The 72,089-nt window shown below is 37.5% G+C and overlaps 2 protein-coding genes across 2 annotated transcripts; both read left to right on the plus strand.

The window, feature by feature from the left end:
• Positions 1-8,301: 8,301 nt before the first annotated feature.
• LOC115714649 (uncharacterized) lies at positions 8,302-14,493 on the plus strand. Its single transcript, XM_030643397.2, has 11 exons — positions 8,302-8,919; positions 9,913-9,960; positions 10,040-10,198; positions 10,324-10,370; positions 10,491-10,647; positions 10,758-10,819; positions 11,306-11,495; positions 11,690-11,779; positions 12,466-12,608; positions 12,697-12,817; positions 13,166-14,493. Exons 1-11 carry the CDS (start codon positions 8,446-8,448, stop codon positions 14,183-14,185), a joined length of 2,511 nt encoding a protein of 836 aa, XP_030499257.1. The 5' UTR covers positions 8,302-8,445; the 3' UTR covers positions 14,186-14,493.
• A 19,148-nt stretch (positions 14,494-33,641) lies between these two features.
• LOC133036892 (uncharacterized) lies at positions 33,642-34,685 on the plus strand. The gene is made up of 3 exons (XM_061113663.1): positions 33,642-33,822; positions 33,919-34,298; positions 34,599-34,685. Exons 1-3 carry the CDS (start codon positions 33,642-33,644, stop codon positions 34,683-34,685), a joined length of 648 nt encoding a protein of 215 aa, XP_060969646.1.
• The last annotated feature ends 37,404 nt before the right edge of the window (positions 34,686-72,089 follow it).

Genomic DNA, 72,089 nt, shown 5'->3' on the forward strand with positions numbered 1-72,089 from the left:
CTGGACTGGCGGCATGTCCGGATTGACGTTGAGTACGTGGGTGATGACATGAGGGCTTATGCCAGTCATGTCTTCTTGGCGCCATGCAAAGATGTCGATGGCGCCCTTCAGTGTTTTTATTATTTTCTCTTTTTCCTCCAGATCTAGGTTCTTTCCCAGCCGGAGTACTTTGGTGGAGTCGAGGTCGCACACTGATAATTCCTCGACATCTTCCATTGGTTCCATAATTCTTTCGGACCCCACACGGGGGTCTAACTCATCTTCTTCAGCCACTTCTGGCTCAATGGATTCCCGGACCATCAGTACGGGCAGGTGGGTTGCGACATTGTAACATTGCCTTGCTTCCCCCTGGTTTCCTCTCACCGTCCCGATCCCAGCTTCCTGGGTAGGGAACTTCAGGCACAGGTGCCGAATGGATGTGACTGCGCCAAAATCTACCAAGGCCGGTCGGCCGAGGATCGCGTTGTAAGCAGTTGGACAGTCCACCACCACGAAAGTGCAGTATTTAAATGTCATGACACGGTTGAACCGTGATAAGTGGTCGCTAGGATCGGAGTTCCCGATATAAGCTGCCATTTCGGGCATCTTGAAGTTCTTAGGGAGTTCCGCCTCCAGGATGTGCTTAGCACATGGCTCCCGGTCCTCGCTATCTGAGTCGGAGTCGTCCCCTTTCTGCCTTCGGGAGACTCGGGCAATGTCTTTTCGAAGTATGGCGAGTTCTGCCATAATTCCTTCATTTAACGTTCCCGTGGAGACCGCGGGTCCGTATCTTTTTTGGTCAAGGTGATCCTGGAGGTCACCTTGGTTCCCATTGATTTGATTTCTCAGATCAACGGGAGGACACCTCTGTCCTCTTCTTCCTCTACCCGCGGGCTCTTGGTGCACGAAAATGCTTTTTCGGTCCTCTCGATCCTGAGGGCCAAAGCTCCCTTTTTGGGGCTTGCCCCTCTGCGGACCTTTCCCTTTAGGGAAATCTAAGCGGACCTTTCGCGAATCCTGCGCCTTTTTCTTTCGCCCTGGGGTAGAGGTAGGGTTTTTTGTTTGGTTCCCTTCAGCAGGGTACCTTATCGGGCTAGGCTCCCTAGACTTCTGCTGTTGGGAACTAGGCGAGGACGTCTCTGGTTCCTTGCCAAGTCCAGCAGTCATTGCCTTGGGATGCACGTGAATGCCAGCCGCCTCCATGGCTTTTTACATGGCCAGCATCACTTCTTGCATTTTTTGGTTTTGTGCTTTCTGAGCTTCGATCTCGGCTTTGTGATCGATAGCTTTTTGTCTGAGAAGCACCAACTCTAAGTAACTACCTTCGTCGTAGGCATACTCATCGAGGTTTCCCTTGTAGTCATCATCTGGAATTCCTTCTTCTTCCTCGGAACCCTCAGCTGCTCTTGAGGCTACATCTTCCTCATTTGGGTCTTGAGCATCTTCTAGAGGGCGAGGCTGACGAGTACTTCTAGTCTCCACCATGTTTGTGAAGTCAAGTGTTCGTTTACAGTAGCTTTCTTCAGCTCTCAATGAAAGCACCAAAATGTTGACCGAGGTTTTCGGCAACTAATAAAATATTATAAAGTTAGAGAGCTGTAAGAAAATTAGAGAAGGATTTTTACGTGGTTGGGGCGTTAATGAGCCTTAGTCCACGAGTCTTTGTTATTTATGGATGTATTTAATACAGAGAATGTATTTGGGGAGTGTTTCACTCTTATAAATACAGAGAATGTTCTTGGTGAGTATTTACTCTACTTGCTCTTATGCAGCCCAAGATTCTCGATCCCATTTAATGAGCTTTAAGGGGGTATTTATAGTGTTTTTGGTGGGGTGATCCCCAGAATTATCCTTACAAATGCATCTGTAAGTATCCATAAAGTTGGGCATTCCCAATGAATATACCATGGGTAATGCATGGTCAAATCCCTAGGTGCTGTAGGGTTTTTATGTGGAATGTCCTTATTGCCTTTTGTCTGATGTGACTCTTCACAGTGTAGCCGTCGCTAGACTTAAATGATCATTACTTTGTAGCTGCTGGTTGGAGGTTGTGCCGTCAGACTTTATTGCGTGTAGCAGTCCCAACACGCTTCCTCCCATGCGGCATTAAAGGCGACTTGATTGCTCAGGAGAAACCTGACACGTCGCGGAGATGCCTTAACGTTACTTCGAGCCTCCGGGAGCATATGGGGTTCCATATGCCTTCTCCGGGAGCTACGTCCTGGAAGCCACCTTACAGTATAAAGACTTAGCAAATATTTTGGATTGTACATTGCTTGATCCACGTGTCCTTGTTTGGTTGGTCCACGTATATTGGGCAAAATTAGGGGCAACAGTGACTTTCCTATAAATACTCACAGCATTGGCACATACACTCATTTCATCACCCTTCTTTGCTAAGTAAGCTCCAGAGCGAAAAGAAAATTTTCTGGCTTCAAAGTCGCTGAAGTGCCTTCATACAACTGCTGGTTGGATAGACGTTGGTCGAACCCAGACACTCGAATCTTGAGTAAGATTCTGATTTCCTTTACGCTTATCTTTGCATGTTTACATTTCGAATGCAACTTTCACTGTGCTGTAGAAAAATGCTTAGGAAACCCTAGGGTTAGAAACTTATGCGATTCTTCTTTATCATGTCTTCATGTGGGTTTACAGCCATAAAACTTGTTTCTGAACTGCATTGCGTCCGTCTTTCATCTTGCTTATTCTAAGCTTTATGAACTTTTTTGCCCTAACTCAAGAAAATTTTCTGACTTCATGAGTTCTGACTTTTCTTTAAACATAGTCGTTCGTTAATTTGTTGAGTACTCCTGGTCGACATATTTGCTTGTTTATCGTTCGATATTCTGACCAACACTCATCTCGTGTGTTGTCTTTTGTAGATGAACTCAGGTGAGTCTTGGGAACTCGGACATCAGATCGACTAGGATTTGCTTCAACTTCTGCACGAGGATCACCCTTGTCTTTGCTCTAGTCCTCCTTCTAGCGAAGGACATTCTTCTGACCTTGTACCCAGCCATAGGATGATGGCTCGTACAAAGAAAACCACGCATCTGGCTGACGCTACTGATCCTCAAGTGGCTCGGCTTGCCACTCTGCCCAGCGCCGAATAGGATTCGCTGTCCCGATGGAGGAGGATCGTGAGGGGGACGCTGAGGTACAAGAGGTCGAGGAGCTGGACGATGTGCGTCCCGGCAGTCCCTCTGAGGCAGAGGGAGAAGAAGAGGTTGAACCTCCAAATTATGGGGGGTACAATGAGGCTGGGGTGCCAGTTGATGCTGACGGAGACGTCCTGGTTGACGGCGTGGACTACGTCAGTGAGGAACTTGCCGCGGCGGTTCCTCATAAAAGGCAGGGTGCCTTGGGCGCCAAATGGGTAAGTCCTCCGTCTAAGATTACGGAGGCGCGCCTTCGAACTCTTGACCAGGGCGGGCACTTATGCGAGCTAGATTGCTATATTCTCGCCCATAATAATCGCGCCACAAATCCTGATAAGGGGATGTGCGCCTGGTCGGGGGCCCATGGTCAGCAAGGAGCGTTGATGCCCTTGCATAAGTACTTCAAGGATGTGGCTGACATCTTCGATCTCTGCCCGACCCAAATCACTCCTAAGGGCATTAAGTATTTGTCTACCCTCTTCGTCCTCTACGCTTCTCAAGGATGGGGTACTCCTTCTCCTCACGAGGTTGCCTGGCTCTTCGATCTGAAGTCCACCCCAAAACAAGGCAGGTCGGGGTACTTCTATTTCTCTCAGCTAGGCTTCAAGTGGTTGACCGGCACAGATGACAAGGTCATCAGCAAAATAGGACGTTTTGCTGATGAGTACTTCATGGTGAAGGATCCGAGCATTACCCGGACTCAGTTCCAGCAGATTCCGACATATCACCGTCCTCCCCCTCACTCTTGCTCTTAGGGATAGAGCTCAAAAACTTGCTCAGTTGCCGGGAGAAGACCGGAATATTATCCAGTTGACCTCCAATGATAATCTTGTGAGGTACGGGCTTTATCCCGAGGACTTTACTCCTAAGTCCGTAACGGTGAAGAAGAGAAAATTTGATGCTGGCTGGACCGAATGAGCTCATAAGGAGGATGAGCTCATTCAACTCAAGCGTGAAGCTTAGTTGAAAGGAGGTGCCACGGCCAAACAATATGCTCAGGAGCCTTTGAATCCTGAAGATGAGGCTGAAATATCATTTATACGGGGTTAAGTGTTTTAAGGATAAAATACACAGTAGGGTGTAACGGTAATCTAATCCCTTTACAGTGTAGATCATTCATATAGAGGATCATTGATCAAATTAGGATTATAACAATGGATAACTAATGATGTGTCTATATGGTGGAACATATAGAGCATTCTATATACAGAGAGTGCAATTCTAAGTTTTATGCGTGGATTCAACGAAGAATTAATAAGTCAGTGAATTTAGGTTATAAATTCTTGATCTGCTTATTGAAGCTCGGTTATATAGACCCATGGTCCCCGCACTAGTTGAGATAATATTGCTTGTAAGACTCATATAATTGGTTTTGATTAATCAATTATAATTCTCAATTAGACTATGTCTATTTGTGAATTTTTCACTAAGTAAGGGCGAAATTGTAAAGAAAGAGTTTTAGGGGCATATTTGTTAATTATGATACTTTGTATGGTTCAATTAATAAATATGATAAATGACAATATTATTTAATAATTATTAGTTAGAATTGGCATTTAAATGGTTGAATTAGAAAATTGACGTTTTTGAGAAAATGAGATGCAGATATGATAAAACTGTAAAATTGCAAAAAGTCAGGCCCATATCCACATTGCCTAGGGCCGACCACTTTTGTAGGGTTTTACATCTGATATTTTCATTATTTTAATGCCAAATAATTCAAACGTAACCCTAGTGGAATGCTATAAATAGATAGTGAAGGCTTCAGGAAAATTACACTTTTCATTCAGAAAAACCTGAGCCTTCTCTCTCTATACCTGGCCGCCCATTCTCTCTCTCTCTTCTTCCTTAAGATTTCGAAATACTTAGTGATTAGAGTAGTGCCCACACACAGCAAGTGATACCTCAATCATAGTGAAGAAGATCGTGAAGAAAGACTTTCAGCAAGGAGGAGTTTCAACACAAAAGAAGGAGAGAAAGAGATCCAGGTTCAGATCTTGATAATACTCTGCGACAGAAAGGATACAAGGGTTAGAGATCTGAACGGAAGGAGTCATATTATTCTGATGCACCCAATGTAAGGTTTCTAATACTTTATATGTGTTTATTTCATAATCGTTTTAGAAGTTCATATTTAGGGTGTTAATCAACATACTTGTGAGTAGATCTAAGATCCTTGTAAAATAATTTCCAACAGGCGTTTAGGTCAGGAGAGAAAAGATAGAGAGAATGAGAGAGATACTAAAAGCAGCAACTGTATGTATATATATATCTGAGAGGGGATCATGATGTCCCTCTTTATTTCATTTATAGTTTTCAATCTGAAACAACATCATTATATATAAATCTTGCTGCTCGCATCCTCCTCTACTCCCTCATCTTCTTTCGTTCTCAGATTTACTCTTTATCTCTTTCCCTTTGGGACCGTGATACTCTCTCAATCTTTCTTAAGGTTCTTCTATAATTTCTTTTGTTTTCTCTTCTGGCTTTCATATATATAGAATTTGGTGTGAAAATGATGAAAGAGATTTATAAAGAGTGATGATTGCTTATTGTTTTTGATGTCATGATGTTGCTGCTCAAAAAGAGGAAATGATAAATTAGGTTATATGAGAAGATGAAGATTAAAAATTAGCTTTTTTTTTTAAAAAAAAAAAGTAAAATTGATTTTGATTGGTTGTTAATTTTTTTTTAATTAGGTGTCAGATTTTTTTTTTTTTTTTCCAAAAAAGAAATTTTAATAACCTACAAACAAATACATCTTACACAATCTTGACTTTTAAAGTCATATAAATCAATGGTTAAAAAAAATGTGTGTATAGTATAGGAGCAAAAACATAGTCACTACCATAGAATTATTCTATATATAATGTCCCATTAAAATTAGATTGTTTAAGAAAAATCTTTTGAGGTTGAATTTGTCTTTTTCTTCTTGGAATTAAAATGAAATTTTTGGAATTATCAATTGCTCTAAAATATACTATTCTTTCATTTTATTTTATTTTTTTAAAAAATAAATCATAGATATATAATAATAAAAAATGTGAGTCTAAAAAAATGAAAAATATTTTATATAATTATATCTTGGATTTAAACATTTACCAACTTAGAATTATTTTTTTAGAAAATATTATATATCTTTATATATTAAAAGTGTCTATCTAACGGCATTTTTTGGTTTAACAGAATATACTTAAAAATAAAAGAATATTCTGTTAAATTTAACGATTAGGTTTGATCTCCCGTTAACAAATAAACCCAAAAAATTAAACAATCTTTTAAATATTAATAATCTCTTTTTAAATTAAAAAAAAAATCATCTTAGCCACATATCTCTCTAACAAACCTATCTTGGAGAATATTAATAATTTTTTTTATTTATTTTTTTTAAAAAAAATCTTTATATATTAAAGTTAACCTCACGTTATCTAATGTTTTCTCTGGATAAGCATAGGAAGCAGAAATACCACTTCTATCTTTGTGTGATTGCAGATATACCACTTCTGTTATTGACCCACTTTTTAGTTTTATAAATGGAGATGTTCATATAATATTAACACTTTACAGAATATTTATAGATATAAACTTACATTACAATACTATGTTAAAAAAAGAACTAAATAGAATAATCTACTACTCCAATAATAAATTTATTTACAATTTTATAATTACACTAATATTATTTTTAATACATTATTAAATAATATTTTAAATATAAATATTTAATTTTTTCAAACAAAAAATTTGCAATCTTTAAAAATAAAATACATTCAAAATCTTAAGAAGACCAAAATCTTAAATGAAACTAGCAATACGTGGCTCGGCACGTACATTCACCTAGTATAATTAAAGTAGTAAAATGAAATAAGATGTTAAAACGTAAATAATTTTAATAATTTGTGAAATCATAATAAAATTTGTGTAGAAAATATTTAAGATATTCCAATTATTATAATTACTGAGATCCTAAATATTTGCAACTGAAAATATTTTCAACATTTAGGTACTCAAAAGTTTGAAAAATATCACAATAATAATAGTTAAATATACAAATTTAAAACATTTAAAATAACAATTAGTCCAATCGTAAATACTTCTAACTAAAATTATTTTCAAATTTTAAGAAACTTAAAATTAAAAATATTTTTACATTGTTTTTCAGCATTGCAATTTAAGATACATATTTCACATCCCTATAATTTGTTCAAATTAATCTTTTTATCTAAATATTTATATTAAAATATTCAATTACCAACATTTTTATATAATCTCTCATTTTCAATTTTCAAAAGTAAAAAATGTTATGTGGTCTATTTTATAAATGTTATCCTACATTCACATTTGTGGAGAAGAATTCGACTTTTGTTACGTCTCATTTATTAATTTGAGAAATTTTTTTTATTTAAATTTAGAGTGTTGTTATTAGGCACCAGTGATGTCTAACACTTTCTATACATATTATTTTGCGATTGATTATCGATACCCTTAAAATTATTACATTAAGTTATAAGAGACTCGATATTTAATTGTACCAATAGCGATATTAATACGTAAGAAAGTACTAGACACCACTGGTGCATTTTTAATGACATGCAATTTTGTTTAAGTGTGCGGTTACAATTAAATAATTGTAACTCGTTATTTACACTGAATTGGTAAAAATATGTTAAAATTTGACCAAACTATTCCATTTACACATACATAAAATTTTTATTTTTGAAAGGCTAATTAGAATTTTTGCCGCTTAACTTTAACATTTACTAAATTGTGTCCCTCGAATTTTTTAGGCTATTAAAAAATTTCTCCTGAATTATTAAGATTTCTGGATTTAAGGATTTCATTTCAATTTTACTAACGGACGTGAGACGTTGATGAAAGTTTAAGGGACACGATTTAATACGTGTCAAAGTTTGAGGGTATGATTGATACATTTTAAAATTCTTTGGACACAATTTAATAAATAGACAATTACATATCACTAAAATTGAATAAAATTAGACAAAATTCATTAAATTCAACAATTTCAATAATTTGTAAAATTAGATGTCAAAATTTGCTATAAAAATCCTATTTTTCTTTTTTAAATCAATTAATTCATAGAACATAGGGTAAAGGGTTAGCCGGACCATTTTGCCCTCGTTGCCCTAGGTATAAAGTCGAATTTCTGCAATTCTCTTGGCCCATTGCTGAGGGAAGCCTTTGCTTCTGAAACGGAAAACACTTGTCAAAATTCAAAACCCTATATCCCCAAAACAGCAAAGCATTCCTAAAACCCTAATTCAGAACCAACAAGCAAGCTACAGTAGCCATGGGTAAAGTCAAGGGAAAACATCGTTTGGACAAGTTCTACCACTTAGCCAAAGAACATGGCTACCGTTCTCGAGCCTCTTGGAAGCTGGTTCAGCTCGATGCCAAGTACACTTTCCTCCGCTCATCCCACGCCGTCCTCGACCTTTGCGCCGCCCCAGGTGGTTGGATGCAGGTCGTTGTTCAGCGCGTCCCCGTTGGCAGCCTTGTCATCGGTATTGATTTGGTTCCCATCGCTCCCGTTCGTGGCGCCATTGCCGTCCAGCAGGACATCACCAGGTCCGAGTGTAAGGCCAAGATCAAGCGCATAATGAACGAGAAGGGATGCACGGCCTTTGATTTGGTGTTGCACGATGGTTCTCCCAACGTTGGTGGTGCTTGGGCTCAGGAAGCCACCAGCCAGAACGCCTTGGTTATCGATTCCGTGAAGCTGGCTACCGACTTTTTGGCACCTAAAGGCACATTTGTTACCAAAGTATGAATTTTCTTCTGCCTGGTTATTGAATTTTCTTTGGATTGTGCAATTATGATATATAATAAAACAATATCTAGGTTAAGTCATTTATACACGATTCAACTCTGGTTTATGTATTCAGAAATGACATACAAACTTAATCAAATGTTTAGTTATGCTCTTCATATACGATTAATGTCTGGTTTAGGTATTTAGAAATGACTCAAATGTTTAGTTATGCTCTTAAATTAGTTCAAATTAGATAATATATCATTGGACTGTGCATTTAGATGATTATTGTTAGGTATTCAATAATCGTTTAAACGAATTAGGTTGTGATTTTTTTTTGGGGGAGCATACAGTTCCTGCGAGTCTGCGAGCTTGTAAATATCCAATTACGATATCTTACTAAATGTAAATATTCGCTTTGGTAGATTTGCCATTGTTTTTTTTCCTTTTAATAATTTAAACAGTTTTTACTACCTTAAATGTTTTTCGCAGCTCTGAAGTGTAGTCTATATTAGAATTTAGAATTTAGAATTTAGTGTTTTGTGTTTCATTTTTATTTATGTTATTTAGTAAAGTTTGAAGTCCACCTAAGAAGTTTGCTCCCATCTTACCATCTCCAATAGTGTGCTAAAATAGTGATGCATTCCTAATTATAGCTCATTTAAAAAAAAAAAAATTGCTTCAATGGTATCCCAAATTTCTCACATAATATAGCATCATGATGAATATTTTGCATCACCGTAAATGCTACTCTTTGTAATTTACCTTTTATGTTATTTTTTTATTTTTATTTTTAGCTATCATATGAAATGCTAGATTTCTTATTTTATGATTTTATTATTATCTTTAGCCACCAATAAAATATAGAGAAAAAGATATTACTTTTTGTATATTTTTAATTAATATTAAATCAACATTAATTAATAAACAATTGATTTTTACAAAACATTTTATAATTTTTTATTGGAGCATAATGCTGAATATGTTTTTGTTTTTCCGTATCAGGTCTTCCGATCTCAAGACTACGAGTCTGTCAAGTATTGCCTTTCAAGGGTGTGTTCTCTTTTTCTTTCATCCAAACTAATATGTTTACTTGGATATGCCTGTAATCTACTCCTGGTAATCATTGCAGCTGTTTGAAAGGGTTGAGGTTCACAAACCAGCAGCAAGTCGTTCCTCGTCTGCAGAGACATATCTTCTTGCTTTCAAATATAAGGCTCCTGCAAAGATCGATCCACGCATTCTTGATGTGAAACATTTATTTCAGGGATCTATAGAACCCCCCAAAAAGGTAAATCTAATTAGAAGTAACTAATAATAATAACTTCATTCCGTTTACACATTAATTTCCCTTAGTACAGGAGTACTGTTTTCTTTAAACTATGTATTTCTTATATTTGTAAATTGTTAACATAGGTAGTGGATGTACTGAGAGGCTCTAAGCAAAAGAGACACCGTGATGGGTAAGAATTGTTTCTAAACATCATTTAATTTAAGTTCTGCAGTTGTACAATTTGGAAAGTTCAAATAAGTAGAAATATATAGTAAGTGTCTCTGTTGTGCTGATCACAGTTTAATTATAGATATGAAGACGGAGACACAACTTTGAGGAAAGTGTCAACGGCTGCAGATTTTATTTGGTCTGACATTCCTCTTGAGATCCTTGGTTCTGTTACTTCTATAAGTTTTAAGGATGAGGCTTCTTTGCACATTCAAGGTCATGCTTTAACAACAGAAGAGGTATATTCCTAATCTGTTGTTGTTTTCTCTTTGTTATTATTGTCATTTAGCAGTTTTAATACCCTTGGAGAGGTTATTGTTCAAGTGTTATAAATTTCATTATTGGGCAGGTTAAAATTTTATGTGATGATCTGCGTGTCCTGGGGAAACAAGATTTTAAGCACCTGTTGAAGTAAGATGTGCAATCTTTTTTCTCTATACTTTCTTCTCTTTAGTTTTTTTGTAATTTTATTTTATTTATTTTTTGTAAAAATAACTGCATGTTTTCATGTTTTTTCCCCTCTATCTGTGTTTGGGCTGGGAGAGTTGGGGCATATGTTAAGCTAGAATCTATTGATCACTTTACCAGGTTAAATTGTCTTTTTAAATCTGGGTAGTTTGTTACTTCTTCATGAAGTTTGTTCTGTTTAGTTTTCTTTATGAAGTTGGCTCCAAAGAGTCATGATGGGTTGTCATTGATTCAAATCTGCTCAGCATTAGGCCAGTATACCCTGCTGACTGCAGCTTTTCATATCATTCAAATGGTCTGTGCTATTATTTTCACTGTCGAGGAGGAGCACGTATTTATCTAATTGCAACATGTGCATCTCTATGTATTTGTACTTGGATTTTCTTGTGCTGAAACTCAATTTTTGACATTCCACTTTCAATTATATAGGTGGAGGATGCAGATTAGAAAGGAGTTGTCTTCTTCAGAAAAGACTGAAGCTACTGCTTCTATAGCTGCTCAAGATGAATCTAAGGAGGACGAAGAAGAGAAAGTACTCAATGAGATGGAGGAGCTAACAAACGCCATGGACCGCAAGCAGAAGCGGAAGAAAAAGCTGCTTGCTAAGAGAAAAGCCAAGGTTTGTTGTCTTCATATATGAATCTCTCTCTCTCAACTGCACCAACTTACATGGTATCATGGAAAGAGAATGTCTATTGTTTTTCCTATGGAAGTTTTCTGCCTTTATATATGCATCTCTCCTCTCTCTCTTCTATCTAAATACAACTGACACGGTTTCATGATTTGTTGCTACTTGCCTTTGTTCTAATCTAGGACAAGGCACGAAAGGCAAATGGGATGCAAATAGATGCATTGGATGACGGCTATGTTGACCATGAGTTATTTTCTCTCTCTTCTATGAAGGTATGCTTTCACTGTACTACAGACTAAGTCCTGGGGTTTCCCACTATGCTTAAGTTTGGGTTTATATGATGCCTATGTATTGTCAATATATGTTTGTCATCTACAATAAATACCTTAAAAAGTTGCTCTATCTCCAAACTTGTTTTTCGTTATGGATATAATATTGATCTTTCTACTGTATAGCGAAGTTATTATAAATTACTACATAGTAACAAATAGCATAAATAACATGTATATTTATATTTATTTTTTTAGAACTAAAAATAACATGTATATAAATAATTAAATCAGATTCAGATAAGCTTCATTTGAATTATTAGTAGGTTGGAAAAAGTGATCATGTATTTATGTGATGTTATCGACTCTTTTCCTTGCTGATTTTTCTTTTTTTCAACATTGAAGTATTCTGTATTGTTGGTTAATGGTTTTGATAGTATTAGCGATGTTTGTAGATTTTCACACCTCCCTCCACATTAGGTTTGTGGGGTTAATGTATATATTCTTATGCTTTAATGTTGGATTTTTATTTTCCTCTGCACTCGAGCTTCTTTCTAGAAGATCTTTCTAGACAATATAAAATTCCAATGTGCTTTTGCCTTTTTAGAAGATCTTTTTGATGTTTTTTTAGTTTCCTCTGAATATACTAGAAAATGTTCTATGGTGCTTTATAAGTGTACTTTTTTCAGGGTAAGAAAGATCTTGTGGTGGTAGATTCCATGGAAAATGAGGATCAGAATGGTGACTTGGGTGATAGTGACAATGAAGAAATACATGATGAGGCTCAACTTGATTCATCCAGTGATATAGATTCTGATGAAGAACGGAGAAGGTTTTTTTCTACTGTCTTATCTGGGATAAGCCTGATATTGATTGAAGCATTTGCTGTGTCCTGATTAAATTTTGTATTTGGATGACAGATATGATGAAAAAATGGAAGAGTTTCTTGAGCAGGCTTATGAACAATATATGTCCAAGAAGGAAGGAAGTACAAAGCAGCGGAAGCGTGCGAAAGAAATGCATTCTGATGATGTTCTGGAGGTATGTTCTTGTGATTGTATTGAAAATGATTAAACATCCCTCACATGACTACAAAGAGTCACCATTTTCACATGACTTTTTCTGTGTCATTTTGTTTCTGCCTTTTCTTGCATTCCAGTAATTGTTCTTTGGAGTTTATATTCTTGTTCTTTCTTTGATCTCAGTGGCTTCTTTAAAATGCTTTTTGTCATCTTTTGCAAGAGCTACTTGTTAATGAATAAGAAATAAAGTAAATGGCACATTTATTCTTCTTGTTAAAGAGTGTGGAAGTGGTATGGAGCCAGTTCTCATTGTGTATTGTTTTAGTAATTGTGGCTCTGTTTTTTTTTTTTTGGGCGGGGACTGCAGGGTGGTGATGATGATAATCAAAATGTCATATGTGATTATGATTCAGATCAAGACCCTGGTGATCAGGAAGGAAATCCTCTGATGGTACCACTTGATGATGGTGAAGTGCCTACACAAGAAGAGATCACGAACAAGTGGTTTAGTCAGGATATCTTTGCTGAAGCTGTTGATGAGGGAGACTTGGAAAAGTTTGATAGTGAAGATGAAATGCAGGCTACCATGCCAGAGAAGAAGGTTCCTTTGCCTGTAAAGGACGCGGTAAAGTTAGGAAACCGTGCTGTAGCATCCAATCATTCTCAACATCAATCATTGGAAAAAGATGATTTTGAGATAGTTCCTGCTCCAGTAACAGATTCAAGTGATGACTCATCTTCAGATGAATCAGATGAGGATGTTGACGCAAAAGCTGAGATTCTAGCTTGTGCAAAGAAGATGCTCATGAAAAAACCGAGGGAACAAATGCTCGATGATGCATATAATAGGTACATGTTTGATGATGAGGGTTTGCCCAAATGGTTTTTGGAGGAGGAAAGGAAGCACCGCCATTCCATTAAGCCGATAACGAAGGAAGAGGTTAATGCTATGAAAGCACATTTCAAAGAAATAGATGCCCGGCCAGCTAAAAAAGTTGCAGAGGCCAAGGCTCGAAAGAAGCGAGTTGCCATGAAGAGGCTTGAGAAGGTGCGGAAGAAGGCCAACATAATTTCAGATCAGGCAGACATATCTGATCGTTCAAAGAGCAAGCAAATTGAACAACTATACCGGAAGGCCGAGCCTAAGAGGCCTAAAAAGGAATTAGTGGTTGCAAAGAAGGGTGTTCAAGTTAGGGTCGGCAAGGGTAAAAAACTTGTTGATCCACGAATGAAAAAAGACTTGAGAGCAAGTAAGGCCAAAGGCAAGGGCAATCCAAAGAAGGGCAAGACTGGTAAGTTTCTGAAAGGAAAAGGAACTGCAAAAGCTTCAGGACAGAAGGCACAAAAGGGTGGTTACAAAGGGAAAAAGACGGGTATGCGTGAATAAGACCTCTTCAGATTTGCAAAATAACATTTAATGTTCAATTAATTTGCTAGATAAGCCCTCTTCATATTTTATATATTTACTGTTTTTGACTTGGATACTGCTCCGAGTATAGTTGCCTAGAATTTGCATTTTGCTAGAAGATGAAAACAACAAAACTTAAAAAAGTGATTGAAAATGCAGACGAGCTATGTTGTCAGTGGAATATTGGCTAGTGTAATTTTGTTCTTATGGGCGCGCCCCTTATTTTTTTCTTCTTTTAAATGTGTAATAAACAATTGATTTCATATTTTGAGGCTTATATTTTGCTATGTTTGGGATATCACTCTTCTTGTAACTTTTATTTGTATTAACCAAGATGTTTGCAAATTGATAATTCTTATAGCTTAACAAATTCCAAAAGGAAAATGTACGTTCTGAGTGAGTTCTGAATAAACTATACCTTATAATGTAGTACGGTCACTTTGGAATTCGTAGTTCGAGTTCAAAGTAGGTCACTGATTAAAACATCAACATCATAAAGCTCTATTTTGCTGGGCTGTACAAAACGTAGGGTCCAATAGAATAGGGAAATTTACAAAAATACTGGAATTTAGGTTAACTTTTACAAAAATACTGTCATACGGAAATTTTTTCAAAAATACTGTGTTTTTATAAAACACCAGTAAAACACAAAGCAGAACAACTCAAAACAACAGTAGAACACTAGTAAAACACCAGTAGAACACCAGCGAAAACTTAACACAGTATATTACAGTATGAAACTTATAAAAGAACACAGTAAAAAAGTAAAAAATACCGCCTGACAGTATTTTTGTAAAAAAATGGCAAAAGTTAGTATACCATGTAAATTTCCCATAGAAGAATAGTGTATGAGTTGGACACGAGTTGGGAGTTGCAAGCCCAACTTTTTATCATTTTGTATATTTAACTATAATATAATAAGGGCCAAGATGTAAAATGGCCCTAAATCTAACAATTAAGTTAATAAATGTCCATTTTTTTAAAAAAATTAACAAAATGTCCTTTTAGTTAAAAAATTTGATGATAAAATTACAATTATAACCTTGAATAATTAAGTGTTTGGTATAGTTATTTTGCACAGTAGTATATCGTTTTTATGTGCAATAATATATTAAAAAAAACTGAAAGGTAGTATATATATATTTTGAAATAACTGAAAGGTAGTATATTAGTTTAAGATTGTAGTATATTATTTTAATGTGCTATGGTATGACAAAATTACAATTATAACATTGAATAATTAAGTGTTTGATATAGTTATTTTGCACAGTAGTATATCGTTTTTATGTGCAATAATATATTTTAAAAAAAATGAAAGGTAGTATATATATATTTTGAAATAACTGAAAGGTAGTATATTAGTTTAAGATTGTAGTATATTATTTTAATGTGCTATGGTATGATAAAATTACAATTATAACCTTGAATAATTAAGTGTTTGGTATAGTTATTTTGCACAGTAGTATATCGTTTTTATATGCAATAATATATTAAAAAAAACTGAAAGATAGTATATATATATATATTTTTTTTAAAATAACTGAAAGGTAGTATATTAGTTTAAGATTGTAGTATATTATTTTAATGTGCTATGGTATATAATGAACGAAAGACGGAAATTAAAAAATATGGAATATTAGTTTAAGTTTGAAGTATAGTTATATTTCACTAGGAAATATTGTCTTTATGTTCATTAGTATATCATGAAGGAAAGAAAAAGAAAAAAAACATGTGGAATATTAAATTAAGTTTTTAGTATATATATATTTTCCACTATATTGGTGATATATTAATTTTTCACTATAGTATTTATGCTTATAGTTTTTATATGCTATTATATATTGTGAAAAAAAATCATTTAATAGTATATTAGTTTAAGTTTATGGTATATTTATATTGGTCTAAGATATATCGTTTGTATGTGATATGTATATCGTGAAGGATATAAAGAAAAAAAAAACTATTAAATATTAATTTAAGTATGAGGTATATTGATTTTATGTTCATTGGTATTTCATGAAGGAAAGAACAAGAAAAAAAAAAAACTTGTGGAATATTAAATTAAGTTTTTTGTATAATTTTTTTTCACTATGTTGGTGGTATATTAATTTTTGACTATGGTATATCTGCTTATGATTGTGGTATATAGTTTTTGTATGCTACTGTATATTGTGGAAAACAATTCATTTAATAGTATATTAGTTTAAGTTTGTGATATATGTATATTGGTTTAAGGTATATTGTTTGTATATCATACGATATAGTAATAAAAAATTAATTATATGGTTAAATAACATATTAGACAACAACAACAGCAGCAAAATCTAAAAGAATAAAATATATAATACCTTTTATATATTGAAAAAATAATTGACAAAAATTTAGTAGAGAGGTTTTGATTTATTGTTTTTCAAAATTTCTATTAAAGGAATAAAACATATAATACCTTTTATATAATGAAGGGTATTTTATGTATTAAAAAGTAAAAAAGGACATTTGCTTTATTATTTTAAAAAAGGGACATTAACTATTTATAGAGTTAGAAATAAGGCCATTTACTTACATTTCTCATATAATAAAGGTTAATTAAGATTTTTTTACCTCGAATTTTGACATGTACCTAATTATACTCCTTGAATTTTTTTAGCCGTTAAAAATTTCTTCTGAATTATTAAGATTGATAGATTTAAAGACTTTTATTTAATTTTATTAAATTCTTTTTAATATGGATGAAAGTTCAGAGGCATGATTTAGTACATTTCAAAGTTTGTGGGGCATGATTGGGTAGATATCAAAAGTCTGGGGAGCATAGTTTAGTACATAAACAATCACTGAAATAGTAAAATTGAATAAAATTAGACAAAACCCTGTAAATGTAACCATCTCAACAGTTCAGAACGGTCAAAAAAATTCAGGAGGCATGATTTGGTACATGTCAAAGTTTGGGGGAAAAAAAATATCTTAATTAGCCTTAATAAATATTGATAATGTAAATAAAGCACCACCATCTGTAACCAACAAGCTAACGAGGAAACTTGTAAAACAAGTTTTTTGTGAAATGGTAAAACAAGTTATTGGAATAGAAAATTTATGATTAGGAACTTGGTTTGAGCTTGGATTTTTAACCCTAAACGGGTAAATATTTGAATAAAACTAGATATTGTTAAAGTTGAAATAGTTTGATGAGATTGTTAACTATGGAAAATTTATTGACAGGAAAATAAATTTTGATTAAGTGATTAAGTTGGGAAAAAATTATGCAAACATGACGGGAAAAATATTAAAATATAAAGTATAAGGGAATTTTGGAAGTTGTGTAAATTATTACAATTTATTTATTTGGGGTGACAATAAATTATTTTATGTCACAATTATTATAAATAATTCAGTATTGAATTATTTTGCAAAATATAAGACAAGAGCAAGGCTTATTTCTCTTTCTTGACACATGATCAGACACGACGAAATATAGGTACAACGGTTCTCCCTCAACCGGTTTGGACATAATTGGAGCTTTGGCTAAACGTTCTTTTATTTTTTGGAAGGCTTCTTTACATTTGGCACTCCATTCAAACTTAGTTGCTTCCACGTATAACATTAAAGAACGAAACACACTTATCTATTGGTTTAGAAACAAATATACTCAGGGCTACGATCCTTTCGGTTAGACTTTGAACGTCTTTATGTTTTCGAAAGGAAGGTATACTTAGAAGGGCTTGAATCTTCCCCGAATTGGCTTCTATTCCTCAGAAGCTGATAATAAAATCCAAGAATTTTCCTGAGGAAACTCCAAAGGTACATTTTTTAGGATTCAGCGTCTTTCCATATTTCTAGATGATAAAAAAGGCTTCTTCCAGATCATCACTATGCTCCTTGGAAGTTTTAGATTTTACCAACATGTCTTTTATGTAGACTTCTATGTTCTTCCCCAAAACATATTTAAATATTTTGTTCACCAGACATTAATATGTGGCTTCGACATTGTTGAGCCTAAATAGAATCACAATGTAACAATACACTCCTTGCCTGTCCGGAAACTAGCGTTCTCTTGATCCACCATATGCATTTTGATCTGATTGTTGCTCGAGCATGCATTCATAAACTCAAAAGTTCGTATTCAAACGTGGCGCCCACCATCTTGATCGATCTGGGGAAGTGGGAAGCAATCTTTTGGGGAAGCCTTATTTAAGTCCGTGAAGTCGATGCACATCCTCAAGGTTCCATTTGGCTTCGAAACCAACACTGAATTGGCTAACCAAACTAGATATAAGTAGGGGTGTTCCCACCCACACTGCACCACACCGCAAAAAAAATGCGGTTTGAAATTCTTTGTGGTACGGTCGTGGTTTGAATTTTTCCTAAACCGCGCGGTGCAGTGCGGTTTACAGTTTTGAATTGTTAATATGCGGTTCAAACTGCACCGCACCGCATATTATAAAAATACCAATTTTTATATTTATTTAGGTCCAATATGCGAAGGCCCAACCTAACCGCACTAATTATTGTATTATTGAAACTTGAAACTTTTTTTTCATATTTATTTTCAAGTCTTATGGTATTTTTGACAAGTGTTGCTCAAACTTTTTTGTATTTGTGATAGTTTAATTATTTAGTGATAATCCAAACCGCATAAACCGCACTGCACCGCGCCATTGGGTTGTGCGCCTGGTCGGGTGCTCATGCCCAAGAAGGGGCATTGTTTCCTTTGCACCCGTACTTTAAGAATGTGGCAGACTTCTTCCGCCTCTGCCCGACCCAGTTCACTCCCAAGGGCATTAAGTATCTGTCTGCCCTCTTCGTTCTCTATGCCTCCCAGAAGTGGGATATGCCATCCCCCTACGAGGTTAGCTGGTTTTTTGATTTGAAGTCCAGCCCTAAGCAAGGCAGGTCGGGGTACTTCTATTTCTCTCAACCAGACTTCAAGTAGTTGATGGGCACTGGCGGTTCGACCATCAGTAAAATTAGGCGTTTTGTTGATGAGTATTTCATGGTGGATGGCATGGGCACCACCCACACTCGATTCCAGTAGATCCTTACATATCACCGCCCTCCCCTCACTCTTACCCTTAGGGATAGAGCTCAAGAGCTTGCTCAGCTGCTGGGGGATGACCGGAATATCATCCAGTTGACCTCTGAGGACAACTTTGTAAAGTACGGGCTCTATCCAAAATATTTCATTCCTAAGCTAGTGAAGGGGAGGAAGAGGAAATCTGGTGCTAGCTGGGCTAAGGGAGCTGATAAGGAGAATGAGCTGATTCAACTAAAGTGTGATGCTAAGTTGAAGGGAGGTGCAAGGGCCAAGAAGTATGCTCAAGAGCCCTTGAATCTTGAAGATGAAGCTGAGGAAGAGCAGGTGACTCCGCTCAAAAGGAGGAAGAAACTCCTGGCCCAGCCCAGGCCTATCGAATATGCAATTCGCATTAGGGAGCCCAGTTCACCTGCTCGGCTGCCTTCTCCCGTGCTAAAGGGAAAGCTGTTATGGCTGAGATAAGAGGCTTTTCAAGTGATGATGGACTTTCGAGTCTTGCTCGGGCAATCATCTTTCATACTACTCCGTCTTGTTTTTAAGCTTCTTGACTATTATGCTTTATGTTTCTGATGTCTATTTTATCAAACCATGTTATTTTTGTTCCATGTAGACATGTCTCAGAAGATGCTCGAGGCTCTGAAGAGGAGAGTTAGAGGAAGCTCAAGCGCATCTCCTCCAGCCACGAAATCCAGGGACGGTGAGGGAACCCCTTCCAAGGAAAAGGTGCCTACCGGGGAGGTTATTGACCTTTCCGAGGAGCTAACTATTGCGAACCCCTCCACTCCAAAAGTTTCTAAATCCAAGGATTCTCGAGGAAGAAGTTCGGACAGGCCTGAGCAACTAAAAGGTGGATCCGAGCTGATCAAGAGTGGTCCCGAGCAGATGCGGGCTCCTATCCCACCTTTGTCAGTGCTTCCAGAGGCCAAGAAAGGCAAGGAGATGCTAGCCCACTACATGAACCGGTTGGTTCCTGAAGTTAGTGAGCAACTGGTCGGTACTGACAACGACTCTTCTTTGAAGCTACTTATGGGAGGAGTCTTGAAGGAATTCACAAGGGTAAGTCTTTCTTGAAAGTTTCCTTTAATCCTCTTTATTTGGCTCGGATTCTAAAATTTTTTCTCTACGCAGGCTGGTCTGATGTTGGCTTACACATACTCCTGGGCTAAGTCTGTTGCTTCCAAGAACGCAGCTCTGTCGAACACCGTGAGGGCGGAGATGGACTTGGCCAGGAAGGACGCTGATGACGCCAGGGTGGAACTTGGAGTTGTTCAGATGGAGCTAGGTGAAGTCAACAAGAAGATTTTTACTGCTTAGAAGAAAATAACTGAGTTGATTAAGGATCTCGAGGCTTCTGACCGACTTGAAGAGACCATGGAGACCTTATTTGCAGAAGTGAATAGCCTTCAAGATGAAAGGACGTGCCTTCGAGCTGTCCTCCATTGGCTGGAAGAGGAGATGAAGTCTAAGGAAGAGGAGCTTACAACTGAGGTGGCGAGGCTGGGAGAGAAAGTTCATACCTTAGAGACAGCCGGTCTCGAGCTCTTTTATAACTTTTGGAAGGCTAACCCTCAGCAAACTTTGATTACTTGGGCGAGGCCAAAGACATGTATCTCGAGTACTGTGCTTCTCAAGTGGCTTATGGTGAGCCCGATGTGACTGCTTCTTCCTCCAGCCAAAATGCTGATGTACCTCCTGTTCAAACAACTGATCGTCCAGCTCCTACCGGCCTAAAAGATCCGAACCGAGAGCTTGAGACTCCAGTTGTTTATCTACTTCTCTTTTTATCCTTCTCTCTTTTTATATATATCTTATTCGGCCATAAGGCCTTTTCTTAAGACATGACCAGCCAAGCGGTCTTTAAACTTGGAATTATTTTTTATTTTATAGACAATAGGCTGACCGGGTAGCTTTTAATCACAGTATTACGTGCTTTTGTTATCTTTAATGAATTTCATTCTCTGTTTATAATCATCGTGCAATTGTGGTTGTTTTATCTTTACCAAATGCTTTGTACAGGTATAGGTGCTCCCCAAGTGACCGAGAGACTTATGACTCTTGGTTACTTGTTTCTTACAAGTATGCTTTTTATCTATTCGGGGTTTTGGGTACGACCAAACCTTTTGTACGCACTGGATGGTAAATTAGCAACATGTTAATAATTTCGACTCAATTTGAATTTTGACATAAACATCTTTATTCATTTATTGATCAAAAATGTACTTATTACCGTAGTAACTTACATCAAAGCTATTTGATCTAATTTGATCTTTTAGCTTAACATGAAATAAAACAAATTGTAGAAATAAGAGATTGTACTTTAAATGGTGGTCATCCGACCTGAGTACTTTTTCTCTTTTGTCGAAACCTTTGAGCGTAGTCCGCCTAGCAGGCAATTCACTTAAAAGTAAATGTTCTTTCAGTACTTAGTGTGGTCGTCTGACCTGGTACTTTATTGGTAGTATTTTCTTAAATGTTCCCCATTCCAATATCGTGATACTAGAACAAGTTGCATTTTTTCATCATACTTACCTAATTTGTATGTTGCGGATTCGAGAACTTCGACAACTTGATATGGTCCCTCCTAATTAGGTCCGAGTACACCTGCCGTAGTGTCTTTTGTGTTTAGAAATACCCTTCTTAGGACCATATCTCCCACAAAGAATTTCTGAGTCTTCACTTGTTTGTTGAAATACCAAGCTACTTTTTGTTGATGGGCTATCAACTTTAAGTTTGCTGTGGTTCGCTTCTCTTCGATTTCATCAAGTGATTCGGCCAGGAGTACGTGATTGGTATCTTGGTTGTACGTCAATCTCCTGTGGGATGGTGGCTCGAGTTCTACAGGCAGCATGGCTTCATATCAATATGCCATAGCAAATGGACTCTGTTCGGTTGCCGTTTTCTCAGTTGTCCGATATGACCATAGAACTTCAGGAAGTTCTTCCAGCCAATTTCCTTTGGCAGCTTGAAGTTTTTTCTTTAGTGTATCCTTCAAGGTCTTGTTGACTACTTCAACTTGACCATTCACTTGAGGATGTGTCACTGCGGAGAAACTTTTGATGATACCATGGTTTACACAGAAGTCAGTTAAGGACTGGTTGTCGAACTGCTTGCCATTATCTGAAACTATTTTGTACGAAAATCTGAACCGGCAGATTATGTTCTTCAAAATAAAGTCTTGAACTTTCTTTGATGTAATGGTTGCGAGTGGTTCAGCTTCTGTCCAGTTAGTGAAGTAATCAACCGCTACCACTGCATACTGCACTCCTCCTTAACCTTTGGGTAATTGTCCGATCAACTCAATTCCCCAAATGGCAAAGAGCCACAGACTTTGCACCTGAGTTAACTCGTTAGGCAGAGCTTGAGGTATCTTTGAAAATCTCCAGCATTTGTCACATTTCTTAACATAGGCTTTTGAATCTTCAATCATCATTGGCTAGAAATAACCTTGCCTTAGAATTTTCTTAGACAAACTTTGCCCGACGGCATGATTTCCACAGAATCCGTCGTGCACCTCAGATAGGAGTCATGCAACTTCTTCCTGAGTAACACATTTGAGCAATGGCATCGAGAATCCTCTTTTGTACATAATTCCCTCTACTATGATATACCGTCCATCCTTCCTTCTCATCTTTCGAGCTTCATTCCGATAATCTGGGAGTTCCCCAGTGTTGAAGTAGGCGGCTATAGGTGTCTTCCAGTTTGGGGAAGTATCAATCATTTCAACATCTTCCGTCCAGTGATGCTAGGCTCTTCAAGGAACTGGATAGGAACCAAGTTCACCTTATCACTTACATTACTACTTGCCAATCGAGCTAACGCGTCTGCAGCAGTAGAACGATTATAAGCAAATTCAACATGTGGTAAATAATCCTCCTAAGTCTTAATATTTTCACTTATGACAGCCCTCAATAAAGTGGATAAAGTTATATTAACTACTTCTGTTTGACCATCGGTTTGAGGATGACAAGTACTAGAAAACAAAACTTTTGTCCCAAGTTTTCTCCACAATGTTTTCCAAAAGTAACTTAAGAACTTAGCATCCCTATCGGATACAATGGTTCTAGGCATACCATCTAATCTCACAATCTCTCTGACAAAAAAATCTGCAACATTAGAATCATCATCAGTTTTATGACATGGGATAAAATGAGCAATCTTAGAAAATCTATCTACCACCACAAAAATTAACTCCCTCCCACGTTTACTCCTAGGTACACCCAACACAAAATCTATTGAGATATCAACCCATGGTGAACCAGCAGTGTTAGATCTCTCATTACCATAGTTTTGAGTAGGATGAGCAGCATCAGTAGCTCTACCCCTCTTCCTGACTTTCTTCTTTGAAGTAGTAGAGGCAGTAGGAATGCCTTGAACCACTTCCCTTGCCGAAGGCTCAGTTTCTTTTGGCACTAGAATCTTCCTCTTCATATTTGAACAAGTGGCCATAGCATACAAGAAGTTCATATTGTCTACAAAGAATAAAGACCAGCGGTTAGTACAACAAAACAAAAACAAGACAACAAGTTAATGAGCACAATGTGGAGCTTCATCCACCTGCTAATTCCACATTGTTCTCTGGAAAGTAACTTCTCCATCAACGTGGTCTAAGAAAATAGACATTCTCCCTAAAAATTATATGTCATTTCTAAAAGAAGTCACTTGACAAGATAACAGTAGCATTCTGAGCATCTTCATCACTTTTCTCGAGTGGCATGGTCCAAGATTTGCAGGGAAACTAGTATCAGCATACACTCTCTTGCATGGCATGATCAACCCCACCTTCTAATGATTTTCAGTATTAAAGAGAGTTTGACCTTCTCTCTCCCATGCATCAATTTCAAGAAACATGGCATCGACTCTCCTCTTCATGTTAATAAGAGGAGCAGGTCTAATGAAAGGGCTTACTTTTTGGAAGGTAATGTGTCTTGACAAAAGAACAAGAGTATAGAAGTACTCTTGGTAATAAAGGCCACAATTACATTTGGTTATGTTTTCTATGAATGGGCCAAATTGATGGAAGTGATAAAATTTGTGTTCCTTGTGGGTTGGACTTCTTTTTAAGTTACAAAGAAAGTTTATCTCATGAGGAGTTTGAATAGGCCAATTCCTAAAGAAGTAGAATAAGAAGAAAGTTGCAAGAATTCTATAGTCATTTAGGTTTCTCTGGTAAGGGTAGACACTAAAGAAATCATCCATGGATATGAACCATGGATGCAAGGGCAAGTAAGCACCCCCATTCATATGGAATCTTGACTAAGCACTATAGCAAGTATTCTAAGAACCCTTGGGAGCACCATGTCAAGGCTTTCGAACAACAATTTTAGGAAGACAGTAATCGTCCGAAATTGTTTGAGCTTCAAGCTTAGTGAGAGTCCTAGACACAAGAGGCCTAAGCTTAGAGGCTCGATCTCTTGGATTGTCACTATCAATGGCAGTTTCGAGAAGCTCAGTTCCCATCACTTTTCCACCGCGCGCCTTGTCCAAGCTCTTAGACTTAGGCACATTTAGCTTAGCTCTAATGAACTGAGTGTTGGAAGTTATTTTACCAGGATCTTAGATCTACTCACAAGTATGTTGATTTAACAACCTAAATATGAACTTCTAAAACGATATGAAATTAAACACATAAGAGTATCAGAAATCTTACAGTGATTGCAGCGGAATATATGTCTCCTCCCACTCAGATCTCTAACCCTTGATCCCTTTCTGTAGCAGAGTATAATCAAGATCTGAGCCCGATAGTCCTTCTTTGTTGTTTCTGAATTCTACACAGCCTTCCTCACTATGATTGAGGTATTACTTGATGTGTGTGGGCACTACTCTAGCACTTATACATTTCTAAACACTGAAGGAAGAGAGAGAGAGAGGGTGGCGGCTCAGAGAGAATTTTCTGAGAGAAAATTCTTTCAGAATAATGCTGTGAAAAGGTTGTACAGTTGTATGTAACTCTGAAGCCTTTGCCTTCTATTTATAGAAGACCACCAAGGGCTATGATTGACATTTGGAATTGAAAAAAATAAAAGAGAAAAGGAAGCTAAGTGGCCGGCCTAGGCATTGTGGAAACAAGGCTTGCCACTTTTCCAACTTTCCTTTTCCTACACTGATAGTTTCCTGTTTTGTGAAAAACTGCCAATTCCATTGTTCAACCACATTAATGACAAATCTAATTATTTAATAATTAAAATTAATTATCAAATAATATATTATCTTTTATTTTATTAATAATGAAACTAATTAAAGTTTCCTAATTAATAAATATGCCCTTCAAAATCTCTATTTACTGTTTTGCCCTTAATAAGTGATAAATTCTCAAATAGACAAGTCTATCTTGAGAATTTTTAATTGATTAATTAAAATCAATTAAATGAGTCTTACAAGTAATATCATCTCAACTAGTGAGGGGACCATGGGTCTATATATCCGAGCTTCCAATAAGCAGATCTAGAATTTACCACTTAAATTCACCGACTTATTAATTCTTCGTTGAATCCACACATAGAACTCAGAATTGCACTCTCAGTATATAGAATGCTCTATATGTTCCACCATATAGACACATTATTAGTTATCCATTGTTATAATCCTAATGTGATCAATGATCCTCTATATGGATGATTTACACTGTAAAGGGACTAAATTACCGTAACACCCTACAATGTATTTTATCCTTAAAACACTTAACCCTGTATAAATGATATTTCAACTAAGTGAAATGAGTACTCAATCATTTATCTCGTTTGGTTAAGCTCGAAGGAAATCACCCTTTGCTTACTATTCGCCAGATAGAAGCTATAGATTCTATATTTATGTTAGCGCTCCCACTCAATCGCACTACCGTGTTCCCAAAATGTATGTATTGCCCAGACTAAAGATTAGGCTTAACTAACAAATCAAAGAACACGAATAATACTCTTGAAATTAAGCCTAACCATATCAGGATTTCGATCATGTGATCTAGGATCAACTTATGATATTGAATTGAATAGATGTTTACGGTAAGTTTCAAAATCTAATTCAAAGTTCAATATCGGTCCATTCCAATGCATACTCCATGCATCCAACCTGAGCTTTACTTTAACCTATGTTCTGGAAAGAACATAACATTTCTCCAAATGTAAGTAAACTCTGTTGTAGATTGTCATATCAGTGAAACCCAGTGTTCTGATAAATCTAGGAATACTTTATTCACATAGTCATGTTTATTTTCCACTGTGTTGACAACACAATAAACATGTTCAAGTATGTGAAAAGGGTTTGGATGAATTTATAAATCAAATAGACAAGCAATTGATTAAGTGAACCAAAACATACACAAGTGAATGAAAAATTACTTCTGTTACTTTATTGATATTGAATAATCTGGATTACATTGAAACAGAGTTTTATTTAGGGCATAAAACCCAACACTGAGACACATGGGGATCATACTCATCAATTAATTTTGTGCTTCTCTTCATCCTAGTCATCTCAAGCTCAATAACTCAAGTTGCTTACAACTCAAGGAAAGCCAAAATTGGGTTTAAAAAAGTCAAAGTAACTCGGAGGAATTTTTCAAGGCACAAGGAGAGTTTTTTTAAATTTTGGAGGTTTCAATAAAATCGTTTTGAGGGTTTTTGGAATCTTAAGAGTCTTTGAAATAAGACCAACAAAGGAGGAGAAGTAGAAAAAAATCAAACAAAATAATTGGCGTGAACTTCAAAAAAAAATATATGTTTTTCTTTTTACCTTTAAGTGAGGAAGGCTTGGAGGCTTGACGACGATAAAATCCCAAAGTGCCCTTTGAAAGGCTATAGCTGTGTGGGACTGAGAATAGAAGTGTAAAACTTTGGCTCTCAACGCACTTATATATAGTTGAGTCCAATTTCCTAATCCTAAAGCTAATGGGAGTCTTTTAAATTTAAAGCTTTCTAAGGAAGAGGTAAATGATTAGTAAAAGATATAATTATATCTTCTCCCTTCTCTTTTTAAAGAAAATTTTCAATTCCTATGCAATTAGAAGTAGGAATACAAATTTAAAAGGTAACAACAGTTCCTAATGCTATTAAGAGTAAAGAAAAATGAGAGAATTAAAGGAAAAAGATAAATGATGAGCAAAATGCAAAAAGTCTTTTCTTTTTTTCCTTGTTCTATCTATTTTTGAATGGCATCTCCAAATAGGATTAGGATTCAAATCCAATTAATCCTAATGCCATAACAAACAAAAAAAAAAAAAAATCAAATTCTCAAAGAAAGAGGTAAAATATAGTGAAAAAAAGATAAGATTTTTTTCTCTTTTTCTTTGTTAATAACTTTTAAAAATTCTCAAGGATTAATCAAAAGTGTTCAAAGTCCTAATTCAATTTGGAATGCTTAAAGAAAAAATACAAGTGCCTAAAAATGTCAAAATTGATGCCCATCTGGCAGTTTCAAGCAAACGGGCTCAGTTGATGTCATCAAATTAACTCCACACAAGTGTAAAGTTGACTTGGGGGAAAATGTTAACCCAAAAACTTTCTTTGGTGATGTAGACATTAATATTTGACATGTGGCATGAAGAATGACATCATAGAGTTGAGTAGACCCGAGTCATAGCAGTTGACCTAGGAGGGGACCCTAGCCCTGCACCCATGTTGACTTCAAGATCTCTAGGATGGAAGTTCAGACTTGAATAACTTGAATCCAACTCACTATCTTTCAGTATTATGTACCACGAGACATGAAGCAACCTGATCCAAGCCCCAGGCGCTAAAATTACACAAACTTGCTGTTGGGATTTTATGCCCTAAATAAAACCCATTTCAATCTAATCGGCTTTGTTATCAGTGAAAGATTAGAAGTCATTTATGTTTACATGTAGTTTTCATGTTTGTGGTTTAATATATAAAAATCTATTAAGTCCAGAACATATAGTCATTACAATTATAGTGATGTCAACACAGTGGAATGTGATTGTGATTATATGCTTCAAAAGACAAAGTCCCCGATTCATCAGTGTACTGGATTTACATTGATGTGATAATCAGCGATGAAGTGGACTTACACTTTGCATAAGTATTATGTTCTTTCCAGAACATGCATTAGCAAAGTATGCTAGTTTCGAATGTATGGAATATACATTGGACTGGGACCGAGATTGATCTTGGTTAAGATATTATAATCTTACCGTTGTATCTTTCTAAGTCAATATCACTAGTTGATCTTAGATCAAAAGATCTTAATCCTGACATGCTTAGGTTCAATCTTAGGAGTCCTATTCATGTTCTTTGATTTGTTAGTTAAGCTACTTTCCGGTCAGGGTGATACGTACATTTTTGGAACATGATAGTATGACTGAGTGGGAGCGCTAAACATAGATATGGAATCTATAGCTTCTATCATGACATAGAAGTGAAACAATGATTTCCTTCGAGCTTGGCTAAATAGAGGTAAATGGAAGAGCTCTTGTTTCAGTGATTATATTTTAGTTCACTGAAACATCATTTACAGGAAGCTAAGTGTTTTAAGGATAAAATACATTGAGGAGTGAAACGGTAAATTTATTCCTACTCGATGTAAATCATCTATAGAGGATCTTTGATTATTGAGATTAAAACGATGGTTAAATGTTTATAGCGTATCTATATCGTGGAACAGATAGAGTGTTCTATATGACTGAGAGTGCAATAACAAGTTCTATGAGTGGATGCAATAAGATATTAATAAGTTAGGGAATTCGCTTGGTAAATTCTGGTTCTGCTTATTGGAAGCTCGGTTGTATAGGCCCAGTGTCCCCATACTAGTTGAGTTCATACTACTTGCGAGACTCATATAATTGATTTTAATTAATCAATTATAATTCTAAAATTAGACTATGTCTAGTTTATGAATTTTCATTAAGCAAGGGCTTAATTGTGAAGAAAAGAGATTCTAAGTCTTATTTATTAATCAAGAGACTTTATTAAATCTAATTAATAAATATATTAAATAAAAATTTTATTTGATAATTAATTTTAATTATTAAATAAACAGTTTTGGCATTTAGATGGCTAGAATTGGAAAAATTTCATTTTTGAGAAAATAAAGGAAAGATTGTCAAAAGTTGAAAATTTCCAAAGTGGGGCCCATTAGTGTGGCCGGACACTTAGTTGGTAATTTACACTTAATTTTTCTATTGTTTTAATGCATAATAAATCCTAACGTAAACCTAGGTGGCTGTCTATAAATAGATAGCGATGGCTCACACTAAAAGATGATGAAATTTCTTGCTTTTAAGAAAAATTGAGCCATCTATTCTTCCTTCTATTTTTCGAACCAACCACCTTCTTCTTCTCTTCATATTTTCATACCTTGAGTGATAGAGTGAGTGCCCACACACATCAAGTGGTATCTCAATCATAGTGTGTAAGGCTAATATGAATTAAAACGATGTTTTCTGTTGATTTGGATGGTTTCATGATAGTTTATGTGCTTATTTGATGGTAGTTTGAAATCGCAATGTATGTTGTAAAATAATTTTTTATTTCATTCTGGAAATATTTTTACTGGAAAGTAGACAAAAAATTAATAAATTTTGGCTTTACAGAACCTAATTTTGATTTTTTTATGAATTAGTTATGATTTTTTGAATTTGAATGAAATATCTCAAGTTCGTGCACACGTGTGCGCGCGCAGGTACCAGGCACCGCGCGGACAAGCACGCTCGTTCAGACAAGAGCTGACCGAGAATTCTCGGACATGGCCTTGTCTGAATGGCTGCTCACGCCGAGTTTCCTTGGCATCTAAGGCTGCATGCAACCTCGTTTCTTGCCCAGCCTCCTTCATCCGCGCGCGCAGGGGTATGCAATGCATACCCTTGTGCCTCAAACTTGTTTTCTTCATATCTTTTGATTCAAAAATTATTTTTCATTGAAACAAAATTCAATTTTTGGTAGAATTTTGTGTAGAATCCAAATTTTCAATTAAAAATCTAATTGTCAGAATAAAATTAATTTTTATTAATTTTTTAAATAGTTAAAATTAGTTTTAGATATTAGTAGGCTTTGAATTTTGAAAATTTGATTTCTCACAAAAATAGCCTTATGGATAATTTTGAAATTTTAGATTATTTTATTTATTTTAATTATAAGATCAGATATTACATTTTTTTATTAAATTTGAATGATTTTACTTTGATTTTAAAATATTTTTTAAAAAAATAATCTTGTTCAAATTTCAAAATTTGCTAACCATGTCATTTTTTTTATCAAATTTGTTATTTTTGAAATATATTTTATTAATTAAAATTATAAGATTAGAAATATGTTAGTTTTAATATTTTATCTTATTAGACATTTTTTTATTAAAATTATATTTTGGCAAAAATAACATGAAATTTGAAAAATTTGTTAGTTTAGGTTTGAATAGAAATTTTAGGGTTTCAAACCATAAATTTTTTCAAACTTATTTTATTTTATTATTTTTACTAAAATTGAAAATATTCTAACCATAAAAATATCTTATTTTTCAAATATTTGATTTTGTAATATTTAAATTTATTAAATTATAAGACTTAGAATATAATATTAGGGATATATAAATTTAAAATTCAAGATATTATATTATATTATCTTATAATTAGAAATTTAAATAATTTTAAATTTTAAGTAAACTTGAAATTTGAAAAATTGTTTAGATATTTTTGAATTTAAGTTAGAATTTAGGGAATTTAGGAGTTTGTTAGGTTTTTGAATTTTTTCAAATATTCTCTAACAACCTAAATTTAAATTCTAGTTAAGATATATATATTTTTTTTAATTTTAATTTTCTTTTTAAAAAAAATAAAATAGAGATATTTTAGCCTACTTTCCAAACAATCTGTTACTTGTTTGTTTGCATTGTTTGATTATTTTATTGTATATTCAAACAAAAAAAAAAAAATTACAAACCTTTTATTTATTTGATCTAAATTGTTATGATTAACTTGTTGACAGATCCAATGATCTGATTTTAATCATAGTTCAATTGTCAATAGATCTTATAAATAATTTGTAACAGGTAATTTTACAATTTCTTTCATCTGTGTAAACCTAGTAACATGATAGCGCCCATCCAAATCATTTGACCTGTGTGAGCCTATGTGTTTGCTTTTGGGCTTAGATGCATATAGGAAGCCCATTTAAGTTTTATAAATTAAATGGACTAGGTTGCTAAAACATAATTTTACTTAGGTAATTTTATTTAGGCCCAATTAGAATTGGGCTTATTCAATTAATAACAATTATTTATGGGAAACTTACAAAAATACTGGAATTTGAGTGAATTTTTACAAAAATACTGTCACATGGAATTTTTTTCAAAAATACTGTGTTTTAATAAAACACCAGTAAAACACAAAGCAGAGCAATTCAAAACAACAGTAGAACAACTAAAAAACACCAGTAGAACACCAGTGAAACTTAACACAGTATACTGCAGTATGAAACTTATAAAAAACACAGTAAAAAAGTAAAAAATTCAGCCTGACAGTAGTTTTGTAAAAAAATGACAAAAGTTAGTATATCATGTAAATAGTAGTGGGTACGACATACTGAACCCAGCCCTCCCTTACACGAACCACCCCAATTGTGAAGGCCCATTTGCTTTATTTAAATAATGGTATTAGGTTAATTATATTAGTCTAACCTAATTAAATTTGAATTAGCAACATAATTAACTTTTAAAATATATGAAATTTATTTTTCATTTAATATTTTAAAGTTAATATTTTTTTTAGAAAAACACTTAGTTAATTGAAATATTTTCTAGATATAATTTTTAGTACTAGTTATATTTTCTAATATTTAATTAGGAAAATATTTTAAGCTAAAAATTAATTATTTTTTAATTAATTTTGGATCAACTCAAATAAAGAATATTTTCTTAGTATTAAATTAGAATTAATAATTAAGTTTCTTTATACTTGATTATTTAATTCTTTTATTTAATACATTTAATTAACTTTAAAATTAAATATTTAAGTTGATTTCTTTCTTGATACTTAAATATTATTATTATTTTCGTAATATTTAATTAAATAAAAAATTATTTTAAGTTGGAAATTTTAATTTCAGAACAACTTAAATTTGAATCATTTTCAAAATATATTTTATTTTATTTTATTAATCATTTTTTTATAAAATTTGAAATTGCATTTTTTATGCAGAAAATTTGATTTTTTTTGAAAAATAGATTAAAGTTTAAAATTAACTATTTTTTTGTAATTAATTTTGAACCAACTTAAATCAATGATTTTTTTTTTCATTTAAATGATTAATTAAAATAAATGAACTAAAATATATTATAATTAGAAAATAAATTAATTAGTCAAGGAAAGTCTAGATAGTTATTATCTGTTTTGCTTGAAGTATTTTTCTAGAGATATTTAATTAAATAAAAAATTAATATTTAAGTTGATTTTCATCATGATACTTAAATATTTAAAAAAATTTCTTAATATTTAATTAAATAGGAAAATTATATTTATGTTGAAAATTAATTTTATTTATTAATTTTGGACCAACATAAAATTAGAATAATTTTTCAGGGTTTATTTTATTTTATTTTAGAGCATTTTCGAAAATTGTATTTATTTTTAAATACATTAATTTTTGAAATGCAATATATATTTATAGAAAATTAAATTTGAGTTGTAAATTAATTTAAATTAATACAACTTAAATTGAATAATTTTCTAAATATTTATTAAAAATTATTACTAAGATGGAAAATAATTCATTTTATTTTTCAAATCCATCTAATTTTATAAATATTAAATTAAAATTTATGTTTAGAATTTTATTCTAAATTAGAAATTTTAATTAAATAAATATATATATATTTAAAATAAATAGATTAAAATAAATATTAGAAGAAAATACATTTTAAATAATGAGCTTTATTTATTAGGATATTCGATCTCCATTGTTGGTTCTACATAGTTCTTGTTTTAGTGAGTAATCCTCTCTAATGGAGGAACGTTCATTAGCAATTTAACGCCGTAGAATCTCGAAAGGTAAGTATTTTTTGTAAGTTTTTTTTATTTTTAGTATGGATCACCCTAATGGTGGCGACTATTAGTAAGACTTACAATAGTGTGAAACAATGGTAGAAGCTCATAAGATAGAATAGCCTTGACTCTCGCCTAAACGGGATAACGCTGGATTCTCATCTTGATCGAATAAAAGGTTGCTATAATGTTTGTCATTTTAGATGAGCTGACAACTCTATTCAATGGATGGTATCTTTGACTCTTGCCTAAACGGGACACTGATATCCGTTTGTTGAAAACCTTGGAAATTATTTAGGATTGTATGTTTTTAGTATTTTTGCTTATCTTTCCTACTTGCTATGTGCTAATAATTTCTGAATGAGATTTTGTGTCGAACCTTACTTGATTTCTATTTATTATTATTTGTAGTATTCAACATTACAATGACCAACCCCATGGTGTCATTGTTGACTGATAATAAGCTGAATGGATCTAAATTTCCCAAATGGAAAGAGAACATTTACATTGCTCTCATTGGTGAAAATGCCATATTTGTGTTAACTGAACGATCTCCTGAGCAGCCGGGTGAGAATGCAACCAAAGCAGTAAAGGAGAAGTTCGAGCGTTGGCAGAATGCCAACAACAAAGCTCGATACTTCATGCTTTCTAGCATGGTTGGCACCTTGAAAACAAGGTTTGCTAACACTATCATGGCTGCAGAAATCTTGAACCAGTTGACTGAACTATTCGGGATGGCATCAATTAATTCTCGCTTTGAAGCGACAAGGAATTTCATCAATGCATGGATGAATCCTCATCAGAACGTGCGTGATCACCTTCTCAAAATGGCGAGTTACTTCCAAGAAGCTCAGAATCATGGAGCTGTTATGGATCAGACAACTCAAGTGAGTCTGATCTTGAACAGTTTGACTCCAGCCTTTCTTCCTTATACTTCAAATTATGTCATGAATAAGAACGAACTTGAATTTCATGAGTTTGTAAACAACCTTCAGACATTTGAAAATTTTATTGGAGGACCACAGAAAAAGGGATCTAAAACTCCTAATTCTCGGAATGCTAATGGGGCGGCTAAGGCTGAGGCAAACTTTGCCTCTACTTCCAAACCCAAGAACAAGAAGAAGTGGAATAATAGCAAAAAGCATGTTCAAGCTGTGAAAACAACTAAAAAGAAAAAGGCTGCTACTCCCGGTGATAAGCCAAAAGGAAAATGCTTGTATTAAAATGAAAGGGCCACTGGAAACCCCAATGCCCTAAGTTTCTAGCAAAGAAACAAGGTATTTCTTTCTATGCTATAAACTCATGTGTTTTAGAGAATTATTATCCACTTGGATTGTTAATTATGGACCTACTAACCATGTTTATTTTTCTTCTTATTTCAGCTCCAGCTGCTTGAACTCGGATGCTATCCTAGCGAGTTGAATCGGATGGTTGGACAGATGGGTGAAGATAGTCCAAGATCAAGATGAAGCTCTGAATCTTCTATTTTTAAAATTATTATTTTTGAATTAATATTTGTTTTATTTTCAGAGCAATTTGGATTTCAATTATTAGTTTTGGGATTTTATTCCCTATTTTTCATATTATTGCAGACTATTCCTTTAATTTTGGAGAATTTTATAATAAAGTTTTCTATTTTAACAATGAATTACATTTATGAATTGAGCATCATTTACTTTATCTTGTATATGCCAGTACCAATTATATTTATATGTTTATAATGTTTGTATGTGTTTGTGTTTTATCATTGATACAAATTCTATAGTATATTAAATTCTACATAAACACTTAGAATTTCAATTCTACGTGTATGAATAATTGTTAATTCTAAAACAATTATTAAGAATTTGTTTAATAAAAAGATCTTTTGATCTGATAGGGGTGGAAAAAGTTAAGAATAATATGCAGTTCAACGATCTTTTTATCTATTGAACTCTGGATTATATTCATAACTCCACATGATCTCTATATCACTTGGGGGTGGATCATGATCTCTATATACTTAGGGGTCGACTAAACTATTTATGTAGTTCATTTTGAACTCTAGACTATACTGAATACACCACAGTACTCTATGGTACACATATTTTTTAAACATGGATGTAATATAATGAATTAGCAAATTATCAGAATATATTCTTGATCTTAATTTATTTCCAATTAATATTTACTGTTGTAATAGAAGTTGATACCAATAAAAGTTCTTTGACATTGTATCACAGTACCTTATTTGAGTGGGAGAATATTAAAATTCTAAACCCATCTTCATTTGGTTGACACTTGTGATAGGAACTTTAGAACACAACTGAGAAAGTAAATCTAACCATTCATATGGATAGAAATAACTTATCAGAATTCTGAGAATAAGATAGTAGAATTCTTGCATAGTCTATTCGAATGACTTAGGCGAAAAATTCCTAATCCTCATGAAATATTTTATGGTATCTCTAATGATTACTTAATCTTAAGCAAGTATTTTATATTAATGTTGATACTAGATTGCTATGTTGATGACTTAATCTATAAGATAATACATCACAACAAGATATCCCTCAAAACAATAGTAAGAGGTTAAATGTACTTCTATGTATGAATTTAACCAGACTCCTACTGTTGAGTGGGAGCTATTTAAGATGTAATCAAAGAAGGAACATAAGGAGAAAGTCAAGAAAGATTACTGAAAGTGACCTATATGTTAGATAATAGGGATGTATATATTAGAAGCCCTTATATCGACACCAACTCATAAAGAATCCGAGATGGTGGTTACTCTGGGGGTAGAGGAGCTATTCTAGAAGAGAGTAAAAACCCATCTATAATAATTCAAGCTTCATCAGTGAGGATGTAACGCCCTAATGCTAAGGCACGCTACAGTGCTTTTTCAATTATTGTGGAGTCTTTGCTAATCAAAGAAATTTCTCGAAAAACGTGTCAAATTAAAACTTTTGCTTTAGTTATTAAACTTTATAATATAATATAACATTTACAAATTCCGGGATCCCGTTCTTTTAAACTTTGTAAAATTTACTTTTCAAACTATACATTCAAAATACACAAGTTCTAGGTCGCACAACGACTTTGAAAATACAACTCCTAGATGTCCCGAGACCGAACACTCCAGGTCGCGCCGCTTGACATGTACAACCTCACCCGAGCTCAGGTTCACTCCTGTTCAGCCTTCTCCTTTCCTTTACCTACACATAGAAGCGAACCGTGAGTCAACGTACTCGCAAGAAATGCATATAACATACCATATAATTTCCGACCTGTAAATAGGCGCCCATACACCTATTTACAGAGCTTAACAGATGAGTATGAACGTTCAATACCAGGGTACAACCGCTATACCATATGCACATCGTACCTCACTGTACGAGTGTTGGTAGGGTTTACCCCGAACACTGAGTAATACTGAGTGATGTACCACACACCTTAGCATTTCTTCGTGCCCGTGTTGGTATCACTGTATCGTACTCACAGCCACAATAATCACTATACCAATGCACTCTATAACTTATTCATACAAGTGTTGGTAGTGCTTAACATAATTCAAGCATGCATATATAAACACATATACACACATTCAGATAATCACATCATACATTATACACAGTTCTTACCTGTTTTCCGAATTCAAGTGTGCTGGCCGACCTGAACGGAATTCACGTGCTAGATGGATGCCCTAATCACAATAATAGTAATACAGATGAGTGACTCGCTAAATCACTTTCCGGGACTTTAAACTTGCAACTAAAAGTTTCCCTATCGATAAACCTCATGGCAATACCCTAAATATCTCAAAATTGGCCAAAACTAGGGTTCTGGAAATTCCCCCAACAGGCAGACCGGTTCCCAACTGGCAATCCGGTTCTGGGTCACCAACCGGTCGACCGGTTGGTACTGACCTCCCAGAACCGGAATTCCGGTTCTGCTGCTGGGAACCAAAAATCATCCCCCTTAATTCAAATCAATCCCAAACCTTACCAAACTCTCCAGTATACCTATACAATGCATAAACATCCATTTCCAACCAATAAATCACAGAACAAACCAACAAATCAAATTATGCCATTAAAGCTCAAAGCTTGAGTTTCAAAACTCAAGCTTGCTTAAAACCATTATCAAGCATCAAAACCAGTAGCTAGGGACTTAGATTAACTCAATTTAACCCCAGAAATTGAACCCTAAACATTTCAAAACCCAACAGCCACTAAACCTAGAAATTCATAGTGAAACTAAACTACAACTTCAAAAACTTAAGGGGAGAAGAACTAGGGTTACCTTGTCTTGATTCCTCTTGAATCCTTTGCTGAAAACACAGAATTTCAGCTCCCAAAACCCCTTGCCCTTGCTGCCTTCGAAGAGAGAAAGAGAGAAGAAAGAGCTTCTCACCAATTTTCCAGTTTCCTCTTTTTCTTTTAAAATAATTAAGTAAATTGATTTACTTAGCTTAACTTGGCTGAGAAAAGAGGTGCTAGGTTTCACTAAAATAACCAGCCACCTAACCTCAAATAAACCAAATGACTAAATTTCCCCTTAGACTTAAAACTAGGGTATTTCTAAAGCTAGGGGTAAAATGGTCAATTTCCATAACCCCGCTAAATCCCGATAATTTATTTTCTCTAAATTATTTCCCACTATGAAATAGGGTTCTAAACTTACCCATGTGATCAATCTAGCCATCCATCGCATTTTTCGTTGTCGCCGAGCAAAAATTACAAAATTGACATATTTCACATATAAGCTAAATAATACCCCTAGAGTTTAATAAAATCTCCGGAATTGAGAAATTATAACTCTAATATTTATTTCTAAATATTGGGGTCCACATTAAAATTAATTCACAAATAATAATAAAATAATAAAAATTAGTGCTAATTGCCTTTACTAATCCAAATTACTAGAGCGGTCATTACAATTATCCCCCCGTTAATAGGATTTCGTCCCCGAAATCTAACCTGAATAGCTCTGGATGTTGAGTCCTCATATCTGACTCCAATTCCCAGGTGGCTTCTTCCACCTTACTGTTCTTCCAGAGCACCTTAACCAGTGCAATAATCTTGTTGCGAAGAACTTTTTCCTTTCTATCCAAAATCTGAACAGGTTGCTCTTCATAGGATAAGTCTGATTGTAGTTCAAGGGCTTCATAACTCAAGACATGAGTCGGGTCTGACACGTATTTCCTTAACATGGAGATGTGAAATACGTCATGAACAGCTGATAAAGCTGGTGGTAAGGCTAGGCGATACGCTACCTGCCCGACCTTCTCGAGTATCTGAAATGGCCCAATGAACCTAGGGCTTAACTTACCCTTCTTCCCGAAGCGCCTAATAACCTTCATTGGTGAAACCCGCAGGAAAACATGTTCCCCTGCCTGAAATGTAACATCTCTGCGCTTCGGATCAGCATAACTTTTCTGCCTGCTTTGAGAAGCAAGCATCCGAACCTTGATCTTATCAATAGCTTCATTGGTCCTCTGTACTAACTCTGGACCCAGGTACTTCCTTTCTCCTGTCTCGTCCCAATGAATAGGAGAACGACATTTTCTACCATATAACATCTCATAGGGAGCCATCCCTATTGTACTTTGGTAGCTGTTGTTGTAGGAGAATTCAATTAAAGGCAAGTACTTACTCCATGAACCCTCAAAGTCCATGACACAGGCTCGCAGCAAGTCTTCCAAGATCTGGATAGTTCTTTCTGACTGACCATCAGTCTGAGGGTGAAAGGCTGTACTAAACTTTAACTTGGTACCCATAGCCTTCTGAAGACTCACCCAAAATTTCGATGTGAACTTTGGATCCCTATCTGACACAATAGATTTAGGGGCTCCGTGGAGACGAACTATCTCCTTCACATACAATTCAGCATACTGATCCACTGAATAGGTAACTTTCACTGGTAGAAAGTGAGCCGATTTTGTGAATCTATCCACGATGACCCATATAGAATCATACATCCCTGTAGTTCTAGGTAAACCAGTTACAAAGTCCATTGCGATGTCCTCCCACTTCCATCCTGGAAGGACTAAAGGTTGCAATAACCCTGCCGGCCTCTGATGTTCAGCCTTAATCTGCTGGCAGGTTAAACACTTGGACACATAGTCCACCACATCTCTTTTCATCCCATACCACCAGAAGTAGGGTTTCAAATCTTGATACATCTTGGTGGTTCCCAGATGCAGCGAATAAGGCGTGGTGTGAGCTTCATCAAGTATCTCTTTCTTAAGCTCATCAACACTAGGAACACAAACTCGAGCTTTATATAACAACATTCCACTGCTCGAGACTGAAAAGCTTCTAGGCCGACCAGCCACTACTTTGTCTCGAACTTTAACTAGCTCGGGATCTTCCAGTTGTGCCTTTCTGATTCTCTCCAACAGATCAGATTGGAGTGTTAAATTATGTAACTTCCCGACCACGAACTCAATTCCTGCACTAATCATTTCCGAGGCTAGTTGAGGGGCTATCATAACCGTAGTACACACTTGACCGGGACCTCTTCTGCTTAGAGCATCGGCCACAACATTGGCTTTCCCGGGGTGATACAGTATTTCACAATCGTAGTCTTTAACTAACTCCAACCACCTTCTCTGCCTCATATTCAAATCTTTCTGGGTGAAGAAGTATTTAAGACTCTTATGATCAGTATAAATCTCACACTTTTTACCGTAAAGATAATGTCGCCAAATCTTTAAAGCAAAAACCACAGCAGCGAGCTCTAAATCATGAGTTGGGTAACGCTGCTCATAATCCTTCAGTTGACGAGAGGCATAGGCTATGACTCTGTCAGCTTGCATCAGAACACATCCTGCACTCGTCTGGATGCATCACAATAAACAACGAATTTCTCTTGATCTGATGGCAAAGCTAACACCGGAGCTGTTATCAAACGTTGCTTCAACTCCTGAAAGCTTGACTCACACTTATCTGACCACGCAAATCTCTGATTTTTCTTGGTCAATTCGGTTAGGGGCATAGAAAGTTTAGAAAATCCTTCGACGAAATGTCGATAATACCCTGCTAACCCGAGAAAACTTCGAACTTCCGTCACAGACTTGGGCCTCGGCCAATTCTTCACTAATTCTATCTTATTTGGATCAACCATAATTCCATTCTTTCCAACAATGTGTCCCAGGAAGGACACTTCAGACAACCAGAATTCGCACTTTTTGAACTTGGCATACAGCTTGTGATCCCTAAGTCGCTGTAACACCATTCGAAGATGATGCTCGTGCTCCTCTTCTGACTGAGAGTATACAAGAATGTCATCGATAAATACTATAACGCAGTTATCGAGGAAATCCTTGAATACCCTATTCATGAGATCCATAAAGGCCGCAGGAGCATTAGTCAATCCGAACGACATTACCAGAAACTCATAGTGCCCATATTTGGTTCTAAAAGCAGTCTTCGGTATGTCCTCCTCCTGAATTCTGAGTTGATGATAACCCGACCGTAAATCAATCTTCGAAAACATTGTCTTTCCCTGAAGCTGATCGAACAGATCATCGATCCTGGGCAATGGGTACTTGTTCTTAATCGTCAGCTTGTTTAGTTCCCGATAATCAATACACATTCTGAGGGAACCATCTTTCTTTTTCACAAAAAGAACTGGAGCTCCCCAGGGCGATACACTGGGTCGAATAAACCCAATGTCAAGCATCCCCTGAAGTTGTAACTTAAGCTCCTTGAGTTTCGCTGGAGCCATCCTATATGGAGCTTTAGAAACAGGTTCGACTCCAGGTGCCAAATCAATTACAAAGTCAATCTCTCGCTGTGGCGGCAATCCCGGCAACTCCTCGGGAAACACATCAAGAAAATCTTTCACCACCCGGACTACCTCAGGCCCAAATGTTTCAGTGTCCGCCGGAGTCAAATACCACCGCTAGAAATCCTACACAACCATTGCATAGTAAATCCCTAGCCCTCAGCACAGAAATAACCGGGATCCGAGACCCCTGAACTGATCCAACATAAACAAATGGATCTTCACCTTCCGGCTGAAAAGTCACCATTTTACGCCTACAATCTATACTGGCCGAATACTTGGATAGAAAATCCATTCCCAGTATAATATCAAACTCAGGTAATTTCAATTCTATGAGGTCAGTACTCAATTCCCTATCTTCGATCCTAATCGGCATAGACCTAATGCGCCTATTAGAGATAACCAATTCCCCGCTAGGCATTAGGGTTCCAAACCCTCTTTCTAAAATATCACAAGGCCTACCCAAAAGGTCAATCACTCTTGTAGCCACATATGAACGTGTAGCTCCCGAGTCAAATAATACTGTAAATAACAAGTTGTTGACGGAAAGCTGGCCTGTCACAACAGAAGGACTGGCTGCAGCATCAGCTTGGGTAATGGCAAACACACGAGCAGGAACCGGTTTCACCTCAGCTTTCGGCTCCTCTTTCTTTGCCTGGGGGCAATCTTTCTTGAAATGCCCCACCATGCCACACAAGAAGCATGTCTTCCGGTTACATTCTCCCGGATGATGTTTCTTACACCTTGGACACTCAGGATAAGAGTAACCCTGGCGTCCTCCTCTGCCTTGGTTCCCACGGAACTGCTTGCTTTGCCTCGAGCCACTAGAAGATGGAACAACTTTTGTTTTCTGCTCAGTGGTGGAGTCACCACCATCCCTACCATAAACAGGAGTAGGAACAGTGGGGTTCCACCAACACTCGGAGTCACCCGGGGCTCCTGAAGAAATTTCACTGCACCCTCGGCTCTCAAAGCCTTCTCAACCATCTCTGCATACGTGGTTGCTTCAGTAGTAGTAATAACCAGATCATGCCGGATCTTTGCACTCAAACCCGCTAAATATTTTTCTTTCTTACTGAAGTCAGTGGGCACAATTCCTGCTGCCAACTTAGCCAACCGATCAAACTTCGTCGTGTATTCAGTGACTGACATTCCCTCAGTCTGAACTAAATCAGTGAACTCTTTCCGCTTTGCACTGCGGACTGCTTCGTTGTAATACTTGGAGTTAAATAACTCCTTAAATTCTTCCCAGGTCATCAGCGTGACGTCCCGAGTGAGGGTTATCAATTCCCACCACACGAGAGCGTCTTCCTGAAATTGGAAAGTGGCGCAGGTCACCCGATCATTTCCAACCACTCCCATAAAATTAAGGATGCGTTCAATCACTGAAAGCCACTGCTCGACCTTCATCACATCAGGGCCTCCCAGAAACACTGGAGGTGCCTGTTTCCGGAATCTTTCATATAACGGCTCCATACGGTTGCCAACAACAGGTTGTTCTGCTGGCACCGCAGGAACTGCAACAGCCTGAACCACTTGAGGAGGCATGGCAGGAGGACCCTGCTGCCTCCACCTTTGGATCTCTTCATCTTGCTGGCGGATTCTATCTTGCATCTCAGCAAATCTTTGCTCCCAATCAGGAGGAGCTTGAGGTGAATTTACAGGGCGACCACCCTGAGCTCTGCCACGGCCACGGCCGCGACCACGAGGATTTTGAGGATTCCCCTGACCGCCTCCGGTCTCAACCATGCCACCCTGACTTCTTGTATTTCGCGGGGCGTCCATTAATAGGACTTAGCCTGCGGATCCACAAGCCAGGCAGGTTAGACAGCGATCAAAATTAACACCGCTCTTAATAACTTAAAGGCAACACACTTTCTTTTCTTTTTTAAAGAAATATATTTAATTTAAATCTAATATGCTTCCTAACATGCTTTCACATTCATATTTATTTAAAATACTAAACAAATACGGGCTTACTGAACCGTGAACCGAGCTTTCTGTGATGAAGATTGTACATGTCATAGCAAGCTTCGGTAGACAAACCTGGCGGCTCTGATACCAAAATTGTAACGCCCTAATGCTAAGGCACGCTACAGTGCTTTTTCAATTATTGTGCAGTCTTTGCTAATCAAAGAAATTTCTCGAAAAACGTGTCAAATTAAAACTTTTGCTTTAGTTATTAAACTTTGTAATATAATATAATATTTACAAATTCCGGGATCCCGTTCTTTTAAACTTTGTAAAATTTACTTTTCAAACTATACATTCAAAATACACAAGTTCTAGGTCGCACAACGACTTTCAAAATACAACTCCTAGATGTCCCGAGACCGAACACTCCAGGTCGCGCCGCTTGACATGTACAACCTCACCCGAGCTCAGGTTCACTCCTGTTCAGCCTTCGCCTTTCCTTTACCTACACATAGAAGCAGAAACTGTGAGTCAACAGACTCCGTAAGAAATGCATATAACATACCATATAATTTCCGACCTGTAAATAGGCGCCCATACACCTATTTACAGAGCTTAACAGATGAGTATGAACGTTCAATACCAGGGTACAACCACTATACCATATGCACATCGTACCTCACTGTACGAGTGTTGGTAGGGTTTACCCCGAACACTGAGTAATACTGAGTGATGTACCACACACCTTAGCATTTCCTCGTGCCCGTGTTGGTATCACTGTATCGTACTCACAGCCACAATAATCACTATACCAATGCACTCTATAACTTATTCATACAAGTGTTGGTAGTGCTTAACATAATTCAAGCATGCATATATAAACACATATACACACATTCAGATAATCACATCATACATTATACACAGTTCTTACCTGTTTTCCGAATTCAAGTGTGCTGGCCGACCTGAACGGAATTCACGTGCTAGATGGATGCCCTAATCACAATAATAGTAATACAGATGAGTGACTCGCTAAATCACTTTCCGGGACTTTAAACTTGAAACTAAAAGTTTCCCTATCGATAAACCTCATGGAAATACCCTAAATATATCAAAATTGGCCAAAACTAGGGTTCTGGAAATTCCCCCAACAGGCACGGCTCCCAACCTAAGCAATCCGGTTCTGGGTCACCAACCGGTCGACCGGTTGGTACTGACCTCCCAGAACCGGAATTCCGGTTCTGCTGCTGGGAACCAAAAATCATCCCCCTTAATTCAAATCAATCCCAAACCTTACCAAACTCTCTAGTATACCTATACAATGCATAAACATCCATTTCCAACCAATAAATCACAGAACAAACCAACAAATCAAATTATGCCATTAAAGCTCAAAGCTTGAGTTTCAAAACTCAAGCTTGCTTAAAACCATTATCAAGCATCAAAACCAGTAGCTAGGGACTTAGATTAACTCAATTTAACCCCAGAAATTGAACCCCAAACATTTCAAAACCCAACAGCCACTAAACCTAGAAATTCATAGTGAAACTAAACTACAACTTCAAAAACTTAAGGGGAGAAGAACTAGGGTTACCTTGTCTTGATTCCTCTTGAATCCTTTGCTGAAAACACAGAATTTCAGCTCCCAAAACCCCTTGCCCTTGCTGCCTTCGAAGAGAGAAAGAGAGAAGAAAGAACTTCTCACCAATTTTCCAATTTCCTCTTTTTTTTTTAAAATAATTATGTAAATTGATTTACTTAGCTTAACTTGGCTGAGAAAAGAGGTGCTAGGTGTCACTAAAATAACCAGCCACCTAACCTCAAATAAACCAAATGACTAAATTGCCCCTTAGACTTAAAACTAGGGTATTTCTATAGCTAGGGGTAAAATGGTCAATTTCCATAACCACGCTAAATCCCGATAATTTATTTTCTCTAAATTATTTCCCACTATGAAATAGGGTTCTAAACTTACCCATGTGATCAATCTAGCCATCCATCGCATTTTCCGTTGTCGCCGAGCAAAAATTACAAAATTGACATATTTCACATATAAGCTAAATAATACCCCTAGAGTTTAATAAAATCTCCGGAATTGAGAAATTATAACTCTAATATTTATTTCTAAATATTGGGGTCCACATTAAAATTAATTCACAAATAATAATAAAATAATAAAAATTAGTGCTAATTGCCTTTACTAATCAAAATTACTAGAGCGGTCATTACAGAGGATATATACCTTTGTTAATTCGAAATTACCAGAAAGTTATTCAATTGAAGAAAATTATACACTGTGTTATCTCTATTCCATTTTGGATAGAATTAGAGATACGTCTTCTGTTTATTCAGATGCACTTTATAAGTAGTAAGGAATTCAGTATCCCTTAATGAGTAATGCATATAGCAAATAATTTTGCATAATGTTTTATGAACATAGTTCCAAAAATTTGGGTTGACTCATGTTATCCCAATTTTTACACTTTGACGTGGCACCGCATGAATGGTGACACGTGGAATCCACTTGGAACATCTGCTCGGGAAGCATAGTCCGAGCAGGATGCCTCGCTGGCATGCCTAGAGCAAAGCAGTCAGCAATCCACGCAGAGAAACCAGCACTTAGCGGATTCAGCTTTCACATTATGAGTCATCAATCCCACGATCTTTGTATTCAGCATTGATCCCATGATCTTTCTGTACATATGCATTGTGACGAAGGGGAAGCTCTTCCTCTCCAAGCTTACTAGCCCTATAAGTAGTGATGCATGTTCACTGGGCAAGAGGTCGAAAACCGTTTAGCTGAGACTATACCCTAAATATATTATCTAAGAATAATACATTCAGAGATACTATTGTAAGAGCTATAAGAAAAGGAACCTTTCTCCTTGATCTTAAGTCAATACAAATAACGAGGCTTAGGCTATTACCAAAATGCTCGAGGCTGAACCTCTATAAAAATTCATGTGTCTTTAGATTGCTTTATTATATATGGATTTCTATAAATCACTTATCGCTTACTAATTTCGACTCGTTGTCATTGGCTAAAAGCGAGGTCAACATTTTGGTGCTTTCATTGAGAGAAGGATCACGAATCGCTCTTTATTCAACATCTAACCACAAATACGATGGTGCAAACTCGTAGAGGCCTGACTGATCCAGCAAATTCACAGACGGTGGATCCTGCATTGCAGAACCCAGGAAACACAAGGGTTCCACCAGCTGTTAATCCTGGACAGCCGGCGAATGTGGGGAATGGTGTTACAATTCCTATGGATGAAATCGCGCCTGGTGTGCAAGAGACTGGGAATAACAGTTCTGCACCCAACCAGAGCACTCATAACACAACTGTACCGCCTGGAACCAATAGCCAGACGACCATCAGAGATGCCCCTGAGTTACAAAATCTCCGTGACGCTCTCAGACTCATGCAGGGTCATAACAATACCCTACATCATGATCAGGATGAACTCCGCGCTGCAGTAAATCTTGGGTTCGATGAACAAAGGCATATGTTTGTCGAATGGAGAGATAGAGAGATGGAGGCATTAAGGGCTCACCATGCAGAGATCAAAAATCGTAGTCGGCAGGCTACCATGCTGATACGAAAAGCCTACCAAACTGTAGGTCAGCAACCGTCGAACGTCATTCCCCTGGGTGAGACGGACGAAGATCCAGCGATGAATACTTCTCAGACTACAAATGGTCAGCCGCCCAATCCCCGATCACGAGTTCCACTCGTGGGCCAGCAGTAGGCGGGCAGACCTTGTCTAGTAATTCATTAGGAGAAGGCATACCTGATGGTTCCAACCAGATAAATGGTGTCATTCAACCCGTCAACCAAGCGAATCAATCGTTGAGGCAGCCAGGCACTTCTGTATTCGAAAGGTTGGGAGCGACCCATGACCTAAGGAATGATCTGAACAGAAGGAGGGGAGTATACGATCAGAATGTTACGACAATCTTGCAGCCCGAAACCCGTACTCAAATTCCCGCTGAGAAAGATGCTGATGTAATTCAAATTGACCAGAATACCGAGCAGGTTAGCCCAGTCGTACAAGCTCAGCTAGACGAACTGAAAAATATATTTCACAGCATGGCTGGACAAATAAACAATGATCTTGAGCTGGACCGGGCACGCAAAACTCCTTTCTCACCTGAGATCAATCTCCTGCTGTTGCCCCAAAAGTTTAAAATGCCAACATGGAAGATGTACACCGGGAGAGAAGATCCCCTTTCCATCTCAAGTACTTCGAAATGCAAATGGATTTGCAAGGGGTACGAGGAGATGTATGCCACAGAATCTTCCCTGCCACTCTGTCGGAAGCCGCTCAGCAATGGTATTTCAAGTTGGCTCCTTGAAAGTTTAGTTCATGGAAAACCTTCTCTTTGGAATTCCATGAAGAATTCTCCTCCTCACGCCAACTTCCATTGCATTTGGGAGACTTGGTCGAAGTTAAGCAATGACCAGGCGAGCCTCTCTAGGCATACATCAGTAGATTCCTGACGGAGGCGACCAAAGTTTCACGGGTAACTGAATATGGAAAGTTATCTGCGATACTAGGGGGCATCAAAGTCCTCGGTGAGCTCTGGAAGGATATAAGGAAGAATGGGTCGGTAGACTCAATGAGTGATTTTCTTGACCATGCCGAAGGCTTCATCAAGCTCGAAGAAGCCATTCAACAAGCAGAAGGTGAGCAAAAGCCTGGCAAGTCAAAGGCTCCTCCTACTGGAACATCCACCCAACTTCCCCACTACCCAAGTAATCCGAGCTGAGGTGGTAAGCGTTCCAGCAACAACCACAAGCAAGGGAATGGGAAGAAAGGAAAGTTCACTTGCAAATCCGAACAAGCTCCAGGGAGAACCATGCCAAATACACTGCATTCACTATTCTGACTAAAGATATAGAAAGTGTGTACATGGCAACTCAGACGCTAGCACCCTATAAGAAGCCCGGGCCCATGAAGAAAGATGCCAGCAAGAGGGACATGACAAAGTTTTATCGGTTGCACGGAGACTACGGCCACGACACTAACGAATGCAACAACTTGAAGCGGGAAATTGAATTCCTAATAAGGAAAAACAATCCACACCTGCAGAAGTATGTTAAGACCAATCAGGGTCAAAGAGATGACAATAACCAAGATTTGCTGCCTCCACCAATAGATGGGCATCTACAAGTTATTGTTGGAGGCCACACATTGCTGGAGATTTGGGCAAAGCTCGGGAGAGGTATTGCCGAATAGTGCAGCACGAGCAAGAAGGATTATCCTGGTCGTGGAAGAAAGGAAGCCCAAAGTTCCACGAGCAGGAGAGCCGACCATAACCTTCAACGATGAAGACACTGTCAAAATTAGATTTCTGCACAACGACCCATTGGTCGTGGAAGTCCAAATAGCAAATAAAATGGTGGCCAAAACCTTGATCGATAATGGAGCCTCTTCCAACATCTTGTTCGAAACTGCTTATGAAAAGATGGGACTCTAACTCAAGGATCTAACCCCATGTCTCCAGCCTGTCTATGGTTTCTCCGGTCAAGGAGTCGCACCTCTAGGACAAATTCGTCTACCCCTCACTGTTGGACAAGCTCCGACGAGCATGACTGTAATGGCAAAGTTCCTAACATTAAATCTTCCTTAAGCTTTTAACGTAATGCTAGGCCGACCGACCTTGTATGACTTAAAGGCTTTCACATCAATATTTCACTCATGCCTAAAGTTTCCAAAAAGGAATGGGGTAGGGTGTCTAATAGGAAACCAATAGTCTGCTCGGGAATGTTATAACCTCTATAGTGGCCAAGGCTAAGAAGGAAGTATCCTCCAGCCAGAGTACAGACAAGGGAAAAACATTTCCAAGTAGGGAACTTCCCAAGGCGGGGATGAAGATGTAGCTCCTCGACTTGGGGACCCAGGCAGCAATGTTGGACCTGTAGAAGAATTAGAAGAGATCGAGATCGATCCAGATATCCCGACCAGAAAACTAAAAATCGAAAAAGGTTTGTTGCTCGAAGTACAATCAGAATTGATAAAATTTCAAAGAGCAAACCTAGACGTTTTTGCCTGGTCACATGCGGATATGGTTGGAATTGGTTCTTCTATTATTTCACATGTTCTGAATATTGATCCAAACTCTAGCTTGATAAAAAAAAAGAAGGCTTTTGGACAAAGAACGAGCAGTATCCCTGAAGGAAGAAGTGGAAAAGCTGCGCAACAATAACTTCATAATTGAAGCCTTCTACCCGGCTTGGGTCGCGAATCCCGTATTAGTGCCCAAGCCGAACAAGAAATGGCGGGTCTGTATTGATTTCACAGACCTCAACAAGGCATGCCCTAAAGAATGTTTTCCACTTCCAAGAATCGATCAACTCGTAGATGCAACAACAGGGCACAAAATATTAAGCTTCATGGACGCTTACTCACGCTACAATCAAATCAAAATGCATCCACCAGACCAAGATCATAAAGTTTTTCGAACAGATATGGGTCTATATTGCTAAAAGTAATGCCGTTTGGTCTAAAAAATGCTGGAGCTACGTACCAAAGATTGGTAAACAAAATGTTTAAGGACCAGATCGGGCGAAATATGGAAGTGTACGTGGATGATATGCTCATCAAATCCAGAAAAGCTGGGGGGCACATAGACGACCTGGACGAATGCTTCAAAGTCCTCAGAAAGTACAATATGAAACTAAATCCCTTAAAGTGTTCCTTTGGAGTCAGCTCAGGAAATTTTCTAGGCTTCATCGTCAATGCCCGAGGAATTGAAGATAATCCAGAGAAGATTCAAGCCCTCCTGGATATGAACTCACCAACAAAAACCAAAGAAGTGCAAAGCTTTACTGGTTAGATTACCGCGCTCAACAGATTCGTTTCAAAATTAACAGACAAGTGTGTCCCATTCTTCAACATCATGCGAGGAAACAAGCAGTTCGAGTGGACAGAGGAGTGTGAAAAAGCATTCCAAGAGCTAAAAGCACAACTTGCAAAACCTCCCGTACTCTCAAAACCTTTGGACGTTGAGGAACTGGGAGTATACATAGCTGTCACAGAACATGTCGTGAGTGCCGTACTAATAAGAGAAGAGAATAACGTACAACACCCGGTCTATTAGATCAGTACAAGACTCATTGAGGCCGAGAGCCGATATGCGTTGATAGAAAAAGTCGCTTACTGCCTTATTCTAACAACAAGGAAGTTGAGGCCTTATTTTCAAGCTCATCCTGTTCGGGTATACACCGACCAGCCACTACGTCAAATACTGCAAAAGCTTGACGCTTCTGGACGGCTACTCAAGTGGGCGGTAGAGTTGGGCCAGTACGAAATCACTTTCCAACCCCGAACAACAATCGAAGGCCAAGCCTTGGTAGAATTTGTGGTAGAATGCACAAGCAAAAAGGAAAGCATACCAGAAAGCAACCCCGAGCCGGTACAAACACCTCAGCCAAGTCACAATGAAGACAAGCTGACCTGGAAACTACATGTAGATGGGTCGGCTACAAATCGACTATCTGGTGCAGGAATTGCCCTTGTCACGCCTAGGGGGCAACACCTGCACGCTGCAGTCAAGTTCGGATTCGAGGCATCTAACAACGAAGCCGAGTACGAAGCTCTAATCACTGGGCTAAGATTAGCCCAGGAGATGAAGGCCGAACACATTGAAATCTGCAGTGATTCATAGCTGGTGGTAAATCATGTATCCGGAGAATACGAGGCTAGGGGAGAAAAGATGATAGCATATCTGAGAAAAATACATGATTTGCTCGCACAATTAAAAAGCTACGGTCTCAGACAAATTCCAAGAGAAGAAAATACAACTGCAGACGCATTAGCTCGATTGGCAAGCAGCAATGTAAGTGACAAGGCAAACTTGTTTCCTATCCGGTTCCTCGAAGACCCTAGCATCACTGGCATGGAAGAAATCGAAATGATTGATACATCTCCAAACTGGATGACACCAATAGCAGCCTACCTCGACTCTGGGAAACTCCCAGATAATCGAAATGAAGCTCAAAAAATGAGAAGGAAAGCTGCACGGTACATCATAGTAGAGGGAGTTATGTACAGAAGAGGATTCTCGATGCCATTGCTCAGATGTGTCACTCAAGAAGAAGCTGCACGACTCCTATCTGAAGTTCACGGCGGATTCTGGGGAAATCATGCCGCTGGGTAGGGCTTATCCAAGAAAATTCTAAGGCAAGGTTACATCTGGCCAATGATGAATGAAGATTCAAAAGCCTATGTTAAGAAGTGTGACAAATGCCAGAGATTTTCAAAGATACCACGAGCTCCACCCAATGAGTTAACATAGACGCAAAGTCCGTGGCCCTTTGCCATTTGGGGGATTGACCTGATCGGACAATTACCCAAAGGTAAAGGAGGAGTGCAGTATGCAGTAGTAGCGGTTGATTACTTTACTAAGTGGATTGAAGTCGAACCACTCACAACCATTACATCAAAGAAAGTTCAAGACTTTATTGTGAAGAACATAATATGCTACTTCGGACTACCGTACAAAATAGTCTCAGATAATGGCAAGCAGTTCGATAGCCAATCCTTCACTGCTTTCTGTGCGAACCATGGTATCATCAAAAGTTTCTCCGCAGTGGTGCATCCTCAAGCAAATGGTCAAATTGAAGCAGTCAACAAAACCTTGAAGGATACACTTAAGAAAAAACTTGAAGATGCCAAAGGAAACGGGCCAGAAGAGCTTCCTGAAGTTCTATGGTCACATTGCACAAATGAGAAAACGGCAACCCGACAGACACCATTCGCAATGGCATACGGTTATGAAGCTATGCTGCCCGTCGAACTCGAGCCACCTTCCCATAGAAGATCGACGTACGATCAAGGTACCAATCACATACTCCTAGCAAAATCACTTGATGAAATCGGAGAAAGACAAGCCACTGCAAACTTAAATTGATGGCCCATCAACAAAAAGTAGCTCGATATTTCAACAAACAAGGGAAAGCTCGGAAATTCTTCGTGGGAGATATGGTCCCGAGAAGGCTATTCCTAAACACCAAAGACAGTACGGTAGGTGTACTTGGACCTAACTGGGAAGGACCATATCAAGTGGTTGAAGTTCTCGACTCCGGAGCATACAAATTCGGTAAGTATGACAAAATAATGCAACTCATTCTAGTACCACGGTATTGGAATGGGGAACATTTAATAAAATACTACCAATAAAGTACCAGGTCGGATGACCACTTTAAGTACTGAATGAACATTTACTTTTACGTGAATGGCTGGAGGATCTATTGTTTGAACAAGAGGTACATCAGCAGCCTGACTGGAGGTTGAAGCAGCCGCCTCAGTTTTGCCATAGGCCACTTGGGACGCCTTGAACTCAAGGTACATGTCCTTAGCATCACCCAAGTAGTCAAATTCGGCCTGAGGATTAGCCTTCCAAAAGTTGAAGAAAAGCTCAAGATCGGCTGTCTATAGAGCATTAACCTTCTCTTTCAACCTCGACACCTCGGCCGAAAGCTCCTCCTCCTTAGCTTCCTTCTCCTCCTTCACCCGATGAAGAACTGCTCGAACAGAAGTCCTCTCATCCTGAAGACTGTTCACTTCAGCATATAAGGTCTCGATGGTCTCCTCAAGACGGTCAGAAACCTCGAGATCCTTAGTCAACTCAGTTATCTTCTTCTGGGTGGAAAATAACTTCTCGTTGACTTCAACCAACTCCAACCGAACAACTCCGAGTTCTGCCTTGGCGTCTTCAGCATCCTTCCTGGCCAAGTCCGCCTCCGCCCTCGTGGTGTCGGACAGAGCCGTGTTCCTAGAAGCAGCAGACTTAGCCCGGGAGTAAGTGTAGGCTAACTTCAGACCGGCTTGCACAAAGAAAAAACTTTAGCATTTGAGCTAAGTACAGAAGATTAAAGGGAAGTATCAAGAAAGACTTACCTTGGTGAACTCCTTCAAGACTCCGCCCACCTGCAATTCCAAAGAAGAGTCATTGTTAGCGCCAGCCAGTTGCTCACTGACCTTAGGAATCAGCTTGTTCATGTAATGGGCCAACATCTCCTTGACCTTCTTGGCCTCTAGAAGCACCGGTAAAGGGCTTGTTCATGTAATGGGCCAGCATCTCCTTGCCTTTCTTGGCCTCTAGAAGCACCGGTAAAGGTGGAGTAGGTGCCCGCACCCGTTCAGGTTCACTCCTGACCAGCTCAGACCCAACCTTCGGTGGTCCAGACCTGTCCAAGCTTCCTCCTCGAGACTCCTTGACTTAGCAACTTTTGGGGTAGAGGGGTTTGCAGCAGTTAGCTCCTCGAAAAGATCAATGACCTCCCCAGCAGGCCTCTTTTCCTTAGAAGAGGACCCCTCACTACCTTTAGACTTCTTGGTCGGAGGAGAGGCGCTAGAGCTTCCATCCATTCTCTTCTCCGGAGCATCAAGCATCTGCCGAGACATGTCTATACAGAACGAAAAACAACATGGTTAGAAAAAATAGACATCAGAAACATAAGGCATAAAAGTCAAGAAGCTTAAAAACAAGACAAAGTAGTATGCAAGGTGACTGCCCAAACAAGACTAGAAAGTTCATCATCACCTGACATCGATCTTATTTCAGACATAACAACTTTCCCTTTACCGAACACGGGAGGGGACGGTCGAGCAAGTGAAATGGGCTCCCTTATGCAAATTGTATGTTCAACAGGCCTGGGTGGGGCCGGAAGTTTCTTCTTCCTCTTCAGTGGGATCACCTGCTTTTCCTCAGCTTCATCTTTAGGATTCAAGGGCTCCTGAGCATACTGCTTGGCCCTTGCACCTCCCTTCAACTTAGCTTCGCAGTTAAGTTGAATGAGTTCATTCTCCTGATGAGCTCGTTCGCTCTGTCTAGCACCAGATTTTCTCTTCTTCCCCGTCACAAACTTATGAATAAAGTCCTTGGGATAGAGCCCGTACTTCACAAAATTATACTCGGAGGTCAACTGGATAACATTCCGGTCTTCCCCCAGTAGTTGAGCAAGCTTTTGAGCTCTATCCCTAAGAGCAAGGGTGAGGGGAGGGTAGTGATATGTCGGAATCTGCTGGAACCGAGTGCGAGTGATGCCCGTGCCATCCACCATGAAGTACTCATCAACAAAATGCCCAATCTTGCTGATGGCCGTATCGTCCGTGCCCGTCAACCACTTGAAGCCTGATTGAGAGAAATAGAAGTACCCCAACCTGCGTTGCTTGGGGGTGGACTTCAAATCAAAGAACCAGGCAACTTCGTGAGGAGAAGGCATACCCCATTTCTGGGAAGCGTAGAGGACGAAGAGGGCAGACAGATATTTGATGCCCTTAAGAGTGAACTGGGCCATGCAGAGGCCGAAGAAGTCCGCCACATTCTTGAAGTATTGATGCAAAGGCATCAATGCCCCTTGCTGACCATCGGCACCCGACCAGGCGCACATGGGTTTGTGGCACGATTCTTGTGGGCGGGAATGTAGCAATCCAGTCCGCCCAGGTATCCGTCCTAGTCGAGAGTACGAAGGCGCGCCTCAGTAACCCTGGGCGGAGGGCTTACCCACCTAGCGCCCAAGGCACCTTGCCTTCTATGAGGAACCGCAGCAGCAAGTTCCTCACTGACGTAATCCACGCCCTCGACCAGGACGTCTCCGTCAGCATCGACTGGCTCCGCAGCCTTGTTGTACTTTCCGTAGTTTGGGGGTTCAACCTCTGCCCCTTCCTCCACTTTGGAGGAACTGCCAGGACATACATCGTCCTGCTCCTTGATCTGTTGGATCTCAGCGTCCCATTCATGATCTCCCTCCATCTAGACGGCTGGATCCTATTCAGCGCTGGGCAAAGTGGCGTGCCGAGCCACTTAAGGGTCAGATGCGTCAGCCAGACACGTTGTTTTCTCTGTACGAGCCATCATTCAATGGCTGGGTACAGTGTTTGGAGAATGTGCTTCACTAGAGTAAGGTGAGCTAGAACGAAGACGAGGATGGTCCTCGTGCAAAAGTTGAAGCAGGTCCTGGTCGATCCGATGTCCGTTCTCCAAAGACTCACCTGAGTTCATCTACAAAAGACAGTACACAAGATGAGTGTTTGGTCAGAATATTGAACGATAAACAAGCAAATATGCCAACCAGGAGTACTCAACAGATTAAAGAACGAGAATGTTCAAAGAAAAGTCAGAACTCAAGAAGTCAGAAATTTTCTCGAGTTAGGGAAAAATGTGCATGATGCTTAGAATAAGCAAGATGAAAGACAGACGATACGCAGTTTAGAAAACAAGCATTATGGACTGTAAAATCGCATGAAGACATGACAAAGAAGAATCGTAGAAGTTTCTGGACCTACGGTTTCCTAGATATTTTCTACAACAAAGTCGAAGGTGCATTCGAAATGTAAACATGCAAAGATAAGCATAAAGGAAATTAGAAACTTACTCGAGAGTTAGATGTCTGGGTTCAAGCAACATCAATCCAACAAGCAACTTTAATGAAGGCACTTCACCAACTTTGAAGCTAAGAACTTCTCTTTTCGCTCTGAAGCTTACTTAGCAAAGAAGAGTGATGAAAATGAGCTTATGTGCAAATCACTACAACAAAATGGACTTTTTATCCCACTTTTTACATTTGAAAAAATAAAAAGTGGGATAAAAACTTTTGATCCCACTTTTACATTTGGAACCTTAAATAAAAGATAGGAACAAGGGCCTTGTTTGGCAATCACACAAAAAAAAGGTGTTGGAAAGGAAATTTTTATGCATTTGCCAAATGCAACCTTAGCATTTTAAGTGAGACTTTTTATCCCGGTTTTTATGTAAAAACCGGGATAAAAAGTCCCACCCTATTTTTTTTATAGCTACGCATATATAAAGAAAATTTAGGTTTAGGGTTTCATTTAAGATGTGTCTTCCGCCGCTCTCTCTCTTTCTCCAGCTTGTAAGGCTCTCTCTCACTCCATGTTATTTCTCTGCTGCTCTCTCTCTCTTCGTTCGTTCTCTCTCCCCCTCTCTCTCTCTCCATGTTCTCTCTTCAGCTCCATGAAGGACCAGCTCGTCTAGTCGCCTTTCTCTAGCCACGGACGACCCAACGGAGGGCAAATCTGAGCCCCATACCCTCAAAAACCTTCAACTATTTTTTTTTTATCTTGTTCTTATTTTTTTTTTGCTAAAACTCTTATTCTCAGTCAACATGATTTCTCTCCTTCTTTATTTTCTTAGGTTGACAGAGCTGATATGTTGCCATTTGTCGGTCACTGTGCTTCTAGGTTCATGGCGTTTTGTGGTGCACGAAGCTTCGTCATTGGTGGTCCTTGATGAGTTTTTTTTTTTTTTTTTTTTTTTTTTTTTTTTGTGTTGACCCTTGATGGTGTATTAATTTGTATATTTTGATATAAATATTTGGAATCTAATTGTAAAAATTATTTCAAGGAACTAATATATTTTTTTTTGGGTTTATTTTTATTATTTTATTTTTTACTTTTAATCCCGGTTATTTCATAAAAACCGGGATAAAAAGTCCCCCTTTTATCCCGGTTTTTATGAAATAACTGGGATAAAAAGTCCCCCTTTTATCCCCCTGGCATATATCTCGGTTTTTATTTTAGTGAAAACCGGGATAAAAGGCCTTAAAAACTGGGATTAAAAGCCTTTGTTTGTAGTAGTGAATGCTGCTTGATATTTATAGGCGAGTCACGGAAAGAGGTAATCATCTCAATGGAACCTCAGACGCCTCAGTTTCCCTCCTTAAAAGCGAATATGGGAAATAAAAAATAATCAAGTGCAGTCGTCAGCCGTGGAGAGAGAAAATCGGATTTCGAAATATTAATTGTCAGAGCATTTATTAGCTGAAAACTGAAGGGACACCCAGTCAGCCTCACATCGAGTCTCGGACAGACGCGCTTGACACGTATCCCCATCCAAAGGCAGAAGCAGCCCGAATGAAGTCTACACGCAACTTCGGAAATCCTGTAATGACTTGGGGGGCAAATGTTATCCCAATTTTTACACTCTGACGTGGCAGCGCATGAATCGAGGCACATGGAATCCACTTCAAACATCTGCTCGGGAAGCATAGTCCGAGCACGATGCCTCGCTGGCATGCCCTAAGCAAAGCAGTCAGCAATCCACGTAGAGAAACGAACACTTAGCGGATTCAGCTTTCACATTGTGAGTCATCAATGAAATCCCTATAAGTCAGGGATCAGATTACAGGGATATGGCATACACATGATCCCATTATCAGTGTATCCAACATCAATCCCACAATCTTTGTATTCAACATAGATCCCACGATCTTTCTGTATATATGCATTGTGACGAGACGGGAAACTCTTCCTCTCCAAGCTTACTAGCCCTATAAATAGTGATGCATGTTCATTGGGTAAGAGGTCGAAAACGGTTTAGCTGAGACTATACCCTAAATATATTATCTAAGAATTATACATTCAGAGATACTATTGTAAGAGCTATAAGTAAAGGAACCTTTCTCCTTGATCTTAAGTCAATACAAATAACGAGGATTAGGCTATTACCGAACTGCTCGGGGCTGAACCTCTATAAAAATTCATGTGTCTTTACATTGCTTTATTATATATCGATTGATATACATCACTTATCACTTACTAAATTTGACTCGTTGTCGTTGACTAAAAGCGAGGTCAACAAGTCAAATATACTACACTTGATCTGAAGATCAAGACAATAGATTGATTGAAATGCACTACTTGTTTTATGTTAGTGCAAGTGGGAGTTTGTTGGGATTTTATGCTCTAAATAAAACCCATTTCAATCTAATCTGATTTGTTATCAATGAAAGATTAGAAGTCATTTATGTTAACATGTAGTTTTCATGTTTGTGGTTTAATGTATACAATATCTGTTAAGTCCAGAACATATAGTCATTTACAATTACAGTGATGTCAACACAGTGGAATGTGATTGTGATTATATGCTTTGAAAGACAAAGTCCCTGATTCATCAGTGCATTGGATTTACATTGATGTGATAATCAGCGATGAAGTGGACTTACACTTTGCATAAGTGTTATGTTCTTTCCAAAACATTGGCCAAGTATGCTAGTTTCGAATGTATTGATTATACATTGGACTGGGACCGATATTGATCTTGGTTAAGATATTATAATCTTACAGTTGTATCTTTCTAAGTCAAGATCACTAGTTGATCTTAGATCAAAAGGTCTTAATCCTGACATGCTTAGGTTCAATCTCAGGAGTGCTATTCATGTTCTTTGATTTGTTAGTTAAGCCTACTTTCTGGTTAGGGTGATACATACATTTTAGGAACATGATAGTATGATTGAGTGGGAGCGCTAAACATAGATATGGAATCTATAGCTTCTATCATGACATAGAAGTGAAACGATGATTTCTTTTGAGCTTGGCTAAATAGAGGTAAATGGAAGAGCTCTTGTTGCAATGATTATATTTTAGTTCACTGAAACATCATTTACAGGAAGCTAAGTGTTTTAAGGATAAAATACTTTGAGGAGTGAAACGGTAAATTTATTCCTACTCGATGTAAATCATCTATAGAGGATCTTTGATTATTGAGATTAGAACGCTGGTTAAACGTTTATAGCGTATCTATATCGTGGAACATATAGAGCGTTCTATATGACTGAGAGTGCAATTCTAAGTTCTATGAGTGGATGCAATAAGGAATTAATAAGTTAGGGAATTTACTTGGTAAATTCTAGTTTTGCTTATTGGAAGCTCGGTTGTATAGGCCCATGGTCCCCATACTAGTTGACACCATATTACATGTAATACTCAGATAATTGATTTTAATTAATCAGTTATAATCCTAAAATTAGACTATGTCTAGTTTATCAATTTTCAATAAGCAAGGGCTTAATTATGAAGAAAAGAGATTCTAGGTCTTATTTATTAATCAAGAGACTTTATTAAGTCTAATTAATATATATATTAAATGGAAATTTTATTTGATAATTAATTTTAATTATTAAGTAAATAGTTTTGTCATTTAAATTGTTAGAATTGGAAAAATAACATTTTTGAGAAAATAAAGGAAAGATTGTCAAAAGTTGAAAAATTCCAAAGTGGGGCCCATTAGTGTGGCCGACCACTTGGTTGGTAATTTACACTTGAACCTAACTTAAACCTAGGTGGTTGCCTATAAATAGATAGTGATGGCTCACACTAAAAGATGATGAAATTTCTTGCCTTCTCGAAAAGTTGAGCCATCTATTCTTCCTTCTATTTTCGAACCAGCCACCTTCTTCTCTTCATATTTTCTGTTGACCTCGCTTTTAGCCAACGACAACGAGTCGAATTTAGTAAGCAATAAGTGATTTATAGCAATCGATATATAATAAAACAATGTAAAGACACAGGAATTTTTATAGAGGTTCAGCCCCGAGCAGTTCGGTAATAGCCTAATCCTCATTATTTGTATTGACTTTAGATCAAGGAGAAAGGTTCCTTTTCTTATAGCTCTTACAAAAGTATCTCTGAATGTATAATTATTAGATAATATATTAGGGTATAGTCTCAGCTAAACTTTTTTTCGACCTCTTGGCCAGTGAACATGCATCACTATTTATAGGGCTAGTAAGCTTGGAGAGGAAGAGTTTCCCCTCTTGTCACAATGCGTTTAAATAGAAAGATCGTGGGATTAATGCTGAATACAAAGATTGTGGTATTAATGTTGGATACACTGATAGTGGGATCGTGTGTATGCCATATCCCTGTAATCTAATCCCTGAGTTATAGGGATTTCGTTAATGACTCACAATGTGAAAATTGAATTCGCAAAGTGTCAGTTTCTCTACGCGGATTGCTGATTGCTTTACTCTGGGCATGCCAGCGAGGCATCATGCTCGGACTATGCCTCCCGAGCAGATGCTCCGAGTAAATTCCACGTGTCACCAATCATGCAATGCCACGTCATAGTGCAAAAATTGGGATAAAATTTGCCCCCCAAGTCTGTACGGGACTTCTGAAGTTGCGTGTAGACTTCATCCGAGCTGCTTCTGCCTTTGGATGGGGACATGTGTCAAGCGCGACCGTCCGAGACTCGATGTCAGGCTGACTGGGCGTCCCTTCGGTCTTTGGCTAATAAATGCTCTGAAAATTAATATTTCGAAATCTGATTTTCTCTCTCCACGGCTAACGGCTGCACTTGATTATTTTTTATTTCCCATATTCACTTTTAAGGAGGGAAATTGAGGTGTCTGAGGTTCCTTTGAAACGATTACCTCTTTTCGTGACTTGCCTAGATATATCAAGCAGCATTTGCACATAAACTCATTTTCATCACCCTTCTTTGCTAAGTAAGCTTCAGAGCGAAAAGAAAAGTTCTTGGCTTCAAAGTTGCTGAAGTGCCTTCATCGAAGCTGCTTGTTGGATTGACGTTGCTCGAACCCAGACATCTGACTCTCGAGTAAGTTTCTGATTTCCTTTATGCTTATCTTTGCATGTTTACATTTCGAATGCACCTTCAACTTTGCTGTAGAAAATGTCTAGGAAACCCTAGGTCCAGAAACTTCTGCGATTCTTCTTTGTCATTTCTTCATGCGATTTTATAGTCCATAATGCTTGTTTTCTGAACTGCGTAACGTCTGTCCTTCATCTTGCTTATTATAAGCTTCATGAACTTTTTTGCCCTAACTCGAGAAAATTTCTAACTTCTTGAGTTCTGACTTTTCTTTGAACATTCTCGTTCTTTAATCTGTTGAGTACTCCTGGTCGGCATATTGGCCTGTTTATCGTTTGATATTCCGACCAAACACTCATCTTGTGTGTTGTCTTTTGTAGATGAACTCAGGTGAGTCTTGGGAGAAGGAACATCGGATCGACCAGGACCTGCTTCAACTTTTACACAAGGATCATCCTCGTCTTTGTTTTTGCCCACCTTCCTCTAGTGAAGGACATTCTCCAAACCCTGTACCCAGCCATAGAATGATGGCTCATACGAAGAAAACAACAAGTTTGGATGACGCATCTGACCCTCTAGTGGCTCGGTACGCCACTTTGCTAAGTGCCGAACAAGATCTTGCCGTCCAGATGGAGGGGGACCATGAAGGGCACGCTGAGGTTCAGCAGATCGAGGAGCAGGACGATGTACGTCCTGGCAGTTCCTGTGAGGCAAAGGAAGAGGCAGAGGTTGAACCGCCAAACTACGGGGAGTACAACGAGGCTGGGGAGCCAATCGATCGTGACGGAGACATCCTGGTTGAGGGCGTGGATTACGTCAGTGAGGAACTTGCTACTGCAATTCCTCATAGAAGGCAAGGTGCCTTGGGCGCCAGGTGGGTAAGCACTCCGTCCAGGGTTATTGAGGCGCCCCTTCGTACTCTTAACCAGGACAGATACCTGGGCGAACAGGATTGCTACATTCCCGCCCACAACAATCGTGCCACGAACCCTGAAAAGGGGATGTGCGCCTGGTGGGGTGCCCATGGTTAGCAAGGGGCATTGATGCCTTTGCATCAATACTTCAAGAATGTGGTGGACTGTTGGGTTTTATGCCCTAAATAAAACTCTTTACAATCTAATTAGTTATCAATATAAGAAATTTGAAGTGATTGATGTTTGCATGAATTCTACATGCTAATGGTTTAAATATGTTTATTACATTTACACACAGAATCAGTTAAATCCAGATCATATGTTTATTCACAATTATAGTATCGTCAACACAGTGGAATGTGATTGTGATCATATGAATCAAAAGTCTTGGTCCCTGTTTCATCATTGTTATTAGATTTACACTAATGTGATAATCAGCGATGATGTGTACTTACACTTGGAGTAAGTGTTATGTTCTTTCCAGGACATTAGTAAAGTATACTAGTTTCGAATGTATGGAGTATACATTAGACTGGACCGATATTGCAACTAAGTTAAGATATTACAAACTTACCGTTATATATCTTTCCAAGTCAATATCAGTAGTTGATCTTAAGATTAAAAGAATCTAAATTTCGAATTTAATGAGAATTTATTTATTAAATACATTTCAATTCTTATTATTATTAAGATATTCGATCTCCATTGTGGGTTTTACACCGCGTTTGTTTTAGTGAGTAATCCTCCCTAATGGAGGAACGTTCATTAGCAATTTCGCACCGTTTAATCTTGAAAGATAAGTAGTTTGTAAGTGTTTTATATGGTATAGATCACCCTAATGGTGGCGACCATATTTGACTGCAAATTGCGAAACAATGGTAGAAGCTCATGAGATAGAATAGCCTTGACTCTCGCCTAAACGGGACAACGCTGGATTCCAATCTTGATCGAATAAAAGGTTGCTAGAATGTTTAACATTTTAGATGAGCTGACAACTCTATTTAATGGATGGTAGCTTTGACTCTCGCCTAAACGGGACACTGATATCAGTTTGTTGAAAAACCTTGGAAATTATATAGGATTGAATTTTTTTTAAGTATTTTCTCATATCATTCCTACTTGCTATGTGCTTATAATTTCTGAATTGATCTTGTGTTAAACCATTATTAATTTCTATTTGTTGATTTCTATTATTTTGTAGTATCCATTATTATCAAAATGAATCCCATGTTATCACTGTTGACTGAAAACAAGCTGAATGGATCTAACTTTAATAAGTGGAATGAGAACATTAATATTGCTCTCATAAGAGAAAGTGCCTTGTTTGTTTTAACTGAGCCGTCACCTGAAGTGCTTGGGGACAATGCTTCCAAAGCTGTGAAAGAAAAGTATGAGCGTTGGCAGAAAGCAAATGACAAAGCTCTATACTTTATGCTTTCTAGCATGGTTGACACCCTCAAAACTCAATTTTCTAAAACCGAGAAGGCTGGTGAAGTTATGACGAAGTTAAATGAGCTATTCAGTAAGGCATCACTTCAGTCACGCTTTGACGCGACTAAGAAGTACATTAATGCACGGATGGAACCTCATCAAAACGTGCGTGACCATGTTCTTCTTATGTCAAGTTATTTTCAAGAAGCCCAGGATCATGGTGCTGAAATGGACAGTGCTACTCAAGTAAGTCTTATCTTGAATAGCCTGGCTCCAGCATTTCTACCATACACATCAAATTATGTCATGAATAAGAAGGAAATTGACTTTCATGAATTAGTCAATGACCTTCAAACTTATGAAAATTTGATTGGAGGACCCAAGAAGAAAGGGAGTAAACTTCAAAATCCTGGGAATGGTAATGGGACGATGAAACCTGAAGCAAATGTTGCCTCTGCTTCGAAACCCAAATCGAAGAAGAAGTGGAAGAACACAAGAAGCGAACAAAAGCCATGAAGAATAAAAAGGCTGCTCCTTCTGGTGATGCTACACTTAAAGGAAAGTGTTTCTACTGCAATGAGAAAGGTCATTGGAAACCCCAGTGTCCTAAACTTCTTGCAAAGAAACAAGGTATTTCTATTTATAAACTTTAAGAGTTTTAGTGAATTGTTATCCAATTGGATTTATGATTCTGGACTAACTTTGTTTATTTGTTTTCTTCTTCTTATAGGCCAAGCTACTTGAACTCAATTGAGGTAGATCGGAAAGCTGGACCAAGGGTGAAATCGTCCAGATGAAGATGAAGCTCTTCAATTTATTTTTGAATTAATTGTTTTAGTTTAAAGACAATTTGGATTTCAAATTTTAGTTAGGGATATTTATCCCTGTTTTTCTCATATTGTTGCAATATATTTTATTTTATTATTAATAAAGTTTTATTTTCGAAATTCACAATTGCAATTTATGAGATTGAGCTTCATTAATTTATCTTCATCAACTATTACCACATTATATTTGTATGTTTGTATGTGTAAGTGTTTTATTATTGATGCAAATTCTATAATATTTACAACTCTTCATAGAGTTATATTAAATAAACACTAGAAATTATTTCTAGGTTTATTAATAATTGTTAATTCTAATACAATTATTAAGAATTTGTTTAATAAAAGGATCTTTTGATCTGATAGGGGTGGAGAAAAGTTAAGAAAACTATGCAGTTCAACGATCTTTTATATCTAATGAACGTTGGATATTATTCAACTCCACATAAACTCTATCACACTTAGAGAATCATGATCTTTACAACCTTTAGGGGTGGATCATAATCTCTATATACTTAGGGGTGGAGGTTATCCATAGTACCCTATATGTATATACTTAGGGGTGGAGTATATTCCACAATTCCCTATGTAACGCATATCTTCTTTAAACATGGAAGTAATATAATGAGTCAGCTATTATCAATATAAATTCTTGATCTTGATTGTATGTTCCATTTCGATTTTACTGTTGTAAGTAAAAGTTTGATACCTTTGAAAGTTCTTTGATAAAGTTTCACACTACCTGAATTGAGTGGGAGAATTTTTAAAATTCTATACCCATCTTCATCAGGTTGATACTCGTGATAGGTACTTAAGAACACTACTGAAAAGCAAACCTAACCATTCACATGGATAGGTATAGCTTATCAGAATTATGAGAATAAGATAAAGAACTCTAGTTCAGTCTATTCGAATGACTTGAACCTAGAATTCTTAATCCTCATAAAATTTTATGGTATCTTAATTTTGATTACTTTATCTCTAGCATGTATTTTTCACTTCAAATACTAGTCTGCTATGTTGATGACTTAGTCTTAACTTAATGATTCAGACTAATACAAAAGTCACAACTAGATAACTCTCCAAACAATCAGAGGTTAAAAGTATTATTTAACCAGACATCTGATATTGAGTGGGAGCTATCTGAGATGTAATCAAATAGGGAACAATAGAAGATATTTAAGAAAGATTTATGAAAGTGATCTAATTTCATAAATCTCACCATCTAATTTCGAGATCCTTGAGATGGTGCTTACTTTGGGGGTGGAGGAGTTACTCTATAATAATTCAAGCTCTACCAGAGAAGAGTTATAACTTTGTAGATTCGAGATTACAAGAAAGTTATGTCACTGAAGAAAAGTCTACACTGTATTATCTCAATTACATATTTTAAAATATGAGAGATATGTCTTCTGTTTATTCAGATGTACCTTTAAAACAGTAAAGATTTCAGTATCCCTTGATGAGTAAAGTATATAGTAAATGATGTTTCATAAGAGTATTTATGAACTAGTTTCCAGAAGTTTGGGTGGATTCAAAATATACTACACTTGATCTGAAGATCAAGACATCAGATTGACCTATTTGCATAGTTTGTTTTATATTAGTGCAAGTGGGAGTTTTTTGGGTTTTATGCCCTAAATAAAACTCTTTACAATCTAATTAGTTATCAATATAAGAAATATGAAGTGATTGATGTTTGCATGAATTCTACATGCTAATTGTTTAAATATGTTTATTACATTTACACACAGAATCAGTTAAATCCAGATCATATGTTTATTCACAATTATAGTATCGTCAACACAGTGGAATGTGATTGTGATCATATGAATCAAAAGTCTTGGTCCCTGTTTCATCATTGTTATTGGATTTACACTAATGTGATAATCAGCGATGATGTGTACTTACACTTGGAGTAAGTGTTATGTTCTTTCCAGGACATTAGTAAAGTATACTAGTTTCGAATGTATGGAGTATACATTAGACTGGACCGATATTGCAACTAAGTTAAGATATTACAAACTTACCGTTATATATCTTTCCAAGTCAATATCAGTAGTTGATCTTAAGATTAAAAGAATCTAAATCCTGATATGCTTAGCCTCAACTCAGGAGTACTATTCATGTTCTTTGATTTATTAGTTAAGCCTACTTTTGGGTCAGGGTGATACGTATATTTTGGGAACATGATAGTATGATTGAGTGGAAGTGCTGAACATAAATATGGAATCTATAGCTTCTACTGCTGTATAGAAGTCAAGTGATGATTCCCTTCCAGCTTAGCAAATAGAAGTAAATGGATGAGCTCTTGTTTAACTGACTAATCATTAGATCACTAAACACCATTTACAGGTAGCTAAGTGTTTTAAGGGGCAAAATACATTGAGGGGTGAGAACGGTAAAGAAATCCCATCTCGATGTAGATCATCGATATAGAGGATCTTTAAATCACAATAAGATTATAACAATGGTTAAATGAGATAGCATATTTATATCGTGGAACATACAATATGCTCTATATAAGTCTGAGAGTGCGATTCTATGTTCTAAGAGTGGATTCAATGAAGAATTAATAAGTAGGAATTTACTTAGTAAATTTGGTTCACTTATTGGAAGCTCAGCATATAGATCCATGGTCCCCATTCTAGTTGAGAACATTCTGCTTGTAAGACTCATTAATTGATTCGTGATTGATCAATTATAATTCTAAAGTTAGACTATGTCTAATTTTATGAATTTTCACTAAGCAGGGGTGAAATTGTAAAGAAAAGAGTTTTTAGGTTCATTTATTTATTAATGGACTTTATATGTCTAATTACTAATTAAATTAAATGACAATATTATTTAATAATCTATTTTAGTTATTAAATAATTAGTTTTGGCATTTAAAATGTTAGAATTGGAAAATTAGCGTTTTTGAGAAAATAGAGATAAAATTTGATAAAACTGCAAAATGAAGTGGGGCCCACTACAACACCATGGCCGGCCACTAATTGAGGTTTTCCAAATTGATTTTTTCATTATTTTAATGCCAAATAATTCTTAACCTAAACCTAGTAGTTGCCTATAAATAGAAAGTGATGGCTCAGTCAAATCACAAGTTTTCATTAGCTTTCTGACAGAGATTTCTCTCTTCAGAAAAACTGAGCCTTCCCCACTTTCTATACCTGGCCGAAACCCTCTCTTATCTTTTCTCCTTCATCAATTTCGACCCTAGTGAAAGAGTAAGTGCCCACACACAGCAAGCAGTAACTCAATCATAGATTGGAAGACTGTGAAGGATCAAACTTGAAGAAGAAGGACATTCGGGCTCAGATCTTGATTATACTTTGCTACAGAAAGGATACAAGGGTTAGAGATCTGAGTGGAAGGAGACATTAATTCCGCTGCATCAATGTAAGGTTTTCTTAACTTTATATGTGTTTAATTTATCGTTTTAGAAAGTTCATATTTAGGGTATTTAAACAACATACTTGTGAGTAGATCTAAGATCCTGGTAAAATATATTCCATCATGGACTTCTTCGGCCTCTGCCCGGCCCAGTTCACTCCTAAGGGTATCAAATATATGTCTACCCTCTTCATCCTCTACGCTTCCCAGAAATGGGGTATGCCTTCTCCTCACGAAGTTTCCTGGTTCTTTGATTTGAAGTCCACCCCAAGCAAGGCAGGTTGGGGTACTTCTATTTCTCTCAACCATGCTTCAAGTGGTTGACGGGCACAGACGATACGACCATCAGCAAGATTGGGCGTTTTGCTGATGAGTACTTCCTGGTGGATGGCACGGGCATCACTCGCACTCGGTTCCAGCAGATTTCGACATATCACCGCCTTCCCCTCACTCTTGCTCTCAGAGATAGAGCTCAAAAGCTTTCTCGACTACCGGGGGAAGACCAGAATATTATCCAGTTGATCTTCGAGGATAATTTTGTGAAGTACGGGCTCTATCCCAAGGACTTTATTCCTAAGTCCGTGACAGGGAAGAAGAGGAAATTTGCTGCTGCACGGACCGAACGAGCTCATCAGGAGAATGAACTCGTTCAACTTAAGCGCGAAGCTAAGTTGAAGGGAGGTGCAAGGGCCAACCAGTATGTTCAGGAGCCCTTGAATCTTGAAGATGAATCTGAGGAAGAGCAGGGGACCCCACTAAAGAGGGAGAAGAAACTTTCGGACCCGCCCAGGCCTGTTGAACATGCCATTTCCATAAGGGAGCCCATTTCACCTGCTTGATCGTCCTTTCCCGTGTTCGGTAAAGGGAAAGTTGTTATGCCTGAAATAAGATCGATGTCAGGTGATGATGAACTTTCAAGTCTTGTTTGGGCAGTCACCTTGAATACTACTTTGTCTTGTTTTTAAGCTCTTGAGATAGCCGGTCTTGAGCTCTTCTTTGACTTTTGGAAGGCTAATCCTCAGGCCAACTTTAACTACTTGGGTGATGCGAAGGACATGTACCTTGAGTTCTGCGCGTCCCAAGTGGCCCATGGCGAAACTGAGGCGGCTGCTTCAACCTCCGGTCAGGCTGCTGATGTACATTCTATTCAAACAACATATCCTCCAGCTCTAATTGGCCCAGAAGAACCGAACCACGAGCTTGGGACTCCAGCTGTTTAAACACTTCTCCTTTCATCTCTTTATTTTTATATATCTTATTCGGCCTCAGGGCCTTTTCTAAGACATCATGACCGACCAAGCAGTCTTTAAACTTGGAATTATTTTTCATTTTTTGGACAATGAGCTGACTGGGCAGCTTTTAATCCCTATACTACATGATTTTTTTTATCCTTAATGAATTTCATTCTTTGCTTATAATTGTCGTGCAATTGTGATTGTTTTATTTTTACCAAGTGCTTTGTACAGGTATAGGTGCCCCCCAAGTGACCGAGCAGACGTATGACTCTTGGTCACTTGTCTTTTACAAGTATATTGTTATCTGTTCGGTATTTTGGGTTTGACCAAACCTTTTGTATGCACTGTATGGTAAATTAGAAACATGCTGATAATTTCGACTCAATCCGAATTTTAAAATAACTATATTTATTCATTTATTGATCAAAAAGTGTATTTGTTACCGTAGTAACTTACATCAGAGCTATTTGATCCAATCTAATCTTTTAGCTTAACATGAGATAAAACAAATTGCAGACATAAGAAACTGTACTTTAAAATTGTCACCCGACCTGAGTACTTTGTTTCTTTTATCGAAACCTTTGAGAGTAGTCCGCCCAGCAGGCCAATCACTTAAATGCTCATTCAATACTTAAAGTGGTACTTTCTTAAATGTTCCCCATTCCAATACCGTGGTACTAGAATGAGTTGCATTTTTTCATCATACTTACCAAATTTGTATGCTCCGTAGTCAAGAACTTCAACCACTTGATATGGTCCTTCCCTGTTAGGTCCAAGTACACCTGTCGTACTGTCTTTGGTGTTTAGGAATACCCTTCTCAGGACCATATCTCCCACGAAGAATTTTCGAGCTTTCACTTGTTTGTTGAAATATCAAGCTACTTTTTATTGATGGGTCATCAACTTTATGTTTGTAGTGGCTCGTCTTCCTTTGATTTCATCAAGTGATTTTTCTAGGAGTATGTGATTGGTACCTTGATCATACGTCGATCTTCTGTGGGAAGGTAGCTCGAGTTCGATGGGCAGCATAGCTTCACAGCCGTACGCCATTGGGAATGGTGTCTATTCGGTTGTCGTTTTCTCAGCTGTGCGATATGACCATAGAACTTCAGGAAGCTCTTCTGGCAAATTTCCTTTGGCATCTTCAAGTTTTTTCTTCAGTGTATCCTTTAAGGTTTTTTTGACTGCTTCAACTTGACCATTTGCGTGAGGATGCGCCACTGCAGAGAAACTTTTGATGATACCATGGTTCGCACAGAAATCAATGAATGATTGGCTGTGGAACTAGTTGCCATTATCTGAGACTATTTTATACGGTAGTCCGAACCAGCATATTATGTTCTTCACAATAAAGTCTTAAACTTTCTTTGATGTAATGGTTGCGAGTGGTTCGGCTTCAGTCCAGTTAGTAAAGTAATCAACCGCTACCATTGCATACTGCACTCCGCCTTTACCTTTGGGTAATTTTCCGATCAGGTCAATCCCTCAAATGGCAAAAGGGCACGGACTTTGCATCTAGGTTAACTCGTTGGGTGGAGCTCGTGTTATCTTTGAAAATCTCTGGCATTTGTCACACTTCTTAACATAGGCTGTTGAATCTTCAATCATCGTTGGCCAGAATTAACCTTGCCTTAGAATTTTCTTGGATAAGCTCTGCCCGGCAGCATGATTCCCACAAAATCTGTGAACTTCAGATAGGAGTCGTGCATTTTCTTCTTGAGTGACACATCTTAGCAATGCCATCGAGAATCCTCCTCTGTACATAACTCCCTCTATTATGATATACTGTCCAGCTTTCCTTCTCATTTTCTGAGCTTCATTTCGGTTATCGAGGAGTTTCCTAGAGTCGAGGTAGGCATCTATTGGTTTCATCTAGTTTGGGGATGTATCAATCATTTTGATTTCTTCTGTGCCAGTGATACAAGGCTCTTCGAGGAACTAGATAGGAACCAAGTTTGCCTTGTCACTTACATTGCTGCTTGCCAATCAAGCTAATGGGTCTACAGTTGTATTTTCTTCTCTTAGAATTTGTCTGAGACTGTAGCTTTTGAATTGTGTGAGCAGATCATGTATTTTGCTCAGATATGCTATCATCTGACATTTTGATCATTGGAAACAATGTCAAGAAAATGACTCACATCAAGGAATGGCTTGACACTCAATTCGACATGAATGACTTGGGTGAGGCAGCCTATGTTCTTGGTATTCAGATTGTCAGAAACCGAAAGAACAGATCCCTTGCTCTCTCTCAAACAACTAACATTGACAAAGTTCTAGAGAGATTTTCCATGACCAATACCAATGGGGCAAACTTGCCCTCTAGACATGGTATCCGTCTATCTAAGGAACAGTGTCCTACTGATCCTCAAGAGATAGAAGACATGGCAAAAATTCCTTATGCTTCTGCAGTTGGAAGTCTAATGTATGCCATGCTATGCACTAGACCTGACATCTGCTATGCAGTTGGAATCGTGAGCAGGTATCAGTCAAATCCAGGACGGGTACATTGGAATGCTGTTAAGTATATTTTGAAATACTTAAAGAGTACAAGAGATTATGTATTAGTCTACAAGGGTGGTGCTTTAAATCCCTTAGGCTATACAGACTCAGATTTCCAGGGATGTCTTGAAGACAGGAAATCTACATCTGGGATGGTGTTTACTCTTGGGGGTGGAGGAGTGGTTTGGAGAAGTGCTAAACAAACTGCGATTTCGGATTCTACAATGGAGGCAGAATACATAGCTGCGGCTGAAGCAGCTAAAGTGGTTGTCTGGCTTAGGAAGTTCTTCACCAGTCTTGGTGTAGTTTCTGGAATGGAAAAGCCTTTAGTCCTGCTTTGTGATAACACTGGAGCTATAGCCAACAGTAAGGAACCTCGGAGCCACAAGAGAAGTAAGCATATAGAAAGAAAGTATCATATTATCAGAGAATATGTGGCAAGAGGGGATGTACTGGTGGAGAAAGTGGATACGCAGGATAACTTGGCTGATCCATTCACCAAAGTCTTGGCAGTAACTTCATTCGTAAAGCACCGTCAGAATTTAGGATTAATTGAAATGTACTGATTTGTTTTATATTAGTGCAAGTGGGAGTTTGTTGGGTTTTATGCCCTAAATAAAACTCTGTTTCAATGTAATCCAGATTATTCAATATCAATAAAGTAACAGAAGTAATTTTTCATTCACTTGTGTATGTTTTGGTTCACTTAATCAATTGCTTGTCTATTTGATTTATAAATTCATCCAAACCCCTTTTCACATACTTGATCATGTTTATTGTGTTGTCAACACAGTGGAAAATAAACATGACTATGTGAATAAAGTACTCCTAGATTTATCAGAACACTGGGTTTCACTGATATGACAATCTACAACAGAGTTTACTTACATTTGGAGAAATGTTATGTTCTTTCCATAACATAGGTTAAAGTAAAGCTCAGGTTGGATGCATGGAGTATGCATTGGAATGGACCGATATTGAACTTTGAATTAGATTTTGAAACTTACCATAAACATCTATTCAATTCAATATCATAAGTTGATCCTAGATCACATGATCGAAATCCTGATATGGTTAGGCTTAATTTCAAGAGTATTATTCGTGTTCTTTGATTTGTTAGTTAAGCCTAATCTTTAGTCTGGCAATACATATATTTTGGGAACACGGTAGTGCGATTGAGTGGGAGCGCTAACATAAATATGGAATCTATAGCTTCTATCTGGCGAATAGTAAGCAAAGGGTAATTTCCTTCGAGCTTAACCAAACGAGATAAATGATTGAGTACTCATTTCACTTAGTTGAAATATCATTTATACAGGGTTAAGTGTTTTAAGGATAAAATACATTGTAGGGTGTTGCGGTAATTTAGTCCCTTTACAGTGTAAATCATCTATATAGAGGATCATTGATCACATTAGGATTATAACAATGGATAACTAATAATGTGTCTATATGGTGGAACATATAGAGCATTCTATATACTGAGAGTGCAATTCTGAGTTCTATGTGTGGATTCAACGAAGAATTAA

Source organism: Cannabis sativa, chromosome 4, assembly GCF_029168945.1.
Source record: "Cannabis sativa cultivar Pink pepper isolate KNU-18-1 chromosome 4, ASM2916894v1, whole genome shotgun sequence".
Taxonomy (NCBI): Eukaryota; Viridiplantae; Streptophyta; class Magnoliopsida; order Rosales; family Cannabaceae; genus Cannabis; species Cannabis sativa.

What these genes read in the sequence shown, in the direction of transcription:
- LOC115714649 (XM_030643397.2), top strand. Translation starts at nt 8,446, where the DNA reads ATGGGTAAAGTCAAGGGAAAACATCGTTTGGACAAGTTCTACCACTTA. An exon ending in ATGCTTTAACAACAGAAGAG is followed by an intron (nt 10,648 to 10,757) that starts GTATATTCCTAA and finishes ATTATTGGGCAG; the next exon opens with GTTAAAATTTTATGTGATGA. An exon ending in TTGCTAAGAGAAAAGCCAAG is followed by an intron (nt 11,496 to 11,689) that starts GTTTGTTGTCTT and finishes GTTCTAATCTAG; the next exon opens with GACAAGGCACGAAAGGCAAA.
- LOC133036892 (XM_061113663.1), top strand. Translation starts at nt 33,642, where the DNA reads ATGACCAACCCCATGGTGTCATTGTTGACTGATAATAAGCTGAATGGA. An exon ending in AGTAAAGGAGAAGTTCGAGC is followed by an intron (nt 33,823 to 33,918) that starts GTTGGCAGAATG and finishes TCATGGCTGCAG; the next exon opens with AAATCTTGAACCAGTTGACT. An exon ending in ATGGGGCGGCTAAGGCTGAG is followed by an intron (nt 34,299 to 34,598) that starts GCAAACTTTGCC and finishes TTCTTATTTCAG; the next exon opens with CTCCAGCTGCTTGAACTCGG.